Raw genomic sequence first — 72,089 nt, forward strand, 5'->3', positions numbered from 1 at the left:
TGGCAGAAGTGTTACTTTTTCTTCTTAGTGTGAAACTTAGTTAGACTTAGCATGGTGAAATCAGTCATTTGTTCCTAATCAGCATTACAGATAGGCTGACAGCAAAAGCACCCAAAATTGAGGCTCCTGCATCTCTTTACAGGAGACTGAGCAAAACCCCACAGCATTATCTTAAACTTTAAATTTGACATCCACTGGCCACTGTAGAAACAACCCTCTCAATTTTATTTTTAAGGGTATTAGATAGTAATTCCATTTCCAGCATGTTTCTGTGGAAGTAAATTATGGATATGTAAAAATGTATATCTCTCTATGTATATCCATTCTAGTAGTATTTACATTAGTAAAACAGTTGAGGTGTCAAATGGTAGGGAATGTTTAAATAAACCACAACGCAGCAACATATCAAATGCTATGGAGTCATTAAAGTGATTATTTTATTTAAACAAATGAGAGACTAGAAATTAAAAGAAAAAAAGTCAAAAGATGAGATTAGAAAAAATGGTAAAGTGAACCCTAGTACCTAATTTCTCTTCCCACCAAAATCTCTGTGAAATGTCAGGTAATAAATTATGTTTAAGAAAATAAAGTCATAAGCACAGTGGAAAACAAGGAAAGACCTTGGTGGAAGACGATTTCTGAGGAATTCCTAAGAACTAGAAATGGAGTGATATCAGAATCACGGAGAAGCAAGAGTGAAGAAAATAAAAATCCAAACTCATGCAGGAAGACAAAGAGCTTAGGAGAAGTTTCAGGGAAGCTCAAAGCTCAAAGTTACCTGGAGCAGAAGCAGGAGGGACCATGTTGAAATTTAAGGGGAATTGTAGTCTGACAATAAGCCATCGATTTATTCAGCCTCCACCCATTTAGACTGAGCAGGGGGCGATGAGTCCACAGAGGACCAGGCACTGGCTGTGACTCAGGTGCAGAGCTAAAGCAGTGCCCAGGTCACTGCAGACTCCAAGGAGGGAGAAGGAGCTGCACGTCCAAGGCAGGCTTTCTATCAGGCTTATCAGATGCAATCTCTTGAAGTCAGAGCCAACCTCAGCTAAACTTGGTGAGGCGGATCTCACAGAGAAATACAACATGGTAACCAAGAGTCAGAAAACAAATACCATTAAAGAGGGGTAACAAAATGACACCCAAGAAAATCATGCTTTTACCGCAAACTGAATACCCCACAATAAGTTTACCTGATATCCTTCTGAGATTTGTGTGAAATGTGAAAATTTATACATGTTTACAAAATAAAAATCTCAGTTGAATTGAATTGTTGAGAAGAAACAGTAATAAAACCAATCAATGAACTAGAATATCACATAATTTTCCTAGAATATAGCCCATTTCCTGGAAACATAAAGTATAAGAGAAAAATAAATGATATATAGAATATATCCAGAAATTTCAACAACCATTCAGAAACAAAATATTTTGAAAAACTAAAGGTATATGTAGTTATAACTATATTTATACATATAAAAATATAACAGAAAAGCTGGAAATATGACTGAAAAAATAGAATCTATAGAAGATTATGAAGCTACTTTAAAAGCAGCAAATGAAACTCTGAGGAGTAAAAAAATAAAATGTAAAATCTCAGTGGCTGGATTAAATTCCTGATAAACATATATGACAAAAGAATTAGTAAGCTGAAGGACATAACCCAAAAGGAGTAATGGCTAAAAAAAAAAATCTAGGAAAACAAAGAGATGGAAAAGTAAGAAAAAAAGGTTAAAACACAAAAAGTCAGAATTAAAAAAATATATAATCAGTGTGCCAGAGAAAATTTAAAAGAGAAGGGGGACAAAGCAATTTCTAAAATATAGTAGCTAAGAATTTGCCTAGAATTGATGAGATTCACCAATCTTGAAATCATAGAATCCAAACAAAATCCAGGCAGGAAGGATTTGCTTTATTGTGATATTTGCTTTATTGAGGTGCTGTGGAACCAAACCCGCAATATCTCCAAGGTCTGCCTATATCTTTCTATTATGAGAGTGAAACAAATTTCAACAAAAACTGAGAGGTATTTACTATCAACAGACCTTCAGCTTCAGTAAAGGGTCTGAAATCATACAGGAAACACCTTAGGCACAAAGAAAATGATTTCAGGTGGAAAGTCTAAAGTAAAAAAGAATGTTGAACAAAGATGTTGAAAAATGTTTAGAGAATTCAAAACAAACATTGACTATATCAAACAGTAAATCTTTGAAAGAAAAATATTTAAAAAGACAGGAGATAACTAAAATACCAGATCACAACATTATGTAAATTACAAGGGGGATCGATTGGAGCTACAGCTTTCTAAAGTCCTTGAACTAGTTGGGAGGGGAGTAAAGATACCTATATAATTTAGACTATGCTAACAATTTGTAGCAAATCATAGCCTCCAACTTCCAGATACATAAAGGAAGGGAAATCAAAGAAGAAAATTGACATAATCAGTAAGAGTACAAGAAAGAAAAGGTGAGAAGGAAAAGAAAAATAAAGGGATAAGTAAATAGAAAACCATAGAAAAGAAAAAATATTCAGTCAGAACACAAGAAAGGAAGAACGAAAAAGGGGCGGGAAATCAGGACAAGTAGGAACTATTTAATACAATGGTAGAAATAAATCAGAAGTCAAATAAATGCAAATGGACTTAATGCTCTAGGGAAAAGACAAAGATCTCTGAAAAGATTAAAAAATAGCTAATTGATATTTCCAAATATACATTGCAGGATTTGGCTTGCCAGTAATTACTTGGGATTTTTCTATCTGTGTTCATGAATGATATTACTGGAATGTCATTTTCTTTCTTCATACATACCTTATTTTGCTAAGTTAACTAGCTATATAAAATGAGTTGAAGTCGTGGTCTCCCCCCTTTTCCCCCTACTCTTGGGAATTTACACAATATTGGAATTATCTCTCCCTTCAGTATTTGGTAGAAGATGTCTAAAAAGTCATATGGACCTATACTGTTTTCATTGATTTTTTTGTTTGTTTTTGAAGGGTAAATTATTATCTACAGGTTGACCATCTTTAATCATGAGACATCTCTTCAGGTTTTCTGTGTCTTCAGTATGCTTTGGTAAATTATATTTTCTAGGAAATGGCAATTTTTGTTTATTTTCAAATTTGTCATGAGGATTTTTTTTAAATTTTCTCTTGCAATATTTAAAACTTCTGTCATCAATACTAGCTATAATTAATCCTCCTTTACATTTCTAATATACTTTATCTGTGTTGTTATTTGATCCTTGGTTTGTCATGCCAAAGATTTACCTACTTTATTAGTCTGTAAAAATTAGCTTTCATGTTGATCCTTTCTATTATATCTTTATTTTCAACGTAATTAACTTTTGCTTGTATCTTCATAATTTCATCTCCTCCGCTTTTATTGGCTTTACTTTATTCTTTTAATGAGAGGGTAAAGAAAAATAGTAAGGATAAGGAAACATAATCTAGTCCTAGCTTTGCATTCAGAAATTTCACTAGTTGTTTGGAAAGTTATGTAAATCTGGACCTGGGTATTCTCATTGTTTAGGAGATGTTGCCATTCCTTCTTCCTATGTCATCGAGTTCAGACAAGAAAAGACAAAAATTATCTGTATTAATAGTTGCCAGTTTGAAACACTAAGTTTGGAAAGCTGATTAGACTGTATATAAATTTGAAAATCACTGTAACCTCACTTCTAGAAATGATCAATCTCAAAGTGACTTGACTGTACTTTAATATTCCTTAAAACTGAAAATAAAATGCCCTTTTACTACTAATCTCAAAATTAATCATTTTATGAAGCATATATTCAAAGAATTTGTGTTACTTGTCTCATACTAAGATACTATAGGGTTATGTTAACTTCACAAAGGAGTTATATAAAGTTACATAAAGGGAATAGTTTATTTCCATTCCATAAAAGAAAATTCAATGTTGGGTTGATAAGCAAAGTTCCTGGCATGATGTTTTTCCACATTCCTTGAAAGACATTTTATTAAAACAACATACAAATTAAATTCTTAAATTAATACTGATACCCCTTCCTTTAGGGAAGTATATTTAAAATTAAATTTGTATGTGATTACCTCAAACATAGCCTTATTAACAGCCACCTAGATGTTTGTGGGTTTTCATGCATTAAATTTTTGTTACAGATTATTCACGGTTTGTTAATTGGTGTGATACTTGATGAATATTGATGGTGCATATTGTGGAAATAATTTCCATATGAAAGGGGGTAAAAGAATTTCCTGCTCAAGCAAAACTCTGAAAATAAAAGAATTCTGAAAGGCTGAATTTAGAATATAAGTTGACCCTCTTATTTATTTAACAGTTCAGAAATCTCTGTAACCAGGCATCCCAAAAGTATGTATGCCAGATTATAGCTGAATACTTTAATGACATACAAAACAAATGAGGAAATTGATTTATTGGGGCCCTGTTTAAATGTCTAATGTGGAGGTTAAATGTTTGCTTATTTAAATGAGATGTTCAGGCTTTAGAACAATCTACTAGATTTCACTTATACTTCTAAAATGCCATGTTCTAAGGGTGTTTATATTTCTCATTTTACAGCAGAAATGTAGATTCAGTTAATACATTTTTATAGGGAAGACATTGATCAACTCACAGGATCTTCTTTAGCCAGCATATGTCTGTTATGGTACCTGGTGGTCACCAGCCAGCCACTTAAGGCAGGAAGATTATTCTTGACCACTTCTTCCATCATGAAAGAGGAAGTTGTTTACTCTCACTGGAATAGTCACTTACTCTAGAAATGGATTTGCCTTACCTGCTGGAAATGCTTCTGCCAAAATCACTATCTGTGCATTTACAGAATACCTTAATCATTGTCATAATACTCCTTGCTTCTGACAAGGCAACTCTATTTGCTGCCTAACAAACCACTTCAACACTTGGTAGTTTCACAGAAGTAATCATTTTTTAACAAAAGTATCTTTCATGATTGTGTGACTGACTGCTCAGGTGGGTAATTCTTCCATTCCATGTGATGTCAGTTGGTACTCCAGTAATGGTCTCTATAAGGCTGGAATATCTAAGCTGTCTGTCACTTAGGTAGTGGATGTTTTGAAGGCTGGCGTCCACTAGGACGGCTGGGTTTCTCTCTCTTTCCATGGAGTTGCAGAGTCTTGATTCTTTATGTGGCCTTTCCGTATGCTCTCTCCATAAAGTCTAACTTCTTAGATGGCAACTCAAGACTCACAAAAACCACAAAGAAGTAAAAGTAACCAGGTTTTAAGGTTTAGACCCAGAGCTACCTCAGATTGTTCAAAGTATTTATATGCTAGCACAGTTTCAATTCTGCCTCTAAAAGGGAGGAAGGAGAAGAAAAATATGGCATATTTAATCCATCACAGGGAGGAAGTCACTCAAGGTAGAGCTAAGAGTATTTACCTAGATTCTAAGGAGGAACATTGTGTTTGCAAGCTGGAGTGCAGGAGGTGAGGAAAAGAGTAGCATGAGATGAGGCTGACCCAGAAAAACCCATGGTCTTACAGGATTCATTGAGTCCATGGGACTTTGTTATAAATGATATGGAAGGAGGCTATTCAAGGATTTTAGACAGAGAGGTTAAATGAACAGATTTTCACTTTTAACAGGTCACGCTGGCTAGAATGGAAAATGGTTTGGCAGGGAGCAGGACTGGAGGTAGAAAGACCATTCAGTAAACTTCTGAGATAATATGGGAGAGGAAGGTTGATGGTTTCTTAGAATAGGTCAGAAAAGTGGAAATGGAGAAAGCCATGCTGCTTCAAAAGATATTTAAGCAATATACTCAACAGGACTTTACTCTTGATTAAATGTTCACATTTAATATACCAGTCTCTGGCTTGAATCACTACGTAGGTGATGATTGGATTACCAAACGGGGAACCTGCAGAAGTAGGTTTGGAGAGGAATGATCATTAGTTCTGTTTTGGCTTTTTTGAGTTTTAAAGTTCCTGTGAGCTATGTAGATGAAAATGTTAAGCAGTCAGTAAGCTACTTGAGTGTAGAACCCAAAAGAAAGATCTGGAGGTATAGAGTTGGTAAAATCCTGCATCGTGATGGTGATCAGATCAATGGTTGTGGGTGAGGCTACTTCCTACTGGGAGAATGTAGCAGAAGAAAAGAGAGTTTACATCCTATGCCAAATGGCCTGGAGTGCAGGCCATTATTAAATGAGATGAATTATTAAAAGAGATGCTTTACTGTAGTAGTAATCAACAAATCACAACTTAGAACCATGAGCTATCATTTTAAACCAATTATCCTAGTAAAAATATAAATAGCAGGTGATGAATAATGGTGAAGATGTTGTAGAACCACAAGCATAGCTGACAGGAGTTTAGAATGATGTGGCCATTCTAGAAAACCATCAGGTGCATGCATGTGCTACAATTTAGCAATCCCTCTCCTAAGTAGGCACCAGAGAAAATCAAAAACATGTACAAACAGGACTACTCTTAGGGTATGGGGGACTCATACAAATATTTTTGGCAGAACCCTGATCTGTATATATAATTTGAGGAGAAAAATATATTTTAAAAATTAAGGAACCCATGTGAGGTATAGTGGTTAATTGATTATTTAGAATAATGGGTAGAGAAGGGGTGTTGAAATATTTGTTTATTGTCTAATTAGTGCATGTGAATACTCTTCATGGTGTCCAAGTACCATCTCTTCTTGGTCAGATCCAACAGTATTCTCTTCATGTTCTTTATTGTCCAACATGCTGTTTCTGGCCAATTTCTTCTCTCCTACCACAGAAAAAGGGATAACATAGTTGCTACTCACAATTCCATGGCTATTTGGAACTTTAACAAAAAATACCTTCTTGTCTCTGCAGTTATACAATTTTAATTATTTAATGCTGGGTACATAATTATTCATTCTGCTCTCCATGAATACTGAATTCCAAAGACTATCTCAAACATTATAATTCTACTTCATTGATAATAGCCGCAAATGCAAGTCTTACCCAGATTATGCAGGACAGTATGAATGATAATTTGTTCTCTTTTCATGTTAAATTTCACTTTTGGGATTTTATACCGGTACCATTTTCTCAAGGAATGTTCAGCCTTCATCTGTCACTGCTTAAGACCAGAGAGCATGATGCCATCAAATTAGATGCAGGCAAGAGAAGATGTAGATAGGAAGGGCTTGTTAGAATTGTGAACCAAGAGTTTAGATTTCCAAAGCTCTTGGAGGAGATGGGGCCAGCCAACCATGGAGGACTGGCTTCCATGCAGAGCCTGTGGAGGAAGTAGAGTGACCCATCTGGATGCCAGAAGTGGGGGAGGGGAGAGCTGGGTATGGCAGAGAAGATAAAGGATGGGCACCATCACCTCTGTCACCTTAGAGAATCTTCAAAAATTAGTGTGTCAACACCATTCTGGCAACCCAGTCTCATGGAACCTGGGCCACAGGATTTGGGTAGACCTATCAACATGAGCAATGGAGCTCCACAGGGCAACTGCTCAACCCTACATGCTCACTGTCCAGGCTCAGGGCACCACCCAAATGGCACTGCCAGCCTGGCCTGTCCCAGGCACCATAGAGGTACTTAGAACACTTCAAGAAAGGCTCTCCAAAGCACAGTACTGCCTAAAGCCTGGCACCCAGGATAGAAGTCCCTGTGCCTAGTCTAGGGTCATTATTATGTGTGAGGATGTTCACTCCAGTCGTGGCCTTAGAGGTTACAGGTAGAATAAGGAGCTTCCATAAATGTGGTATATGCCAACAATGAAATAGAAAGTGGTCCAAATAGTAACAGATGTCCATTCAGTAGCCTGGTGTATCAGACACCTCTGGGGGATTCCTCCCTATTTTGTAAGTCTCACCAAGAAGAACTCCAGGTCACTGCCATGGCAACCACTTTTGCACTTCAAAGAGATTTGCCCGGATGCAACCTGATGGTTCCTGACCTTGATGCATACAACAAAGCACTGTCCTTCCTTGGGGCTTCTCTGAAGCTGTGGTATGGGGTGCCTGCAGGAATACTCCAAGGTCAACTGAAAAGTATAGAGAAATTAGTGCCTGTGAGACCCCAGTTGGCCAGTGAAAGACAAAAGCCAGTGGATAAACACATGCTTCCTACTTTGATCCTCTGGGCAGAAAATGCTGAGATGCATTTCATACAATTTCTAAGAAGGTTCTAAGGGATCACGGGCACATCATAGGGTCAGTGGAAGCGACCATATAACAGGTTTATGTATTGGACTTTCTTTCTTCATTCACTCTTTACATCCCTGACATCAGCACTCTGGGATCATTCTCAAATAAACCATCTGCACAGAACATTTTCTCTCAGGTTCTTCAGGAGAACCCAGGCTGAGACACATGGACAATTTTTTTTAAAAACACGATGTTGGGCTTCCCTGGTGGCGCAGTGGTTGAGAATCTGCCTGCCAGTGCAAGGGACACGGGTTCGAGCCCTGGTCTGGGAAGATACCACATGCCACCGAACAACTAGGCCCGTGAGCCACAACTACTGAGCCTGCGCGTCTCAAGCCTGTGCTCTGCAATAAGAGAGGCCGCGATAGTGAGAGGCCCACACACTGCGATGAAGAGTGGACCCCGCTTGCCACAACTAGAGAAAGCCCTCGCACAGAAACGAAGACCCAACACAGCCAAAATAAATAATAAACAAATGTGGGGTTTAAAAAAAAAAACCCCACGATGTTGACTGAAAAGAGTAAGAAAAAAAGAGTGAGATACGTAGCACTATTCTGCTTATGTAAACTAAAAGTGCATACATATATACCCCCCAAAACTCCATATTTTGAAGGAGATTCATATAGATAGACATATATAGATACTTATATATACATGTTTAAAACATTTATATGTTATATATTTATATAACATGTTTTATATGGTTACAATATATGTTCATATATACGTATATATGATACATGTAAAACACTAAAATGATACTTTTGAGGAGGGGAATGAAAGGAATTGGAAAAAAAAGGAGAGGGGAGTAAAATCAAACAGAAAATAGACTGACGATGATACCATATTAAGACTTGAAAAATTATTTACAACTCAGTGCCCCTGAGATCCAATTTTTTGTGGAAACAGAAAAAGCAGAAAGATAGAAAAAGATGGACACGTCTCAAACAAAGGAAAATACTTTATGCCAAGAAATATTCTTTAGCTTCTTAATGATTGTGAGGAAGAAAATACACTGAATGAAAATGGAAGTGACGTAAGCCTTTTTGGATGCCATTTCTAGACACTTTTCTCAGTCATCCTTCTCTCTTTACAGAAGTACCAATTCTCATGCTTGAAGTATCTTGCTATTCTTTGGTTTACACCCTGGCCTTAGCACAAAATTGTTAAAAATGTAGAATGGGTATATTGCTGCCCGCCAAAATCCAAACCATCCACTTCATCTCATTTTATTTATTTCATCTGCTTATGTATTGTTTGCACTTGACTTGCTGAAAATATTGCTTACTGAGGTTAGGGGATAGGACAAGGAAAAGAGACTTTCTGCCCTAAAATTAGCCATGCCACTTTGCTTCCTCACACGTAAGCATTCTGAATTCTCACCCAGCCTCTCTGGGTATTTCAAGAATGACTATAATTATTTTGCCAGCATTTTTCAAATTTGCATTTGTTCTGCTTTTTTCTTAATGTGTGAAATGTTATCAAAAAAAAGAAATCTTTATGACAAATGTGGCCTCTGTTTCCTGCTGCACTGGTGAGATGCCCAGTTTCCAGGTGCTCTTTGGTTAAATTTCCTTGCTGAGAAGGGCATGTCTGGTGGTTGATTTGGCACAGATTCTATTTCCAAGAAAATAAAAGAAACTCTGATCGAGAAAGATAATAGGACTTCCTGTTCCCACATCTACTCAGTGAGAGACAGCATAGAGGAAATATGTGTAATTTACAACAGCTGGATTGTCCTCTTGTAATTTATCCTTGCCCCAACAAATTAAAGCCTTTTTCTAGGGGAGGAGGGGGCTTCCCTCGGTCACAAGTGTGAACAGCATGAGCAGGTGAGCTGAGAGATGGAAAATCCAAACCTCGGCATGACTGTTTCCCAAGACAACCTGCCCCAGGGCATAGGGCTGCTGTCAAGCCTGCAGATGCTTTTTTAGGGTGATCCCTGGCTCCAGTCGCTCATGTTTCTTGTCCCTAAAAATTTCGTCTCATAGCTAAAAATGTGTAAGTTTTGAAAAATTCCCTCAGCCCATTTAAAATTAGAGTTTCCCTGCTAAAAGGGAGGTGACATACAATTTTGATAAGCTCACTTGAAGTATCTCAGGCTTGCCTCATAATTTCCCCTCACCACCACCCCGGGAGCACTAGACAATTTACAGAGACAACTAGGAATGACAGAAAGGACAATAGTTTGTAGGAGAAGGTGCTGCCATAAATCTCATCTTTGCTGCTTATGAACTGTATGAATACAGAAAACTTTTTTAAATCCTATGAGACTCACCACGGCTATAAAAGGGAAGGTCATAATATCTATGACCCTTAACATATAGCAGACTACCAGGCACATAGTAGGTACTTGACTGTTATTTCTTTCTTCTTTCCTACTGCTCTCCCTGCCCTAATACCTAGGAGTTGAAGCCTTCATTCCTATTGACTGAAAGCTTATCTAAAATATTCATATTCAGTTCTTTATCTCTTCTCTGCCTCTTAATCTTTTTTAATAAATTCTTTACTCATTCCTTTTATGGGTGGGGAGGGCATGGTATATTTCAATACTAAAAGAGAATGAGTACTCAAGGTTAAGAATTTTTTTAATAGCCTACGTCTTTTAAAAATCATAGATACTATGCAGAGGGTAGTGTAATAGTTACAAACGTTATTTTACAATACACAAGTTGAAGAATGTAGTATTCCTTTTCTTTTTCTTTTTGTTTTGTTTTCCCCTCTACCAAATTTAATCTGCTTGGAGACTCCACTCTCCCAGCTAAGAAAAAAATGCAATCTCTGTCATTATCAAGTTGCCTGCATTCTTTCCTTTTTATGAAGCAAGAATTCTGGGGTTGTATGGCCAGGGCAGAGCCAGGTTCTGCATCTACAGTGTTCCCCATCCCCACTGTTACTACACAAGGTACCTGCTCCAGTTGTCTGCCAGACTCGGGCTCTGAGTAAGCCCCACCCCTCAGGCTGTACTGCAGAAACTCACGGCTCTTGGAGCCTCTGTGCTTCATCCATGTCTAAGTCTTGCCATCTCCTGGGGACGCTCATAGTCCCTGCTGTGCCAGGACTGACAGAATCGTGCCATGAAGGGGATGTTCTCCAAATTCTCTCTTCCTAAGGTTGGCCCACATCTGCATCTTACAATTTAGACTTTTCCCCCAAAACAGAAGTTTGGATGGAGACTGCCTTTTGAGTAACTCCCAGTCTGTTTTGGGCCAACCAGCCACAATTTGGTATTAATTCTTTGAAGGCAAAGATCGCATCACTCAAAAAACAAAACATAGCTACATTTTGGGGGTGGAAGAGAGAAATTGCCTCCCATCTCCAGCCTTTCATACTGACCTTTTAAGCAAGGAGATAATGCAAAAATTAGTCTCCCAATGTTAGCTGACCCTTTCCTGAGCACGTCTTTAGGGTGTTGCTTTACTGGCAGAAAAATAGACCTTAATACATTATCTCTAATCATCTTATCAAACTCTTTGGTAGTATTTTTTTCTCAGTATTTTAAAGTTGAGGAAATTGAAGTTCAGAGACTTTTAGTGATTTACCGGAGTTCAAAAAGCTGGTATATGATGGAGAAAACATTTAAACATAGGATTGCCTAATTTTAAAATTTGTAGTTTTTCTACTGCATCATGCTATATTCCAATCAGGGAATCATGACATCCATCATCCTTTTAATGTAACATTTAATGAACACGTATCAGTAGCAGAAAGTTATTACCTCAGGTGAGAGCCTTTTACATTACTTTTGAATGAAACTCACAGTCAGAAGCTTGGAAATATACCCTCACTAGTTTTAGCAGACTTCACTTGAAAGCAGTGTGACCATATATATTAGAGGGAAGTGTAAATAAAAGAAAAAAAAACTAAATAACAATTAATTTGTTCTAAAATAGTTTTTCAACATCTCCTAAGGAGTTGTTAGATTAATCATGAATAGAGAATCGATCAGACCAGATCACACATGTATGCCATTGCCTTTTTTTTTTTTAACACCTTTATTGGAGTATAATTGCTTTACAATGGTGTGTTAGTTTCTGCTGTATAACAAAGTGAGTAAGCTATATGTATACATATATCCAAGTATCCCCTCCCTGTTGAGTCTCCCTCCCACCCTCCCTATCCCACCCCTCTAGTGGGACACAAAAGCACCGAGCTGATCTCCCTGTGCTATGCAGCTGCTTCCCACTAGCTATCTGTTTTACATTTGGTAGTGTATATATGTCCATGCCACTCTCTCACTTTGTCCCAGCTTACCCTTCCCCCACGTGTCCTCAAGTCCGTTCTCTATGTCTGCGTCTTTATTTCGATCCTGCCCCTATGTTCTTCAGAACCTTTTTTTTTTTTTCTTTTTTTAGATTCCATGTATATGTGTTAGTATACGGTATTTGTTTTTCTCTTTCAGACTTACTTCACTCTGTATGATAGTCTCTGGGTCCATCCACCTCACTACAAATAACTCAATTTCATTTCTTTTTATGGCTAATATTGCATTGTATATATGTACCACATCTTCTTCATCCATTCATCTGTTGATGGAAACATAGGTTGCTGCCATGTCCTCGCTATTGTGAATAGAGCTGCAGTGGACATTGTGGTACATGACGCTCTTTGAATTATGGTTTTCACAGGGTATATGCCCAGTAGTGGGATTGCTGGGTCATAGGGTAGTTCTATTTTTAGTTTTTTAAGGAACCTCCATACTGTTCTCCAGAGTGGCTGTATCAATTTACATTCCCACCAACAGTACAAGAGGATTCCCTTTTCTCAACACCCTCTATAGCATTTATTGTTTGTAGAGTTTTTGGTGATGCCATTCTAACCTGTGTGAGGTGATACCTCATTGTAGTTTTGACTTGCATTTCTCTAATGATGAGTGATGTTGAACATCCTTTCATGTGTTTGTTGGGAATCTGTATATATTCTTCGGAGAAATGTCTGTTTAGGTCTTTGGCCCATTTTGGGATTGGGTTGTTTGCTTTCTGATATTGAGCTGCATGAGCTGCTTGTATATTTTGGAGATTAATCCTTTGTCACTTGCTTCATTGCAAATATTTTCTCCCATTCTAAGGGTTGTCTTTTCATCTTGTTTATGGTTTCCTTTGCTGTGCAAAAGCTTTTAAGTTTCATTAGGTACCATTTGTTTATTTTTGTTTTTATCTCCATTTCTCTAGCAGGTGGGTTAAAAAGGATCTTGCTGTGATTTATGTCATAGAGTGTTTTTCCTGTTTTCCTCTAAGAGTTTTAGAGTGTCTGGCCTTACATTTAGGTCTTTAATCCATTTTGAGTTTATTTTTGTGTATGGCATTAGGGAGTGTTCTACTTTCATTCTTTTACATGTAGCTGTCCAGTTTTCCCAGCATCACTATTGAAGAGGCTGTCTTTTCTCCATTGTATATTCTTGCCTCCTTTAAAAAGATAAGGCGACCATATATGTGTGGGTTATTCTCTGGGCTTTCTATCCTGTTCCAATGACCTATATTTCTGTTTTTGTGCCAGTGCCATACTGTCTTGATTACTGTAGCTTTGTAGTATAGTCTGAAGTCAGGGAGCCTGATTCCTCCAGTTCCATTTTTATTTCTCAAGATTGCTTTGTCTATTCGGGATCTTTTGTGTTTCCATACAAACAGTGCAATTTTTTGTTCTATTTCTGTGAAAAATGCCATTGGTTGTTTGATGGGGATTGCAGTGAATCTGTAGATTGCTTTGGGTAGTATAGTCATTTTCATGATGTTGATTATTCCAATCCAAGAACATGGTATATCTCTCCATCTGTTTGTATCATCTTTAATTTGGATCATCTTTAATTTCTTTCATCAGTGTCTTATACTTTTCTGCATACAGGTCTTTTGTCTCCTTAGGTAGGTTTATTCCTAGGTATTATTCTTTTTGTTGCAGTGGTAAATGGGAGTGTTTGCTTAATTTCTCTTTCAAATTGTGCATCATTAGTGTATAGGAATGCAATAGAATTCTGTGCATTAATTTTGTCTCCTGCTACTTTACCAAAGTCATTGATTAGCTCTAGTAGTTTTCTCGTAGAGTCTTTAGGATTCTCTATGTATAGTATCATGTCATCTGCAAACAGTGACAGTTTTACTTCTTCTTTTCCAATTTGGATTCCTTTTACTTCTTTTTCTTCTCTGATTACTGTGGCTAAAACTTCCAAAACTATGTTGAATAATAGCGGTGAGAGTGGGAAACCTTGTCTTGTTCCTGATCTTAGAGGAAATGCTTTCAGTTTTTCATCATTGAGAACAATGTTGGCTGTGGGTTTGTCATGTATGGTCTTTATTATGTTGAGGTAAATTCCCTCTATGCCCACTTTCTGGAGGGTTTTTATCATAAATTGATGTTGGAATTTTGTTGAAAGCTTTTTCTGTTTCTCTTGAGATGATCATATGGTTTTTATTCTTCAATTTGTTAGTATGGTTTATCACATTGTTTGATTTGCATACATTGAAGAATCCTTGCATTGCTGGGATAAATCCCACGTGATCATGTTGTATGATCCTTTCAATGTGCTGTGCTGCTGGATTCTGTTTGCTAGTATTTTGTTGAGGATTTTTTCATCTATGTTCATCAGTGATATTGTCCTGTAGTTTTCTTTCTGTGTGACATCTTTGTCTTCTTTTGGTATCAGGGTGATGGTGGCCTCAGAATGAGTTTGGGAGTGTTCCTCCCTCTGCTATATTTTGGAAGAGTTTGAGAAGGATAGGTGTTAGCTCTTCTCTAAATGTTTGATAGAATTCGCCTGTGAAGCCATCTGGTTGACTTTTTGTTCGTTGGAAGATATTTAATCACAGTTTCAATTTCAGTGCTTGTTATCAGTCTGTTTATATTTTCTGTTTCTTCCTGGTTCTGTCTCAGATGGGTGGGCTTTTCTAAGAATTTGTCCATTTCTTCCAGGTTGTCCAGTTTATTGACATATAGTTGCTTGTAGTAATCTCTTACGATCCTTTGTATTTCTGCAATGTCTTTGTACTTCTCCTTTCTCATTTCTAATTCTGTTTACTAGAATCTTCTCTCTTTCTTTCTTGATGAGTCTGGCTAGTCGTTTATCCATTTTGTTTATCTTCTCAAACAACCAGCTTTAAGTTTTATTGATCTTAGCTATCATTTCCTTCATTTCTTTTTTATTTATTTCTGATCTGATCTTTATGATTTCTTTCCTTCTGCTAACTTTGGGGTTTTTTTGTTCTTCTTTCTCTAAGTGCTTTAGGTGTAAGGTTAGGTTGTTTATTTGAGATTTTTCTTGTTTCTTTTGGTAGAATTGTATTGCCATAAGCTTCCCTCTTAGAACTGCTTTTGCTGCATCCCATAGGTTTTGGATCATTGTGTTTTCATTGTCATTTTTTTCTAGGTAGATTTTGATTTTCTCTTGGATTTCTTCAGTGATCTCTTGGTTATTTAGCAGTGTATTGTTTAGCCTCCATGTGTTTGTATTTTTTACAGTTCTTCCTGTAATTGATATCTAATCTCTTAGCATTGTGGTCAGAAAAGACACTTGATATGATTTCAGTTTTCTTAAATTTACCAAGGCTTGATTTGTGACCCAAGAAATGGTCTATCCTGGAGAATGTTCCATGAGCACTTGAGAAGAAAGTGTATTCTGTTGTTTTGGGATGGAATGTCCTATAAATATCATTTAAGTCCATCTTGTTTAATGTGTCATTTAAAGCTTGTGTTTCCTTAGTTACCTTCAATTTGGATGATCCATCCATTGTTGTAAGTGGGGTGTTATAGTCCCCTACTATTATTGTGTTATTGTTGATTTCCCCTTTTATGGCTGTTAGCATTTGTCTTATGTATTGAGGTACTCCTGTGATGGGTGCATAAATATTTACAATTGTTATATCTTCCTCTTGGATTGATCCCTTGATCATTATGTAGTGTCCTTCTTTGTCTTTTGTAATAGTCTTTATTTTAAAGTCTATTTTGTCTGATATGAGAATTGCTACTCCAGCTTTGTTTTGATTTCCATTTGCATGGAATATCTTTCTTCATCCCCTCACTTTCAGTCTGTATGTGTCCCTAGGTCTGAAGTGGGTCTCTTGAAGACAGCATATATACGGGTCTTGTTTTTCTATCCATTCAGACAGTCTTTGTCTTTTGGTTGCAGCATTTAATCCATTTACATTTAAGGTAATTATTGATATGTATGTTCCTATTACCATTTTCTTAATTGTTTTAGGTTTGTTATTGTAGGTCTTTTCCTTCTTTTGTGTTTCCGTGATACAGAAGTTCCTTTAGGATTTGCTGTAATGCTGGTTTGGTGGTGCTGAATTCTCTTAGCTTTTGCTTGTCTGTAAAGGTTTTAATTTCTCCATTGAATCTTAAAGAGATCCTTGCTGGGTAGAGTAATATTGGTTGTAGGGTTTTCCTTTTCATCACTTTAAATATGTCCTGCCACACCCTTCTGGATTGCAGAGTTTCTGCTGAGAAATCAGCTGTTAACCTTATGGGGATTCCCTTGTATGTTATTTGTTGCTTTTCCCTTGCTGCTTTTAATATTTTTTCTTTGTATTTAATTGTTGATTGTTTGATTGATGTGTCTTTGTGTGTTTCTCTTGGGCTTTATCCTGTATGGTACTCTCTGTACTTCCTAGACTTGATTGACTATTTTCTTTCCCATACTATAACCTCTTCAAATATTTTTCAGTCCCTTTATTTTTCTCTTGTCCTCCTGGGACCCCTATAATTCGAATGTTGTTGCATTTAATGTTGTCCCTGAGCTCTCTGAGACTGCCCTCAATTCTTTTCATTCTTTTCTCTTTATTTTGCTCTATGGTAGTTATTTTCACTATTTTATCTTCCAGGTCGCTTATCCGTTCTTCTGCCTCAGTTATTATGCTATTGATTCCTTCTAGGGAAGTTTTTTTTTTTTTTTGCGGTACGCGGGCCTCTCACTGTTGCGGCCTCTCCTGTTGTGGAGCACAGGCTCCAGATGCGCAGGCTCAGCGGCCATGGCTCATGGGCCCAGCCTTTCCGCGGCATGTGGGATCTTCCCGGACCGGGGCACGAACCCGTGTCCCCTGCACCGGCAGGCGGACTCTCAACCACTGCGCCACCAGGGAAGCCCTAGGGAATTTTTAATTTTATTAATGTGTTGTTCATCATTGTTTGTTTGCTGTTTAGTCTTCTAGGTCCTTGTTAAATGTTTCTTGCATTTTCTCTATTCTATTTCCAAGATTTTGGATCATCTTTACTATCATTACTCTGAATTCTTTTTCAGGTAGACTGCCTATTTCCTCTTCATTTGTTTGGTCTGGTGGGTTTTTACCTTGCTCCTTTATCTGGTGTGTATTTCTCTGTCTTCTCATTTCGTTTAATGTTCTGCATTTGGGGTCTCCTTTTCGCAGGCTGCAGGTTTGTAATTCCCATTGTTTTTGGTGTCTGCCCCCAGTAAGGTTGGTTCAGTGGGTTGTGTAGGCTTCCTTTTGGAGGAGACTAGTGCCTGTGTTCTGTTTGATGAGGCTGGATTTTGTCTTTCTGGTGGACAGGACCACGTCCGTTGGTTTGTTTTGGGGTGTCTTTGAACTTACTATGATTTTAGGCAGCCTGTCTGCTAATGGACGGGTTTGTGTTCCTGTCTTGCTAGTTGTTTGGCATAGGGTGTCGAGCACTGTAGCTTGCTGGTTGTTGAGTGGACCTGGGTCTTAGCCTTGACATGGAGATCTCTGGGAGAGCTTTCGCCATTTGATATTATGTGGGGCCAGGAGATCTCTGGTGGACCAATGTACAGAACTCGGCTCTCCCACCTAAGAGGCTCAGGCCTGACACCCAGCTGAAGCACCAAGACCCTGTTGGCCACACAGCTCAGAAGAAAAGGGAGGAAAAGAAAGAAAGAAAGAAAAAATAATAAAGTTATTAAAATAGAAAAAATTTATTAACAATAAAAAAATTTTAAAAAGGAAGAAAGAAGAGAGCAACCAAACCAATAAACAAATTTTCCAATGATAACAAGTGTTAAAAAGTATACTAAAAAAAAAAAAAATAGAACCCTAGGACAAATGGTAAAATCAAAGCTATACTGACAACATCATACAAAGAAGCATACACATACACACTCACAAAAAGAGAAAAATGAAAAAATATGTATATATATAAAAAAAAGAACAACTAAATCAATAAATAAATCTACCAGTGATAATAAGCTCTAAATACTAAACCAAGATAAACGTAAAACCAGAAACAAATTAGATGCAGAAAGCAAACCCCAAGTCTACAGTTGCTCCCAAATGCCACCGCCTCAATTGTGGGATGTATTCCTTCAGGAATACCTGAATATCAGGTATTCTACAGATGCAGGGTACATCAAGTTGATTGTGGAGATTTAATCCGCTGCTCCTGAGGGTGCTGGGAGAGATTTCCCTTTCTCTTCTTTGTTCGCTCAGCTCTTGGGGTTCAGCTTTAGATTTGGCCTTGCCTCTGCATGTAGGTTGCCTGAGGGCGTCTGTTCTTCACCCAGACAGGACGGGTTTAAAGGAGCAGCTGATTAGGGGGCTCTGGCTGACTCAGGCTGGAGGGAGGGAGGGGCACGGAATGCAGGGTGAGCCTGCGGTGGCAGACGCCAGCATGACATTGCAACAGCCTGAGGCGCGCCGTGTGTTCTCCTGGGGAAGTTGTCCCTGGATCACGGGACCCTGGCAGTGGAGGGCTGCACAGACTCCCGGGAGGGGAAGTGTGGATAGTGACCTGTGCTCGCACACAGGATTCTTGGTGGCTGCAGCAGCAGCAGCCTTAGTGTTTCATGCCCACACCCCAAAACAATGGTCTCTTGCCTCTTAGGCAGTTCCAGACTTTTTCCCGGACTCCCTCCTGGCTAGCTGTGGCGCACTACCCCCCTTCAGGCTGTGTTCACGCAGCGAACCCCAGACTTCTCCCTGGGATTTGACCTCTGAAGAAGCCGGAGCCTCAGCTCCCAGCCTCCACTCGCCCCGGCAGGTGAGTCAGCAAGTCTCTTGGGCTGGTGAGTGTTGGTCAGCACCGATCCTCTGTGTGGGAATCTCTCCGCTTTGCCCTCCCCACCCCTGTTGCTGCACTCTCCTCTATGGCTCCAAAACTTCCCCCCACACCCACCGTCTCCCCCAGTGAAGGGGCTTCCTAGTGTGTGGAAGCTTTTCCTCCTTCACAGCTCCCTCCCTGACGTGCAGGTCCTGTCCCTGTTCTTTTGTGTCGGTTTGTCGGTTTTTTCTTTTTTCTTTTGCCCTATCCAGGTACATGGGGAGTTTCTTGCCTTTTGGCAAGTCTGAGGTCTTCTGCCAGCATTCAGTAGGTGTTCTGTAGGAGTTGTTCCACATGTAGATATATTTTTGATGTATTTGTGGAGAGGAAGATTATCTCCACGTCTTACTACTACTCTGCCATCTTGAAGGTCCCCCCGCCATTGCCTTTGGATGGAATGGCCCACCTAGGATACTTTCTTGTACAGCTTCTTTGCTGTTGTCACTTCTGACTTGGTTTGCCATGCTTTCACGTTGGTGTGTTGGTCTAACTTCTAATGAGTATACCTTCAATGATCCAGATTACCCATATAGAGTTCTGTGAGCACCCTAGGTCACAGGACTTAAGTATCATGTATGAAGTACTAGTCAGAAAAGTGGAATTAGGGTGCCTAAGTTGTAATCCTGGTTCTACTACCACGTTGTTTTATACCGAATAATTACTAAATATTTCTAAGCCTGTTTCATAATCTGTAGGGTGATGGCACTAATAACATTGACTTCGTAGGACTGTTCAGGGTCGTATAGAGTGAGGAATGTAATTTATGCAGGGCAGTATGGTCATTGTGTGTTAGCTATGGGGGTGAGGGGAAGCACATATTATTACAGCTATTCCATTAAAGCCCTAAATTTCAGTAGAAGTTTACCTGATCGAGGATGTCCTCTTCTTTGGGCTTAAGCCCTCAGTTTTGGATCAGCTTTCTTTTTTCCTGGACACTGCCCTAGAAATAGCTCTCCCTTAGAGCTCAATATGGAATGTAGCTTATTGGCTTCTCAAAGATCATGTATTAAGGGAAGACTTGCTTTCACTGCAGAGCTGACATCTTGTCCCTGCTGGAGTGAGCTTCTGTGCAGTACTAATCAAGGGCCATCGACTTGGTCTTTCTTGACACTCTGAATAAATAAATATTGTCTTCAAACCTTAAGATTATAAGGGGATCCCCCTCCCCCCAAAAAATGAATTGTATGTCTCTCTTGAAACTGTCAAAATTTTCCTTAGTTCTTCCTTCATGCCAGAGAGGCACTGGGGCTCATTATGCAAATTTAAATGACTTATACACAACCCAAATCACCTTAGGTTATACTAATGAGTTCTAGATAAGACAGAATGGACATAAAACTGCATCAAGGGTATTTAGGAATAACCGCCGAACTGAAAGAATAATGAGATACATTGTATGGGAAAACTATGGAGAGATTTTTAAAATAATGTATCACACCTTCAATCATTTTTAAAAATGGGTTCACCTGCTAATGTGTAACACATCTGAACTATGTGTGTGAGCATGAAACCCTTCAAATATTAAGGTAGGGGGTGGTCTTTGTTAGAAGAGGGATTTTGTCAGCACCAGTCTTGAGGGCAAGGGAGGCCCTTTCTACCCCTAAACCTACAAAGTTGGTGACTAGAGATGTCAGTGAAATGATTTCACTGTACGGAACAGGGATGAGAACTGCTAGAAGCTTTGACTGTTCGCGGACCATATAACTCTTCACCAAACCTATGAGCCACCACCCCACGTGGGACTTCAGACCTAAATGAAAGTATTCAGTTGTCAAAAAAGCATGAGGAGCATTGCTAAATTTACAATTAAAAAACAAACAGATTTTTCAGAACCTTGCCCCTTCAGGAATTCTCAGTTTGGGGATCTACTTTAATGCCCTTTTCAGAGTTTATCAGGAAGGTTTCAATTTCTAAGGGAAAAAAATCCATTTTAGATAGTTCAAGTAGAAAGACATTTATTATTGAATGAAGTTTGAGCAGAAATGGTGTTAAGTCACTTAAAACTAGTTCGGAGGAGAAAGAAACAAACTCTAGGCTCTTTCCAGGAATGGCTCCCAAGGCCACACTGAGGAACTGGGTCACCAGAATCCTACTGCTTCTACCACAGCGAGAGAGTTGTAAAATCAGGAAAACGTTCAGAACAACTTCTCAGTCCAGGATGACACTGGCTCGGCCACAGTCCACTCTAAATGTATGACCAAGTCCTACCTCTGTCCTCATCTGACTCCACATCAGGACCCAAAGGAGGGAGTCTGATTGGCAGGACCTAAAGCATGCCTGGGAGCCCAAGCTGCAAGGAGAGTGCTAGAAATGGAGATTTTAACTTCTCAAGTTCTGTATACTAGGAGGCCATCACAGTGTGTACTGAATGAGTGAGCAAGTTCATAGTCTCTGCCAAACTGCCGTTGAAAATCCCAGATGGTCCTGATCGTACAGAGTCGATTCCAAGAAACAAATAAGGTAGTGAAACTCACATCTCTTGAGGGAAGGAAATGGTGTTGGGATGAAATAGGCCCATGAACATCTGAGGGGAAGGTCTCTCTCCACATGTGGACGTGTAGAGGAGTACAGAAATCATCCTTTTTGTTTTGCAATGTCTGCTTCTCTCTGAGTTTGTCCTATTACCAATTTTGTGGTGGTGTGTTTTCTTTTTTAGAGTGATTGTTATGGCTGAGAAAGATGAATTTAACTGTCATCCCTACCAATAGCGGCCTTCTTAGTGTGCCAGTATAGAGAAAGTGGTCTTTATAAGGGGTTCTTTCAGAGGTATTTTCAGGAAAGCGTGGTTAAGCACGGGGGGGGGGGGGGGCAGCGGGAGGCACTGAGGATAAGCACTATAACCCTGTGACTGTTTCTACCCATTTTAGTATTAAATGAAACTAATCAATGTTATAATAGAAACAGATAGCTAAAGAGCATCAAATAAGTTTGTAATTATAATAAGAAGAACAAATATTTAAAACAAAAAAGCAGTAGAGAAATGTGAAGGTTTCATTCTAAGGCCAGCTCATAAGGTAAAAATTGTGTAGTCAAATTAAACCTTGAATTTCAAAATCACCTATAAAATAGTGTGTGGCATATTTGTATGCAGACCTAGAGTGGAGTTCTTAGGAACCCTAAGATTCATATCAGTGAGCTAGTCCAGAAGAAGAAATAAAAGAAAAGGCTATAATATTCAGATGTCTGGGCATTCCAAGTACTTCCCTTTGGAAAAACGAGCAAATGCTATGAAGTGAATGGGGGTTAAATAGAGAACTTTAAAAAGTTCCCATCGAAGGGATTCCTCAGATCGTTGTTTTTTATTAAGAACATTAATTGTAATTTACGTTACTATTATGATGACTAATCAATACAGAAGAGTTAAATCATAGAAAGGGCACAAAATCAGCCCTAAAATTATCATGTGCTTATGGAAATACACAACTGTTTAGAATAGGGATGAAACTTTAAAAGTTTGAATATTATTCCTGATTCTATCATTAGTAATAACCGTAGAACAAGACATTCCATTTTCCATTAATCTTAGTTTTTCTTCTGAGAAAGGAGGTTATAGCCATAGCTTCCATTACCTAATATTAGAGTGAATTTTCTAACCCTCCTGCCTGTAAGCCCTTCTCCAGTCTGGCCATTTCACCAGCCTGCTCCTCATGCTTATTTTGGTCCTTACTCCTTCAGGTGATCTCCCACCTGAACTGATCCTGTAGGACAGACTATAATTACCTCTGTTAAAGTTTGAACTGTTTACTTTAATTGTTCATCTTTTGTTTATCTTCAGTCTAGAAAGTTCCTTGTGATTATTAGCTGTTTCCCCACTGCCGAGTACAATGCTTGGTTAATTGTAAATGCTCAGTCAGCATATGCTCAAGGAATAGAAGGTAAAACGATAGAATCTTAGGAATGAAAAGGAATAGTTTTTAAATTTCTGATTCAGTGTTGGCATCTCTTTATAATAGTCTTGATATATAGATTCCAGGCTTTTATATTTAATAAAATGAAAGCCTACGTTCTTGTACAACTTGTATTGTTACTTCATCCTTAAATGAATAGTGCCTGCCTCTAACTTCAAAAAGTGTTTATCCAAGGTCTTATTGAGCATATTTCAGTTCTATTCTAGTTAAGGTAGGAACTCGTCCCTGACTTCAAGAAGCTCCTAAGTTAGTAGTAAAAACAGACATGAAGACAAGTAATTATAACATTTATATTTACCAAGCATGATCTCATTAAGAAGTGAAGGTCTATGTTGTGAGACCAAGGCTTGCCTAAATATATGACTTCCAGTGACACACTGAGTGATGACTAGTACATTCTGTAGAATCTTCTACCAGATGGCATTCCAGATGTATCACAGAGGAATAAAAATCATGACAGTGCTTATTATGTGCTAGGCACTATTCTAAGAAATTTTCACTATGAAATCATTTAATACTGACGTACCACTGCGAGGTTGGTACTGGGACACAGAGAGGCTAAGTAACATGCCCAGAGTCCCACAGCTGGTGACAGTTTGGCTCCTGAGTTTGCATTCTTCACCACCACACCGCAGTGCAGGAGAGAAGCACTTTCCCATGGGAGCTTCATAAAAGGATGTGTCATTTGCCTGAATTCTGCTATTACTTAGGCAAAAGCAAAGTAGAAAAACAATATCTAGAACTAAATAAATCTTCTTGTACATCTGACTAATTACACTGTTTCTTTTTACCTGATCTTATCCATCCATGGTTGGGAGAACTAGGGGTTTCCTTCAGAGGAAAAGCTGTATTACCTTGGTCTCACCCACTGTGGTTTCCTTCTGTAATGAGTTGAGCCCCCTCGAGTTTCCACCTGATTTGGTCACTCTCCAGTACCTTCAGACATCTTTTTAAAGATAATTGTTATCAGCAGGAGAACTAATCCAATACAAGCCACTGCGATTACTGAAAGTCAGAACCCAAAGATATATTTTAAAACATGAATTTATTTTTATCTAAAGAAAGAATTCTATTTGTAAGTAACAGAAGTAGAATGGTACAGTGGAAAGATCTGGCTCTGAATCACTGTTCAAACTTGGATGACATCTGTGACGGCAGGTGAGTTGCTTCATCTGTAAGCTTCATGTTCCTCCTCCCTAAAAATGGCCCTTTTCCTTGGAATGCTGTGATTCTCAAAAAACATTAGTTCCTTAGCTCATCCCTCAAATGAAGAAGACTGAATTTAATATGAACACTACTGGGGAGAAGAGAGCCCTAAGAATTATTACAGATCCCTAGGTTGTCTAAAGAAACTGAGAGAGGCATGTGTACTATAAGAGTCTGATTCGTTAAGTTCTGGAAGTAATACTGCATAGCCTTATTTCTTATTTCTTGGTTTTGACCTTACCTCCTTCATGGGAAGGGGGAGGGGAGAGATCAAGATAAAAGTTGCCTTCCCCGATTATTTTTTTCCCACAATAATTTTTAACAGCAGATAAAGATGATGCTGCCCATATATCTGCTCTCATTTTCATTAAGTCCTCTTTGAGAAATAAGTTAGATATAAATTGGTGGTTTTCAGGAAAGCATAAGCCACAAAGAAAATTATGACAGTGAGAGGTTTAATAAAAGGGAGAATTATTTTTCTGTTTGGGTATATCATGAATGATTGTTTGATGGAGTAAAGCAAATAATTATGCCACGTGACTCCTCTTTTGATCAAAAAGTTATTTTCCAACCCCTGTATTATGGTATTTTGTTAATCCTCTTCACTTGTTCCCTTGAATTAGTGATCTAGTTAACTATTAGAAAATAGTTTTAACAGCCTTTCATATACGTTAATCATATTTACTGCTAGGAGAAAAGTCTACTTGTGAAATGTTGGATAGTAAAGCTTATAAACCAGAATTTGGATTTGTGATCAAATTCACATTCCTAAAATTGAGGCCTTCCAGCCCATTGTTTTATTTACTTATTTATTTTTACCTTTAAACAAAGTAGACCTGAAAATAAAATTGAAAAATAGTGGAAACAAAGCGTGTAAGTTTCCATCCTTATATTTAGGATTTATGCTTAAGTTTGGGCAGGAAGGGGTAAGAGGACCATGTCAGGGAGTCCTGGAGTGATGACACTCCTGCACTACAGGAGAATTTTTTCCTCCTTTTATTAATTCAAGAAAGAAAATAGCAATAGTACTTCTCAAAAATCTTTCCAGATAAATGACTATCCTAAATAAATTACAAAATATTGTGTAGAAAGGAAGGTACATCAGGCAGAAGAAATATGCATATGGAAAAAATAGGGAGGAAGGGAAAGAATAAAGCATAGAGAACCCTGGGATGATACAACTACTCTGACACCAAGAAGGTGACATGTCATTATATCATGAGACAAGGTTATGTCAGAGAAAAACAATAGTCTTTGTTATCAGACAGCTGGGTGTGAATCTTGATTCTGCCTCATTCTTGGTGTAATTATGGAAATTTTTTCCGAGTTTTAGTCTTTTCATCTATAAAAATGGAAATCATATCCAAAAGCCTAATATATTTCAAAGTTATCATTAGGGTTAAATTAGTTAACGATGTGAAAATATGCGCCACAGTATCACATGGTGAAGTCTTAGTGGGTGGAGTACAGATGAGTGGGTCAGATCAGTGGGCCAGACTTCCAAATTCACTTTTGTTTAGACATATCCTCTCGGTACTTTTTTTTTTCTTTTTAAAGAAAAGCAGACCACCCCATAACCCCCCAAAATATTTTTGACTCCACTGTCTATATAAAAGAATTTATTTTGTGTCCAATATGTAATTATCCTGCACAGTACAGATATATCACTAAAGTTATTTCAGCATTTTATGTTTTTCAATAAACAAGTTCAAATTTCTAAATTTTAAAGAGCAGGTTGAAAACCTACCGTTGTAAAAGATATTTCTGAAGTCGTGTGTTCCAAAAAGGGTCAGAGCTAAAGAGATAGCTACTGCTATTAGTGTTCAAATCCTAAATGATATTCCAGGTGGTAAAACAATACATGAGCTAATTCATCCACCCATCCCTTTGATCAAAGCACCGGAAGGGTTAGCAGTAATGTTCACTTGAGATGACCTCATGTAGCCACATGGGTCACCTTTTCTTTAGCTACATTTTACTGAACATTTATTGACCTTATCCACATTACCTTATATAATTGGCAGCAATCCTCTACGGATGGTACTATTTTCTCTTCTTCATGAGTGAGGCAGCTGAGATTCAGTAAGTTTTCCCAAAGTCATAGGACCAGCAAGAGATAGAGGTAGATTCAGAATCAAACCTCTTGCTCATCAAAGCTCCACTGTTGCATTCATCCTCCCCAAGTGGATGATCACAGAAATCTCAATCGTTTCTCTTGGGTAAGGAGATCAGAGTAATACACACTGTGTTTGGTCCAGCTGTCCCACCCTGACCCTTTCAAAATTCTGTAAGTTGGAAGTATGTGAAACAGAACACAGAGTCATTGGTTGAGAAAGTAAGCCACAAAGTGACAGCCTCCTGAGTGCGTGAGTGACTGTGTACATGTGTGGTCACCTGGGTACATAGCTTCCAGCTATGGTGCTTTGGCCCGGCTCATTGTTTGTGAGATAATTGTGTGTATGTACTAACCTCAGGTGTGTCTGTTTCTGCACACAGACTCCCCTGCTGCCCCATTTCTTTTCCCTAAATGCCACCTGAACAGGTTGACTAAAACCCTGAATCTCTGAGAGCTCCCCAGTGTCAGTAGTGTGAGGGTCCTCAAGGTTTGTGGTCTATGAGTGTGTCTTGAGCACACTAACCACAGAAATGTTTTGTCCACATCGTTAAACAAATGATTTCAAAGATGACCTTTCTCTAGGCAATTAATGGTCATAATAGACACCAGGTACGTTTTTCAGAGGGAAGAGGAATTGCAGTCTGAATGCTGGGGAAATACTGTCTGTGTCTGTGTAAATGAATGCATTCTGCCTGCATCATGCCTTTAGCCTTTCAGCAGGTTTTCCTCCCCATTCTTTGTGACCCCATTTCCCGTATATTTCTTGAAAATTTCACGTCATCATGTGTGATTTTGAAACCAAAGTAACACTGGACACCTCTATATGGTTAATTGGCAGTAACTAGATTTTCATCAAAGGAGGTTAGAGTGGGTGAAACTAATTGTCAATGACCTTATGAAATAACCATGAAGGAATCAGTACCGATAGTTAATGGTTTGTTTTATGTAGTGATCCAGTTTCATTCATTCATAGCTCAAATAAATATTTGCTGGGGATAAAACAGTGAATAAAACTATGAGTTTTGCCCTCTCATGCAATTACAATGCATCAGGATACAACCATTAATAATACAGCATGCTCTGATAGCCCATAATAGGGGCATCTAATTCAAGAAGGATAAGGGGGGCTTTGGGTGGAGCTGGTGAAAATGGACTTAAAGGATGAGTAAGGGATTTACTGAGGAGGAGGCAAGGGGAAGAAACACTATGAGGAGAAGACAGTGAGCTCAGCTTTGTACATGCGATCTTTAAGGCGTCTCAGATACATACCAATAGTAGCTATAACTTTTCCACGGAGTGCTGATAACGTGTCAGACAAGTTTTAAATGTTGTCTCAAGTGTTCTCAGCAGCCTGAGGAGGTAGATTTTTTTTAATCTTCTTTTTTACAAGAAGGTTAAAATAAATATTTCTGAGTCATTAATGTGTTGATGGTCATTGGAGCCACGGGAGGGTTTGAGGTTGCCCAAGAGAGGTGGAAGGTGGAGGAAGAAAGAGAGTTCATGAAATATCCTGAGGAATATCACAAAGTGGGCAGAGAATAAACAACTGAAAAGGTGGACGAAAAGCCCGGAGAGCACCATATCATGGAAACACGGAGAAAGTTCACCTAAGGAAGGCAGGAGTGGTCCTGCCTTCCAGAGGAGAAGTCAGGGGCTATAAGTACTGAGTGTGGGGACAGGGAGGGGGCGCCATCTTGCAGGGAACTGAAGAGAGAACAGGAAGTAAGGAAGTAGGGCAATGGGGAGACTAGAATTCATTCAAACACCAGGCTGAAAGGAGAGGAGAGAGAGAAAGCACTCCAAAGTGGAACTTGGGCTTGGGGATTTTGTGGGTTTGTAGACATGATACCTATAAAAAGGCACCTAGAGACTCTGAGGAGGGCGGGTGCTGAATCCGTGCAGGATTATCTTGGGCTGGGAGGAGGGATGTTTCTTCCACACAGCAGGAAGGAAGGAGAGAAGGTTGCCTCAGGATGTGGGTGGGTTTATATATGCTACATTCTCCACCATATTACATAATTAAACCAAGTAATGAACTAGTCACCCCACATTACCCCAGTCCAACTGAGATTCCCAGACATACTGAGTTGTGTTTATTTGCCTCTTGTTTAGTCAGTCATATACTAGGTGGTATTTACTTTTGGTTGTAAAGAGAGTTTTTAAAAATCAAGAGTGAGCATAAAATTAACATATTCCACCACTTCATTTATTCATTTTTTTTCTGCTTTGGTCACCACTCTTTAACATTGGGAAATGCTGTCAGGATTTCCCATTCACATTAATCTGTTGAATTCAGAGAAGGCGGGTGGTGAAGTTTGGTGACTTCAGTGTGGCTTTGAAACAAGCCTGTCTACACCATCTTGGATCTTGTACTGGAATCCTTTTTCTTCAGCGTTGCTGAAGTTATTTTTGGAACATCATATGGATTTTTCATTGAAACATCTGTGTTAACTTTTATTATCCCTGGTCTGCTTTGTAATTTTGGAAACAGATATAAAGAGCGAGCAATCCAAAGCACAGTAATATAGTGGGAAGCATCCTTCATAAGTCAATTGAGGAATTTAATAATCTCTTTAGAAATAAGCTCTGCAGCTATGAGGGAAATGTGTGGGTTAAAGGCCTTCCAATTAAGAAAGGTTTCTCTGTGGATTTATAGGCTGGTGGTTCACTCTTCCTGGTCGTGTTTCCATAGCAACTGTCAGGTAGATTTTCTGCTACTTGCTAGGAAGTTGGAAATGTTGAGTCTGGTTGAGCCTTTTCAATTCAGTGAAGCTTAAATGAAATTCTTTACAAGGAACTGGCATTTAGCCTGGGTCATTTATTCATATCTAGAAGGAAAAATCAATTATAGTAATCAAATGTGCCAATTTTTTTTATTGGGATTATTTTTGGTACATATTTTGTGCTGTAATCTATTTTTAATGCCAGGGTGCTAAAGGTTTCAAGGACTGCAGCTGGCCTCTTCACTATCTGATGGCTTGTGGCTTTAATTACAGCCTAAGACATAGGAAGGCATGCCTTTCTCTGGTGTACTTTTGCAAGCTATAATCACCCCTGGTGATATTCAGACACAAACTAGTATCCAGGAGACTCATTAGGTGGAGACACCTATACCGCACAAAGTACAATACGCAAACATTTATTCTTTTTTCTTGTCCTGTTGGTTATTCAAATTACAGCCTGGGAAATAAATAATTTATATGCCATTATTTAAACTTCCCTGGAGTACGGTATCTTCATTTTCCCTTCAGATTAAACCCACTTGGGTGTTGCTCACTGTGGTTCATATCAACCCACGCTGAGTGATGTCTGACAGCTCCATGTAGGACGGTGTCCTTTAATCTTTAAAAAAAAAAATCAAGCATGTAGGTGGGCAAAGTGAGCACACCTGCCATTGCTCCTTACATAACACACAGGATATGCCACGGGAAGGACAGACATCTACGGGACGTCACTTAGCGTGTTCTTTTGTTAGCATCTTTGCTAGCTGGCACAGAGACAGCAGCTTCTACAGGAAATAAGGCGCAGTCCTTATTTCACACTGAGATTCTATTTATATACCAGCTCCCCTGTGGACATTTCTTATAAGATATATTGTTTACCACAATGGCTTTGGATGCATATTTCAGTTCGTTTTGTCCCATCCCTCTTCTTTTTTGTATTTTTACCCCATGCCTTCAACTATTTTATTGATAAGTTACATAGTATGTAGTATAGAATTTTATTGATATTCTATACTACAGTGGATTATTGGTGAAAAATACAAGTCAAAGAGAGAAAAAGAGAAAGAGGAAAAAGAGGTTTTTTTCTTTTTTTTTAAATGAGCTGAAACGTCTTTTACTTACTTGCCTTGTCTTATTCCTTTTTGGTCTAGAAACTGTGCTTTCTTCTATTAAGCTAAATAAAAACTTTCTGAGAAGAGAAACTGGAGATGAAAGAAGCTCCCTCTTCAGTTGCTATACTAGGAAGTGGAAATGAAATCAGTTAGCCCTGCTCTCAACTTTATTTACTCTAAATGATGGGCAGTTTTCTCCTAAAAGAAATCATACTTGGAGTTGCAGGGCTCCGTCAGAAGAAGGTGCACCTCTGCCCAGGAGCTGAGAGACAGAGAAAAGTGAGGTTCTAAACGTTTCTCGGGATTTAGAGAGCTGGAGAGCCATTCTGGGTAAAATAAAGAAGTGAGCGCATCTTGCTTTGAGGGGAGTGGCAAAGATTAAATTTTGGCTGTCACTTTTCCACGGGAAAGAGCAAAGCTGTCTCTTCTGCTGGTGTTTGTATTGATACGTGGGAGCAGAGCTTTCCTTCACCTCCTCCTCCTCCTTCCTGGCAGGTGAAAGAAACCAGACCCTGTGGTCCAGCTCTCGGCCAGGCTGGGTGCCCACTCACAGGGGGAAGTACAAACCATCGAGGGGGCCCCTGGTCCATCTCACGCTACTCCTTGGCTGAGCACAGATTCAGTTCAGCAGAGGGGCCCTTCCAGGCCCTGCTTGCTGTCCCGGACTTCAAAGTCCCTCTGCCCAGCCCTGGAGGCCAGGGCTCCTACTGAATGTCCGACAGCCTCCAGGCCAGCCAGAACTGTCTCATTCTAGACCTCAGATCCACTGTGGCTTCACAGTGAAACAGCATCCCTGGCACGACCTCCCTGCCTCTTAACTTCTGGCTTTTCTCTGGCTGACGGTTAGTGTCCTGCCCCGTAGTACTGAGCCAAGCCAGGCAACGGGCTCAGATAACTTCTGCCCTCCTCCTCGTCTCTCCTCATCCCCATCACCCGTCTGCTCTGTATCTTGCTTCCTTCCTTTATTTAGGGCTGTCCCCTCAGTCCTTCTGCTCTGGGCCTGCTCCTTCCTCACTGTCTCTGTGATGTCATGGCAGGCACAGGAGTCCTAGCGCCAGACCCTGGTCGAGTGCCCATTCTCTGTGTCACGGGTCACTGCCTCCTTCAGTGCTCCCACTCCACCCACAACCGCTGAGGCTTTGCTTAAATACCAGGGCAAATGCTAGTAAGAGTCTCTCCTTAGTCCTAGCAAGCTTCCCACAGATGTATCTCCTTTCAGAGCTCTGAAAATGATTAGCTACGAGATCTTAGGCCAGGTGTTTAACTTCTCTCAGCCTTGGTTTCGGCATCTCTGAAATGGGTACAATTGTACATAAATCATAAGGTTGCTGCGAAGATTAAATTAGTTCATGCATGTACAGTCTGTAGAAAGTGCTCCAGAAATACTCTCTTTTATTGCTGTTCTTGTGGGTAATTTTTTGGTTGCAAGGAGCTCAAGCTCTATTTTTTATTTTTTTAACATCTTTTTTGTAGTATAATTGCTTTACAATGGTGTGTTAGTTTCTGCTGTATAACAAAGTGAATCAGCTAAACATATGCATATATCCCCATATCTCCTCCCTCTTGCATCTCCCTCCCACCCTCCCTATCCCACCCCTCTAGGTGGTCACAAAGCACCAAGCTGATCTCCCGGTACTATGTGGCTGCTTCCCACTAGCTATCTATTTTACATTTGGTAGTGTATATAATCCTACAGATAGGTATTTGAATCTCATCTCTGCCATTTACTTCCTACGTGACCTTGAGTAGATGTGAAAACTTCACTGAACCTATTTCCCTTCTGGTAAAATCATCACTGCCTCCCAAAACCGTTAGGGGTGTTAACTGAGTGAGGGACTTGTGGCATCCAGTGCAATGCCCACCTGACAATAATAATAACAACAAATAGTATCCTCTCCTTCTCCTTCAGCATGTTGATTTTCTAAAATTTTATTAATTATTCTTTTTATCTTAACTCCCCATTGTATGCCAAAAACACTAACTCATCTCCCTCCATCAGAATATTACTCAGCCATTAAAAAGAATGAAATAATGCCATTTGCAGCAATATGGATGGACCTAGAGGTCATCATACTAAGTGAAGTAAGTCAGACAGAGAAAGACAAATATTATATGATATTGCTTATATGCGGAATCTAAAAAAACATGATATAAATAATGTCCCTCCATCATACTATCTCCTTTCTTAAAAATCATCTCTCTTTCTTCTCTCATTCTTAGGGAAATCTGTTTTCTCAAAGCCACAAATCTTAGAATAAAAGAAGGCAAGCCCTCTACTCTCCAGCTTCATCCCCCTCACAATGTGAGATGAATGTTTTTAAGAGGCTGCTTCCAAAAGAAGAAAAGCATCTCTATTCACTGGGGTAGGATGGCAAGTGGTGAAGAGAGCATGTTTTACCTTGGTGTGGGGAGTAGAGATGAAGAAGGGTGCCTTCTGAGTACCCCAAACCCTAAGGAGCCCACTCCTCATTCCAAGCATGAAGTTATCCTACCCGATATGGCTGTGAAGCAGTAGGGGTGTTCTGTGTTCAGTTTTTAACATCCTTATCCCAGTTTCACATTTGGATTTTTTTTTATTCCGTCAAGCCCAGTTGTGGTCCTAATTCCCTTGTTACACTTGCCATCTCTGCAAGTACAAAATTTTTTGAAATTATTCTTGTCAAATATGCCCCTTCCAGATTGGCTAACTTGAAGATCAGAGCTTTCTGCACAAGAAAAGACTTCCTGGCTCAATGTGTCAGTTCCTTTTCATGTAGCTGGATCTTTCAATTTGTAGCATAACCCCTGCAGCACGATAGAGAGAAGATGATATGTCTGAAATGCTGAACTGCAGTCACCCTTGTCTGCCATTATGTTTCCACAGGCATTCTATAAAAAGCTGCAAAACCTCGGGGTCTGAGATCTGACACCTGAAATGGCTGCAGTCACTCAAAGGCACCCCTTTTCCTATCTCTTGCTGATTGACCCCATCCCATTGTGCCTTTCAATACACAGCCCACAACTCTATATTTAGGGCAATGACCAGACATCCATGCTGGCTCCAAACACTTCTCACTACACTTGGATAGCTTCCCCTGTGAGTTAGATGTTAGACTCAGAAAAATGATGTTCCTGTCTCAGCTTGGCCCCCCATTGTGTGATATTATACACTTTCCGGAGCTTTCAGGTGTTTCGTGCCCTACAAAATAATAAACAATCGTGACAGCTAATATTGCTGAGTACTTGCTGTCTGCCAGATATTATTCTAAGTGTTTTTCGTGTGAGTATGGGTGGGTGCACTGACTTTCTTAAACGTCACCACAATCTTATGAATGAGGTCCTTTTGCAAGAGAGGAAACTGAAGCCCGAACTCTCCTTGCTGATATGTGGTGGATCTGGGATTTGAACTCATACTGTCCTGCTCTAGAGCCCACATGCTTAACCACAAGTTACTTGTTTGTAATACATACAACTACAGTCCTGTCTCATTATCTGCAGTAGTTCTGTCCTATAAAGTCACCATGAGCACTGAATTAGCAAATACCTAGCCACTGCTCCCAGGAGAAATACAGGGTTGAGTTCCTGCGAGCCCCTGCTCACAACATTTTCATCCATCAATGCATAACCTTGGTTTATGTGGGTTTCTGTTTAAAGACACCTCACTTTATATATATTGTTGAGTCATTAACATTGAACTCACAGCCAACAGCATTGGCTCATGCCCGAACAAGCTTATCTCACACACCTATTTTCTCTGTAAGGCACCACAGCACAGTCTTCTTATGCTTAGGAACTATTCAGCATTTCAGTACTACTTGGGGGCCATTTTAAACAGCAAAATCACCCATAAAAGCACAAAATTGCAAGAAAAATGTGGCATTAAATAGACCACAAAAAGCACACTTATTTACATCATGCGAGTGGAAACAAGAAGGCAGCATGTTGCCTTGTTCAAGCTCAGCTGGGAACGTGCACATCAGGTGACCCAAGTTTTTTCACTGTTCTGCGCATGTTGCCAGGTGACTGTGAAAGCTCTCTGAGTTACTGATTTGAATTGAGTGAATTTTAGTGGGCAGGTCAATTTGCAATACAGAATATGCAATGATGAAGATTGACTCTATACAATAATTGGGGGAGAAAAATCTCAGATCTCCAAACAAGAGTGGACTACCAGGTGGGGTTGAGAAGAGTCCAGTCCAGTCCAGACAGGGGCACTTGCATGCAAAGGCTTGGGACTATTCCACTACCAACACAGGCTATGTCTCTACCTGTCTCCCCAAATCAAAGAACAAAAATGAAATATTCTGGCCAACTGTGTGTTGAATGAGGCTTTATCTCTCTATATCTTGACTTGATATTTCCGTAGATCTTGACTCCTTCCTTTGGATTTCAGGAAGATGTTTTGATTGATAGATACCTAACCTCTGTACCTACAAATTACATTCCTCATTCTGCAATGGATTATAATGGCATCTGAGCAGTAGATATTAAAATATGTTTTTTTTTTTGCAGAGAAGATAAGTAATTGGTGGGGTGAAATAGTGGAGATTACTTCATACCTGTCCTACACCCCACCTCTGGGTGTGCATCTCTCTGGAGTATATTATAACCATATCTGGCCATGTCTGCTCAAACAGTAAATGTAAGCTGATTTATAAAACTGAGAAGTAGAGATGGATGAGCTGGGGGAACAAAACTGGTTTTCTGGTGTGGTTCTTTATCATTTTGCTACTTCACAATGCTATGTGGACCAGCAGCATTGGCAACCTGGGAGCTTGTTAAAAATGAAGAAGCTTAGCCTCCCCCCAAGATCTACTGCATTTTGAAAATTTTTATTTTATATTGGGTTAACAATATTTTATATTGATGAACAATATTGGGTTAGATCAGGAAACTTGCACAAGCCTCTCAGATAGCCTCATCCACCAGACGGCAGACAGCAGAAGCAAGAAGAACTATAATCCTGCAAGCTGTGGAACAAAAACCACATTCATAGACACACAAGATTAAAAGGCAGAGGGCTATGTACCAGATGAAGGAACAAGATAAAACCCCAGAAAAACAACTAAATGAAGTGGAGATAGGCAACCTTCCAGAAAAAGAATTCAGAATAATGATAGTGAAGATGATCCAGGACCTTGGAAAAAGAATGGAGGCAAAGGTTGAGAAGATGCAAGAAATGTTTAAAAAAGATCTAGAAGAATTAAAGAACAAACAAACAGAGACAAACAATACAGTAATTGAAATGAAAAATACACTAGAAGTAATCAATAGCAGAATAACTGAGCAGAAGAATGGATAACTGACCTGGAAGACAGAATGGTGGAAATCACTGCCATGGAACAGAATAAAGAAAAAAGAATGAAAAGAAATGAAGACAGCCTAAGAGACCTCTGGGACAACATTAAACACAACAACACTCACATTATAGGGGTCCCAGAAGGAAAAGAGAGAGAGAAAGGACCCGAGAAAATATTTGAAGAGATTATAGTCGAAAACTTCCCTAACATGGGAAAGGAAATAGCCACCAAAGTCCAGGAAGTGCAGCGACTCCCATACAGGACAAATCCAAGGAGAAACATGCCAAGACACATAGTAATCAAATTGGCAAAAAATTAAGACAAAGAAAAATTATTGAAAGCAGCAAGGAAAAAATGACAAATAACATACAAGGGAACTCCTATAAGGTTAAGAGCTGATTTCCCAGCAGAAACTCTACAAGCCAGAAGGGAGTGGCATGATATACTTAAAGTGATGAAAGGGAAAAACCTACAACCAAGATTACTCTACCCAGCAAGGATCTCATTCAGATTCCATGGAGAAATCAAAAGCATTAGAGACAAGCAAAAGCTAAGAGAATTCAGCACCACCAAACCAGCTCTACAACAAATGCTAAAGGAACTTCTCTAAGGGGGAAACACAAGAGAAGAAAAGGACCTACAAATACAAACCCAAAACGATTAAGAAAATGGTAATATGAAAATACATATCGATAATTACCTTAAACATGAATGGATTAAATGCTCCAACCAAAAGACGCAGGCTTGCTGAATGGATACAAAAACAAGACCCATATATATGCTGTCTACAAGAGACCCACTTCAGACCCACGGACACATACAGACTGAAAGTGAGGGGATGGAAGAAGACATTCCATGCAAATGGAAATCAAAAGAAAGCTGGAGTAGCAATACTCATATCAGATAAAATAGACTTTAAAATAAAGAATGGGGCTTCCCTGGTGGCGCAGTGGTTGCGAGTCCGCCTGCCGATGCAGGGCACACGGGTTCGTGCCCCGGTCCGGGGGGATCCCACGTGCCGCGGAGCGGCTGGGCCCGTGAGCCATGGCCGCTGGGCCTGCGCGTCCGGAGCCTGTGCTCCGCGGCGGGAGAGGCCACAGCAGTGAGAGGCCCGCATACCGCAAAAATTAAAAATAAAAAAAATTAAAAAATAAAAAAATAAAAAAATAAATAAAATAAAATAAAGAATGTTACAAGAGACAAGGAAGGACACTGCATAATGATCAAGGGATCAATCCAAGAAGAAGATATAACAATTATAAATATATATGCACCCAACATAGGAGCACCTCAATACATAAGGCAACCGCTAACAGCTATAAAAGAGGAAATTGACAGTGACACAATAATACTGAGGGACGTTAACACTTCACTTACACCAATGGACAGATCATGCAAACAGAAAGTTAATAAAGAAACAGAAGCTTTAAATGACACAATAGACCAGATAGATTTAATTGATATTTATAGGACATTCCATCAAAAAACATCAGATTACACTTCCTTCTCAAGTGCGCACGGAATATTCTCTAGGATAGGTCACATCTCAGGTCACAAATCAAGCCTCAGTAAATTTAAGAAAATTGAAATCATATCAAGCATCTTTTCTGACCACAGCGCTATGAGATTAGAAATCAGTTACAGGGGAAAAAACGTAAAAAACACAAACACATGGAGGCTAAACAATACGTTACTAAATAACCAAGACATCACTGAAGAAATCAGAGAGGAAATCAGAAAATACCTAGAGACAAACGACAATGAAACCATGATGATCCAAACCCTATGGGATGCAGCAAAAGCAGTTCTAAGAGGGACGTTTATAGCTATACAAGCCTACCTCAAGAAACAAGGAAAATCTCAAATAAACAATCTAACCTTACACCTAAAGGAACTAGAGTAAGAAGAACAAACAAAACCCAAAGTTAGCAGAAGAAAAGAAATCATAAAGATCAGAGCAGAAATAAATGAAATAGAAACAAAACAATAGCAAAGATCAATAAAACTAAAAGCTGGTTCTTTGAGAAGATAAACAAAATTGATAAACCATTAGCCAGACTCATCAAGAAAAAGAGGGAGAGGACTCAAATCTATAAAATTAGAAATGAAAAAGGAGAAGTTACAACAGACACCGCAGAAATACAAAGCATCCTAAGAGACTATGACAAGCAACTCTATGCAAATAAAATGGACAACCTGAAAGAAATGGACAAATTCTTAGAAAGGTGTACCCTCCCAAGACTGAACCAGGAAGAAATAGAAAGTATGAACAGACCAATCACAAGTAATGAAATTGAAACTGTGATTAAAAATCTTCAAACAAACAAAAGTCCAGGACCAGATGACTTCATAGGTGAATTTTATCAAACATTACAGAAGAGCTAACACCCATCCTTCCCAAACTCTTCCGGAAATTTGCAGAGGAAAGAACACTCCCAAACTCATTCTACGATGCCACCCATCACTCTGATACCAAAACCAGACAAAGATAGTACAAAAAAAGAAAATTACAGACCAATATCACTGATGAGTATAGTTGCAGAAATCCTCAACAAAATACTAGCAAACAGAACCAACAACACATTAAAGGGATCATACACCATGATCAAGTGGGATTTATCCCAGGGATGAAAGGATTCTTCAATATATGCAAATCAATCAATTTGATACTCCATTTTAACAAATTGAAGAATAAAACCATATGATCATCTCAATAGATGCAGAAAAGCTTTCGACAAAATTCAACACCCATTTATGATAAACACTCTCCAGAAAGTGGGCATAGAGGGAACCTACCTCCACATAATAAAGGCCATATACTACAAACCCACAGCAAACATCATTCTCAATGGTGAAAAACTGAAAGCATTTCCTCTAAGATCAGGAACGAGACAAGGATGTCCACTCTCACCACTATTATTCAACATAGTTTTGGAAGTCCTGGCCACGGCAGTCAGAGAAGAAAAAGAAATAAAAGGAATACAAATTGGAAAAGAAGAAGTAAAACTGTCACTGTTTGCAGATGACATGATACTATACATAGAGAATCCTAAAAAGCCACCAGAAAACTACTGGACCTAATCAATGAATTTGGTAAAGTTGCAGGATACAAAATTAATGCACAGAAATCTCTTGCATTCCTATACACTAGTGATGAAAAATCTGAAAGAGAAATTAAGGAAACTCTCCCTTTTTCCACTGCTTTAAAAAGAATAAAATACTTAGGAATAAACCTACCTAGGGAAACAAAAGACCTGTATGCAGAAAACTATAAGACCCTGATGAAAGAAATTAAAGATGATACCAACAGATGGAGAGATATACCATGTTCTTGGATTGGAAGAATCAATATTGTGAAAATGCCTATACTACCCAAAGCAATCTACAGATTCAATGCAATCCCTATCAAATTACCAGTGGCATTTTTTACGGAACTAGAACAAATCATCTTAAAATTTGTATGGAGACACAAAAGACCCCAAATAGCCAAAGCAGTCTTGAGGGAAAAAAATGGAGCTGGAGGAATCAGACTCCCTGACTTCACAGTATACTATAAAACTACAGTAATCAAGACAATATGGTACTGGCATGAAAACAGAAACACAGATCAATGGAATAAGATAGAAAGCCCAGAGATAAACCCACACACCGATGGTCAACTAATCTATGACAAAGGAGGGAAAGATATACAATGGAGAACAGTCTGTTCATTAAGTGGTGCTGGGAAAACTTGACAGGTGCATGTAAAAGAATGAAATTAGAACACTCCCTAACACCATACACAAAAATAAACTCAAAATGGATTCGAGACCTAAATGTAAGACCGGACACTATAAAACTCTTAGAGGAAAACATAAGAAGAGCACTCTGACAATAATCACAGCAAGATCTTTTTTGATCCACCTCCTAGAGTAATGGAAATAAAAATAAACAAATGGGACCTAATGAAACTTAAAAGCTTTTGCACAGCAAAGGAAACCATAAGCAAGATGAAAAGACAACCCTCAAAATGGGAGAAAATATTTGCAAACAAATCAACGGACATAGGATTAATCTCCAAAATATATAAACAGCTCATGCAGCTCAATATTAAAGAAACAAACAACCCAATCCAAAAATGGGCAGAAGACCTAAATAGACACTTCTCTAAAGAAGACATACAGATGGCCAAGAAGCACATGAAAAGCTGATCAACATCACTAATTATTAGAGAAATGCAAATGTCGTATATTAATGCATATATGGGGAACGTAGAAAAATGGTATAGATGAACTGATTTGCAGGACAGAAACTGAGACCCAGATGTAGAGAACAAATGTATGGACACGAAGAGGGGGAAGTGGCGGGGGGTGGGTTTGGTGGTGTGATGAATTGGGTGATTGGGATTGACATGTATAAACTTAATTGTATAAAATGAATGACTAATAAGTACCTGCTGTATAAAATAATAAAATTAACTTAAAAAAAGTATTTAAATCTGCCACAGAACCAATGTGAAGTGGCAGACAGATCTTAAAAATAAGCAATGGACCAAACGGTAGAAAACAACAAAAAAATAAGAATGGTGGGTTGGTTTCAGATGTACAGCAAATTGATTCTGTTATACATATACATGTATCTATTATTTTTCAAGTTCTTTTCCCATTTAAGTTATTACAGAATATTGAGCAGAGTTCCCTCTGCTATACACTAGGTCCTTGTTGGTTATCTAAGTATAGCAGTGTGTACCTGTCAATCCGAAACTCCCAATCTATCCCTCCCCTCCACCCTTCCCCCTGGTAACCATAAGTTTGTTCTCTAAGTCTGTGAGTCTGTTTCTGTTTTGTAAATAAGTTCATTTGTATCATTTCTTTAGATTCTGCATATAAGCAATATCATATAATATTTTAACAAGATCTGCATGTGCTTCACATGTACAAGAATGTGGGAGAAGCAGTGCTTTGCAAAATCAAGCCCAGATCCTAGTTTGCTGTCTGTACAGTTGATTAGGCACCTCTTTTGTATGATCATGACTGACCACAGCTTTTGCATATTCTCATGGTAACCGAAACCTCACACAACTCCCAAACCCTCCATGCCTTTGGCAGCAGGTCAGCAGTGGCCATATGTCCTTGGCCAACTGGCCCGAGCTCCTTTTTTGCAGTTTTACATCCATTCTCACTTTCAGCAGCTGGTTGTGTTTATCATCCAGAACCAGTACCTGGACTGAAATGTTTGTAAGTTTCAAAATAGTTCACTCAGCCCTCTTGATGGAACATATGATGTTTCTCTTGTCATATATCCTAGAAGTCAAACTGTGACGTTCTTAGCTAACTCTGAGCAGAATACATAGGAGCGTTTTTAATACATCATATGTTTTTCTTACCCAAACTTCTGTCCCAGATTTTTGCCTCTGAGGCCCATGACTCTAAAAACTAGACCATCATTAAGTATCAGAAGATTCAGTGCAAATGCTTAACTTTTCCACTTAATCACTCTTTTCTCCCATTTCGCATTATATAGAATAATAAGAGGTAGTAGTCACTGCTCTGGTTCACAGACTCTTGGTAAAGATCAAGTTAGAAAGTGTCCAAGTGCTTTCAGGAGCATAAAATGCTTTACAAATATAAATTATTTTCATTACTATTACTAGCAAGGATAACTCACAGTACTAAGGTTCCCCCCAAGTCAGCAATTTACTAATACACAGGAGAATATATATGTATATATTAATTCTGAGGCAGAAAAAAGTTTTCAGTATAATGAGTATGACATTTCTATAATCACCACTTGGAGTCTATAGAATCAGATCACATCTTGTGGCCACTTGGATATTTGCCTTTGACAGTGACTGCTGGACTTGGAGCAGACAGGGAGACATCCTAGTTCTCTTTCTGTAATCTGAGCTACTTAAAAATGCGATGATAGTATTTGGACCATTGCTAATAGAAATGTCATCCTTGATATTTATAAGACTGTCCTAGAGACCGCCAACTCTCTTAAATGCCTCTTTTCAAGTAGCCCTTGAATGGTTTTCACCTTAGATAGCCGGTCATGCAGTCCTGCAGTCCTGCCCTGCACACACAGCAATATATTTTTCAAGCAGGCGTACAGAGGGCTGTAAGAGATAGCCTTAACTCCTCCTCACATGCAGAATCTGGTTGCCCCTTTGTTTCCAAAGATTAAATAAGATGTGTGTCGTTTGGGAGGCCATTGTCTGAATAGCTACTGAACATTTCAACCCCCAAGAACCCATACAATCATTTAATCCATATTTGTTGATGAACAGAGGGACCCCCCAGTGCCTGTGTGATTTCCTCATGGTAAGTGAGGTGTTGGGTGGGACATATTTACTGGCCTGAGCCATTAGGATTCAATGTAGTGCCTTCCTACTTCTGGAGTAGAATGGAACCAGCCCATCCGACCGTGTCTGCTCCCAACACTGAATGGCTCCCCATGAAATGAAGGAGTGATGGAATGCATTTCCCTGAACTGAGAACAGGCTAGCAAACAGTGAGTTCATCCCTGGAGATAATGAAACGTAGAGGTTGTATTTTGCTTCTTCCGTTAAAACTGAAGACATTGTTTTCTAATTAACGCCATGTGCTTCTGCGGCTCAGTGTGCCCACCCAGCATGGGATTCTTCCACCCAGGAATGCATGTGTGCACAGAAATAACATCCTGAAACTGCTCTTATCTGTTCTGCAAGAAGCAGGGGGATAACGTCTTCTGACGGCCTTTGTCCTCCCTTTTTCAAATTTTCCACTTCTTTTCATTCCAAGGCTCTGTTTTGTGTGTGTATGTGTGTGTGTGTGTGTTTTAAGTTCAGTTCAAAATGAGATGTCTAGTAAGAGTTTTGGAAAAACATATCCCCTTCATTTAAAAACAGTTGGCAGACAATTACACCAGAAGTAATAATATCATCATAATAGCCTCAAATTGCAGTGCCTAATATTTAAGCCTGTTAAGAGCTTGGCCTTCTTGCCTCAGAGTAGTTTGATGCCAGGCGCTGAGGAGTTAAGGGTGGGAAAGACTGGTTCCTGAACTAGGGTGATCATAATAGCGTGAAGACAAAGGGTGGATTCACTAGGGTATGAGCGTATTTGTAAAGGTTAGTAACAAATCACTGCAGAAGCCTGGGGTTCCAAGGAGGCTTCCTAGATGAGAGGTTGCCTGCATATGAAAAGGATGAGTAGGAATACATCAGATGAAGCCGGTGGGAGAGGAAATTCCAGGAAAGAGGAATTTCGCAAGCAAGGGTCCAGAGGTGTGGAGAACGTCCATGTACAGTGAATGCCAAGCAGCTTGTAATTACTAGAGGACAGCAGCACTTTGGAGAATGGAGGAGAGGGTGGGTGGAGGGCAGAGCAGCAGCCAGGTAGATTTCATGGGCAGGAGTTTCAGCTTTATCTTTAGTCACTGGGCACTCTTGAAGGGGTTGGGTGTTAAAATCAGCTCTGCTCTGCCACCACTCTGAAGAGGCTGAGGGTGAGGAACCTGGAGCAGAAGCAGAGCAAGAGAGCGCTGAGGGGATGGGGGAAACCAGTGAGGAAACTACCCAGTCGTCCAGATAAGAGGGAATGAGAGGTTTATCTAGGAAGGTTGTAGTCAGAAAGAAGATGGAGCAGCAGGTTCAGGAAATAATCAGGAGGCAGAATCATCATGAGTTGGAAGTTTGTTGAATGTTTTTAAAGAACTGAGAAGAGAGTCCTGAAGGAGAGGGTATAAAATGGTCATGATGTTTCAGGCTCAAGTCCTTAAATAGGTGGTTTTGCCATTTATGGGAACAAGGAGGCCAGGAAGAAAAATAGTTGGGGGTGGTTGGAGATCATAACTTCACCTGTGAAGGCTGTGAAACATCCGAATGGAGTTGGACATTTAGGAGAAGGTTTTTGTCTAAAGCTCAAGAGAAAAGCATAGACTATAATTTTAGGACATATTTTAACACATTATTGCTTGGTGACTCTCCTAATTTATTGCCTGCATGTTTCAATTCAATATTTTAAGAACCAACCTAAACTCTCCATCCTAACCAATATAATAGTGGTATGGTTATTTCAGGAGCTGTAGTTCTTGTGTGTTTTGAGGTTAATATTTTTTTTTCTCAATGGTTAATATTTTTTTGCAATGATGTAATTTTTAGCCATTGACTATTTTTTTACTTAAAAATGTGAAACATGCTTATTTGTGACTAGACGTTATATAGAAGGGGAAAGCATTCAGCATTCAAAAGGTAATATTCATCTTCCTAATTTTCCTATACGGTTCCCTTAAAATAAACCCGACTCCCTTTCAGATCCAAATAACAAAACCAAAATATTATTCATCCTACGCTGTAAGGTTTCATATTATTTGGAAGTGTATGTCGCTTGATGGTTTTTCTGAATAGTTCAATGACTTTTTATTAAGAAAGAATCTTCCATTCCTATTTTAACATTCTTTCAGATATCTTAGATGATTGCAAAAATATTCTGAGACATCTATGGAAAAGTTTATTGTAAAATATTTCAGCTTCTTATTTTTCTTACAATGAAAAGAATAAGTGAATCTGTATCCATTGTTGCTATGGTAACTAACATATTTTATATATTGAGAAAGAACATGAACATTTCTAAATGCCTTTTTGTCTTTCTGATATATGTCTCTGTATATATATAAGACCATATACTTTGGATGACTTCAAGTCCAGGAGATTCTAGGACATGCCCTCTTGTAGCTATTCTGTATTGTCATCCCCACAGAGAAAAAGATGCCGTCAGACCTGGGTCTTGGCATTTAGTTTGGTGGCCATGAACTGTACACATGGTGCAAGAAGTGAATTGATCACTGCTATTTTTAAAGAAGATTGGAAAACATTCCTAACAGGGTATCTATATTTCAACTGATTATTAAATTCTATAAATATCTCAATTGCTTTTAATAGACTTCAAATCTGAAAATCATTGATAATCCACCCATCTGCCTGTGTCCTATGTTGGCTATAAATTGTGTTGCGTGTACATTCATTCATCAACAAATATTTATGATAACTTTCTAAATTTAAAATCTATGCTAGATTAATAATCTAGAGATGGTAACAGTCACATATCAGATAGTTATACAAAATAAGCAAAATGATACCTGTCAGGAGGGAAATATAAAAAAAGTATCATAGGAACAGAGAAGAATCAACTAATTCAGGCTGAAGGAATCAAGCAATATCTGAAGGACAGAGGGATGGGGGGAAGTAGGAGAGAGAGAAAATGCCTGAATTAAATCTTAAAGAATGAGTCTTACACTATAGGACATTTTAATCTGAAAAATTAATGCCTATATAGACAACTGAGCTAACATTTAACAAATACAGCAAATAATATCCATTATGTACTTACAGATCTGTGTGTGTGAAGAAAAAATATTCAAAGCAGTAGCATTATTAGATAATGAGAGTTCATCTAAGCTATAGTTACTGAACTTATATATCAGGTACTCACTAGATTCAGATTTGACTCCTAAGGGGTTCAATTTTATGAAACTTAACCTTAAAAAGGTGTGATAATCTTGAACTACAATAAGACTTTGAAAAATATATCTATATCTTAAAGTATAATTTCACTAAAAACTTTTTTTAGAGTAAATAGATTTAAATTCCCAGATTAGTTCAATTATATTAGTTTATTCCTTGAAAACAAGCAACCATGTGATGGGTAAGCAAAATCAGACATCATAGCTTTTACAGTCATAATTAGTGTGAGGAAATAAATATTTCTCTCCTTTTTTTTTTTCCTTTCGGTATTGAAGACTCAATAGAAACACGGCAGCTACAGAGGTAAACAAGAAATACAAGTGAACTAAAACACAAAATAAAAACAAAAACCACTGAACTGGAAGTCAGGAGACCTTGGAACCAATCTTTTCCCTGCTTATTCACTTGCAGTGTGGTTTTCGGCAGTGCCCTAGCTTCATAACATCAGGGGCTTAGACAAGGTACCAGCACTAAGCAAGGCACAGAGGAATCAGGGATGGGTAAGATGCAGTACCTGACCTGAGACACTTAATCCTAGTGTTGAGATATCAGAAAGATTCAGTAGGGCAATGAGGTTGCTGTGGAACATAGAAAGGGAGCTCAGCCTATGGTTTCTACAACTCCACTTCCAGTCACCAGATAAGGCTATATAGGCAATAGGATAATTTGACCTAGGACCCATGCATTCATTCCAGACTCATACGCAAAGCCAAAAATCAAACCAAAAGAAGTAGAATAATATGGAAAGTTACCCTTACCTGTTGAAATATATATTTATAATATTTAAAAGGGTATGATGGAAATACACAGAAACACCAATAGAAAAAAGTTGAAAGTACAAAATATTCCCAAAATGGTGGGGGTTTTTTTGAATTTTATTTTATTTATTTTTTTATACAGCAGGTTCTTATTAGTCATCCATTTTAAACACATCGGTGTATACATGTCAATCCCTATCTCCCAATTCATCAAACCACCCCCACCCACCGCTGCTTTCCCCCCTTGGTGTCCATACGTTTGTTCTCTACATCTGTGTCTCTATTTCTGCCCTGCAAACTGGTTCATCTGTGTCTTTTTTCTAGGTTCCACATATATGCATTAATATATGATATTTGTTTTTCCCTTTCTGACTTACGTCACTGTGTATGACAGTCTCTAGAGCCATCCACGTCTCTACAAATGACCCAATTTCGTTCCTTTTTATGGCTGAGTAATATTCCATTGTATATATGTACCACATCTTCTTTATCCATTTGTCTGTCAGTGGGCATTTAGGTTGCTTCCACGACCTGGCTATTGTAAACAGTGCTGCAATGAACACTGAGGTGCATGTGTCTTTTTGAATTATGCTTTTCTCTGGGTATATGCCCAGTAGTGAGATTGCTGGGTCATATGGTAACTCTATTTTTAGTTTTTTAAGGAACCTCCATACTGTTCTCCATAGTGGCTGTATCAATTTACATTCCCACCAACAGTGCGAGAGGGTTCCCTTTTGTCCACACCCTCTCCAGCATTTGTTGTTTGTAGATTTTGTGATGATGCCCATTCTAACTGGTGTGAGGTGATACCTCATTGTAGTTTTGATTTGCATCCCAAAATGGTGTTTTTATTGTAAGCAAAAGTTAGCATTTCAAATCAATAAAAACTGGAATATTATATAAAAAATATTTTGAACCAACCAGCTAAACACTTACTGTAATTAAACATTTAAATATAAAATATGAAAACAACAAATTCCGGGAAAACAACAGGCAAAAACATAATATGAAAGAAAAAAGACATTCTAAAATGACATCTAAGATGAAAACAAATGAGGAAAAAAATTGACAGATGAAATACTTGAGTCCATGAAAATTTTAAAAACTTCTGTAACATAAGAAGTCATAAAATTGAAAAGGATTCCACAAACTGAGAAAATAATTGGAAATGTATGTTAGGAAAAGGTTTAAAACCCTTAATCATTTTTAAATGCATACTACTTTCTCACCTATTAATTTAGCAATTATAAAACTTACTAATGCCCAGCATTGATTTGCCCGTGAAAAAAATGACCATTGAATAGATTACTCCAGGAGGTAAAAGTTTGTAAAAAACTTTTTTAGACTAGTTTTTGATTATGAATGGACTGTCTTTAAAATATGAAAAAATGTTGATGTAGCAGTTCAAGTTCTAGGAACGTATTCTAATTAAATAAGTAAGTAATCATAGATGTATACAAAGATGTAGTCACTAAGGTTTTCAACAAAGCACTATTAGTAAAGGTAAAAAAACACCATTAACCAAAATGTGTGAAACACATGAATGATTTTAAAAATTATAGTATATGTGTATTTGTCATTATGGAATAATATTTTATTTATTATATAGTTATTTAAATATTAATAATATTATCATGGAAATATTTTCATCAAAAAGTTTTAGTGAACTCACCAAGCCCAAGAAGTATAATGTTCCTGTATTTTTGAATTACCTAAATTATCTGCTCCTCTAAGATAACTATCATTGACATTGCCTATATGGCATTTTGCTTTTTTAAATGCATTTTGCGTATAAAACTGAATTGAAATATAGAGTCCAAAGACAGGGTGAAAAAGAGAAAGGAAAGGATTTGAACATGTGGCATGCTGGAAAAGAAAGATTTAGCAATGGGTCAAGAGTGTCTTAGAAGAGGAGAATTCAGCTTGGAAGAGATTGTTACAGAACAGGCATCAGAGGATGGAGTCAGTAATAAGTTGCACCTAAAGAATTAGAATAAATTTGCACGTGGTCTAAGAAAACATGGCACGAGTAGGCAAAGAAGAGACCAAGGAGAATAACACATTCATTATGAATCTATGACTTCCGGATTGGAAAGGCAGTCATGAGATAGAAAATCTAATCAGAAGAACAAAGATGGGTTCTTGGGCAGAGAGGAAACAGACTTTTTGAAGAATTGAAAATGGGTACTTGCTGAGCCTCTGACATAGGGGTGAGCAAACTATGACCTATCTTTTTTTTTGTACAACCAATGAGCAAATAATTTTTAAAGACTGAAAAATATCAAAAGAATTTTATTTCTTCATATAACATGAAAACATGAGATTCAGATTTCACTGTCAATAAATAAAGTTTTGTGGGGACACTGCCATGCTCATTTGTTTATGTATTGCCACGGATGCTTTCACACCACAAAGCAGAGTTGAGTACTCATAGCATATGGACCATAAGACTTAAAATTTTGACTTCTGGCTCCCTGCAGAGAGTTTTCTGACCTCTGATCTAAAGACTAAAGGAGACATGAATGAACAGGCAAGTATTAGGAAGGAAATTACACGAGGATTGCTTGCTTGAAGTCAAGAGTAAAGGAGATTCTGGAACACTAAATCATTGTTATTCATAGTTTAGAACAGGGGTCCCCAACCCCTGGACCGAGGACTGCTACCGGTCCATGGCCTGTTAGGAACCGGGACACACAGCAGGAGGTGAGTGGCAGGCAAGTGAGCAAAGCTTCATCTGCTGCTCCCCATTTCTCCCCATCGCTCACATTACTGCCTGAAGCATCCCCCCGCACCCCGTCCGTGGAAAAATTGTCTTCTATGAAACCGGCCCCTGGTGCCCAAAATGTTGGGGACCGCTGGTTTAGAAGATACAGAAGATTGGAATCTTGGTTCACACCCAGCCTGATCACCAGTTAGCGCCTCCCCAGCACCTGATGCCGCAAATAATCCCACCTTGTCTCAAGGGTCTGTTGGCTCCACCCCTCCATAAAACTCTAATATAATCAAGTGTCTTTGGGTTTTAGGAATCAGAAGTTTTCCCTAACTAGTTCTAATGAGAAGTCAAACTTTTTAGAACGTCATACAGTGTGCTTAAGGAAGTGAAGTTTAACTGGATCATACAGGAACTAGAAAACCACTGGATTCTTAGGGTCCCACTTTCTCCATCCATTTCCCTTAAGGTCTCTGTCTTCCTTCTCTTCCTTCTCTCACTGAAGACTGTCTTTCCCTGCTTAATCTCTAACATTCACATGGATTAAGGTGACAGCCAACACACACACACACACACACACACACACACACACACACACACACACACACACACACCCTGCACCAGAACTGGACAGGTCCTGCAACCCTCCTCTTTCAGATTACACACACACACACACACACACACACACCCTGCACCAGAACTGGACAGGTCCTGCAACCCTCCTCTTTCAGATTACTGGGGAGGGAATGAGATTCTTCACCTCAGCCAGGTGATTAATTACATTGGCAAAGGTGTATGCCCCTGATCCAATCAACCGTACTGTGGTGGGTGAGTTATACAGCCTACTTCATACTTACTAGGGCCTTACTTTAGGTGGACAATGATAATTAAGGGGAGAAAATGGTAATGCGTATGCTACATATTTATAGAGAGGGAGACACCTTTCCTCTTCTAAAAAGCCTTCGCTTACTATGCAGTCTGATTTAGATGCCTTTTCTCTGCACTTCTAGAGCATCTTGTGTCTACCTCAATGCTGGGCAAATTCATTAAGGATGAAGTTGCATCTTTATTATTTGGGTCTTTCCTCCATTTCTAATACATAATATGTGTTCAATGAATGCACATTGAAAGGATTAATTAGTATACAAATGAATAATAAGCACTTGTGGGATCAAACACAGGCAAGGTTGATTGGGTAGATGAAAGATTAGCCTTATGTGTGCAAAAATTAAATTAAATATATTGGTTGTGAGCCCTGAGCCCTTTGTAGATCCTAGATTATATATATACTCCCAATTTCATAAAAGAAAACAATTAGTGAAGATAAAAGATAGGATAATTTAACTTACAAAAGCTATCAGAATTATAAAGCTAATTCGCCATTTAAAATTCAATGTGATTTACCATAACAACAGACTTAAGGGGAAAAAAAACCCAATCATCTCAGTAACTTCCAAAAATCTCTCAGAAAACCAGAAATAGAAGGGAATTTCCTTCACCTGATAAAGGGCATCTAATTTTTAAAAAATCTATAGCTAACATATGCTTAATGGGGAAATACTGAACAATTTCCCCTAAGATCAGGAACAGGACAAAAACTCCTTATAACACTCCTATTATACATCAAACTGGGAGTCCTAGACAGTGTAGTAAGGCATACTAAAAACTTCTAAAAGAATGTACAAAACACTCAGAACTAATAAGTTATTTTAGAAAAGTCACAGGACACAAGGTCAGTATACAAAAATAAATAGTATTTCTGTACACTAGTATTGAAAAATTGGAATTCAATAATTTTAAAGTAACAATAGCACCAAAACAAAGCAATACTTAGGTATAAATCTAAAATGTACGTGTACGATCTATATGCTGAAAAGTACAAAACACCAATTAAAGACATCAAAGAAGATCTAAATAATCGGAGAGACATACCTTGTTGAAGGAATGGAAGACTCAATACTGTTAAAATGTCAGTTCTTACCAGACTGAGGACTAGGTTTAACTCAACACCAGTCAAAATCCCATTAGGGTTTTTGTGTGTGTGTGTGAATATCTCCAACTAATTCTAAAATTTATGTAGAAAGGCAAAGGAATTAAAATAGTGAAAACAATTTCTGACAGAGAACTTGTCTCCAGAATACATGAGGAACTCTCAAAATTCAACAAGAAAACATCAAATAAAAATACCAGTTTAAAAAACTGGGTAAAATATTTGAACAGGCACTTCACCAACAAAGATATACAGATGGCAAATGAGCTCATAAACAGATGCTCGAAATCATTAGTCATTTGGGAAATGCACATTAAAACCACAGTGAGATACCATTATAAACATGTTAGAATGGCTTTTATCGAGAAACACTGACAATACCAAATGCTGGCAGAGATTTGGAGCAAGGGGAACTCTCATACACTGCTGGTGGAACTGCAAAATGGTACAGCAGCTTTAGAAAACGGCTTGACAATTTCTCATAAAGCTAAACATACATTTACTCTATGATTCAGTGATCCTACTCCTCAAAATTTACCCTAGCAAAATAAAAACATTCCCACATACACACAATAGTACGTCAGCAGAGGTCAGTATCACTCAGAGCATCATAATTCGTCAATGTTTAAATCTGATCAGAGTAAATAAAATATATAAAGATGTAGATAATAGGAAAAATATTTGACTGCAAAATTTCCCTAAAAATAAACCTGTGTGAGACCTAAAGGATGGGAAGAATGGGGACTTATTGTTTACTAGGTACAGAGTTTCAGTTTTATATAATGACATGAGTTATAGAGATGGATGGTAGTGATGGTTTTACAACATTATGAATGCATATCATACCACAGAACTGTATATTTAAAAATAGTTAAGACGGTAAGTTTTATGTTACTTGTATTTTACCACAGTAAAAAATTAAAAACAATATTCCAAGACACTAATAATAAAATGTTAAAATCTCAAAAAATTTTAAAAAATAAAAATAAACGTATGAATTTATCTTTACTCAGTGTAGTAGGAAACAAAGTTAAACTGCTTTAGCCCAGTGATTTAGATACATGTCCCTGGTAGTACAGGTTAAAATTAAATTAAAAATCCCTGATCTTTCACATCTGTTATATCATGAAATTGTGCGGGTAGTCTCCCGCATATTTCAAGAACAAATACACCAAGAGTTTGGTCATTGTTAGAGAAATGTGCACTGATTGAGACACTTTTGTCCCTACCAATAATATAATGCATAGTTTTAAAGAATTTATGAGTGCTGTGACCTGTATCCAGATAGTTTTTTGCAGAACTGGGTACGTTCCACCTGCTAGTCACCTCAGGAGGTTACTACAATGGTTTGCTTTACTACTTATGTGTCATTAGTGTTGACAAGGCTAATATCCCACCATGGGTTCTTTCCCTGACCTTGAGAGATTATAAAATGACATTCAGCAGATTTCACACATTTAAATATGCTGGTACTGTTAATGTCATTTTCTTTTCCAGTCACATAACTGACAGGATAAAAATTCCCAAGACCCTACTCAGGTTCCTATAAAGCAGTGAAATGGGAATTTGTGCTCTCCCACCTCCCCCCGCCCCCATATAATGCTCTTCTCCTCTTTAACGTTGAAACTACCCTGTGTACTGTTTCTCTATTTATAGCCCAGACAGTTCAGCTCCAGGCAGGTGGTTCTATTGAAAGATAAACAGACTTTTAACAACCCCCCACTGGTTCATAAATGGTCAGCTGTGCTGACATAGCAGGCTGCAGGTGACTAAACCCATCCAGGAATGTTGGTCATTTACTACAGCGCTTGGGACCCTGCAGCGTCTTTAGCCAAAGAACAGCTGATACTCTCAGCATTTTTCTCTCTTAACAAAAATCAAAATCAATGGTCATACAAACTGGTTAAAAGTATCAGGTGCATTTTCATCTAATACACCAAAATCCAAAAATAACCTCATTACTACCTTTGCCAGAGTGCTTATTGATTGTTGAGGATCTTTTAGAGGATTTTGTTGAACATTCTTGCCTTTGAAAATGTGATTTGGTCCAGCTGGAGTGGCCTCAGGCACCTCAGAGACACATCCTTCCTCCCTTCTCCCATTGCTCCTTTTTCTGTCTTTCCCCACCCCTGGGGTGAGATCTTGCACATTCTTACATGAAAGGAGTAGATAAAGAATGACAAGAGTTCCTCTTTCAGCAGTACATTTCTGCATACCCTTTTTCAATTTCCCATTCCCACCATGGTCTCATTGCATCTTTATGCCATCCAGTTAATGAACTCATGTTGGATCTTCTTACCTCCTAGCTATTTAAGTCTCCCACTATAGTATGAGCTATTCTTGTGGTCACAAACTCATTCTCATATAAACATATAACATTATATTAGTTTCAGGTGTACAGCTTATGACTCAATAGTTGTATATATTGAGCAGTGATCATCACAATAAATCTAGTTAACATCCGTCACCATAGATAATTACAAAACAATTTTTTTGGTGTGATGAGAACTTTTCAGATCTATTCTCTTAGCAACTTTCACGTTAAAAATACGGTATTGGGCTTCCCTGGTGGCGCAGTGGTTGAGAGTCCGCCTGCCGATGCAGGGGACGCGGGTTCGTGCCCCGGTCCAGGAAGATCCCACATGCCGCGGAGCGGCTGGGTCTGTGAGCCATGGCCACTGAGCCTGTGCTCCGCAACGGGAGAGGCCACAACAGTGAGAGGCCCGCGTACCACAAAAAAAAAAAAAAAAAAAAAAATACGGTATTAACTGTAGTCACTGTGCTGTACATTACATCCCTGAGTTATTTTATAACTGGAAGTTTGTACCTTTTGACCACCTTTGCCCATTTCACACCCACCACCCACCTCCTACCTCTGGCAACCACCAATCTGTCAATCTGTTCTCTTTATCTATGTGCTTGTTTTTTTTTTTTTTAGATTCCACATATAAGTGAGACCATATGGTATTTGTCTTTCTCTGTCTAACTTATTTCACTTAACTAATGCCCTTAAGGTCCATCCATATTGACGCAAAAGGCAAGATTTCATTCTTTCCTATGGCTGAGTAATATTCCATTGATTACATATACCACATTTTCTTTATCCATTCACTTACTTAGGTTGTTTCTGTCTTGGCTATTGTAAATAATGCTGAACAAATATGTGGGTGCAAATATCTTTTCAAGTTAGTGTTTTTGTCTTCTTCAGATCAGTACCCAGAAGAGGAATTGCTGGATCACATGGTAGTGCTAGTTTTAATTTTTTTGAGGAGCCTCTATATAGTTTTCCACAGTGACTGTACCAATTTACGTTCCCACCAGCAGTGCATGAGGGTTCCCTTTTCTCCACATCCTTGCCAACACTTGTTATTTCTTGTCTTTTTGATAATAGCCTTTCAAATGCATGATCAAATGCACTTCTCAGAGTGCTACTACTGAGAAGATTTCCCCTAATCACTGTTCTTCAGGGAAACCCTTGCATTGTTCTCTAGTGGAATAGGAATTCTTTATAGGCTTGCATTAACAAACAAGTTGATCTACCCATCAGCTGGGCATGGTGTGAACTGAGATGAGATATTGGTTTGACACAGGTAGATGAATGGTGTCTGAACCCCTTGTTCCTGTAACTTATTTATTATCTCAAAACCTGCTTGGAACCAATTCTGAATAAACCATTTTTGTTGTACAGCAAATCACTGCTGTGTCCATTTGACCTCATGACTTAGTGGTTATGAAAATACCAGCTCATGATGGATACCTCTAGTCACATAATCAGGTAATATTGCCTGGTTAAGTGTTCTTTATCTAAACCAATAGTATGCTGATAGTTTCCTTTCAAATGGCATGACCTGACTTCAGAATCCTTTAGTTCTACATGGCCACTCTCCTATCCACATCTTTATCTACTCCATTAGTGCAATATTGTAATTTATAAGAAATATATACTTGGTCATTCAGATGACCAAAATGTGTTTCTTACATGTGTTTGATCTTTGTCTATGGTTCCTGGGACACAGCTCCCAACATCTTTGGAATTTCTGGAGCATAAGAGCAATGGGAACATCTTTTGTCATAATATTTGGTCTCAGTTCCTCAGAACCATAATGGTGAATTGAGTGCCTTGTTACTCATAACAAGCCCCTTTCCACCACAACTGGGTTTGAGTAATAAATTGTCTTTTTGAAAGTACCTATGGATGGGGGCTGGTTTCCCAAGAAACCAACCATGAATAGAGAGTTAGATTTTCAATCCCACCCCCTGATTTCTGGGGCGGGAAGAGGTGCAAGAGGTGAGTCAATCACCATTGTCCAGTGGTTTAATCAGCCATACCTATCTAATGCAGCTTCTATAAAAACCCAGAAGGACAAGGTTCAGAGAGCTTTTGGGTTGATGAACCTATAGAGATTTGGGAAGAATTGTATACCAGGAAAGGACATGTAAACTCCGTGCCTTTCCACATACCCTGCCCTGTGCCTCTCTTCCATCTGTCTGTTCCTTATTTATATCCCTTTATAATAAACTAGTGATCTAGTAAGTCAAATGTTTCTCTCGGTTCTGTGAACCTCTCTATCAAATTAATCAAACCTAAGGAGGGGATCATGGGAACCTCTAATCTGTACCCAGTCTGTCAAGAATATAGGCGATGACCTGGGATTGCTATTAATGTCTGAAGGGAAGAGGGAAAGGCAGTTCTGTGGAATTGAACCCTTAATCTGTGGAATCTGATACTATCTCTGGATAGAAAGTAGTGTAAGAATTGAATTGAATTCTCAGACACCCTGCTATTGTCTAAGAACTGCTTGTTGGTGGTGAAGAAAACCTACCCCCTTCCCTAAACACTTTGAAATTGGTTTCATAATTACATTTTAATTAGCCAAAATTATCCAGAGAAACAGACAATAGGGTGAACTGATGGATGGATGGATGGATAGATAGATAGAAAGATAGAAAGATAGATAATTTTAAGGAATTGGCTCATGCACACAATTGTGGAGGCTGACAAGTCCAAAATTTGTGGGGTAGGCCAGCCAGCAGGCTAGGAATTCAAGAAGAATATCTATGTTTCAGTCCTGAGGCAGACTTTCTTCTACTTCAGGAAATCTGTCTTTGCTCTTAATGCCATCAACTGATTGGATGAGGTCCACCCATATTATGAAGAGTAATCTGCTTTACTTAGTCAACTGATTGTAAATTATTGATTTAATCTGAAAATACCTTTATAGCCAGGTCTATGCTAGCGTTTAACCAAAAAAAGGGCACTATAGCCTAGCCATGTTGACATACACAATTAACCATCACATCTGCTCTATATACCTACACCATCTTTACATCTACCAGGTTACACAGACTAAGCAGGAGAACTGCTTGTATCTGGTATCACAGCCTCAGATTGCTTCAGTATTCTCTCTTGCTCTCAGTTCTTCTCAAAATGGATGGACTTCTGAGTTACTCAATGAATGAATCAGAAAAGAAATACTAAGTATAGTAGGTGCTTCCTCCAAAATCATAAGGGACTTGTCAAATGTTGTGCCTGTTTCTTAGTGATAGAGGCTAAAAGGTAGAATAGCATGTCATTCACCTTGGGAGATGTTATTTTGCAGACCAATGGGTTCCTAAAAACTCAACCCCCTGAGCAAGGGTTCTTAATAATTTTGGTTTTTTTCTCCCACTCTCTGGTGCCCGTGTGTATCACCAGGGCATCCAGAGTACTTGCCAAGTTCTCCTGCCTAGGATTGATTGATAGGGTATCATCAGTATTGTAGACCAATGTAACAAAGGAATGTCAAGTAGATCAAGTTCCCTTTGAACTATATTGTACCAAAGAGTAGGAGACATAATTTGGCCCTGGTTAGGATTGTAAACCTGTACTATTATTCATCCTAGTTGAATGTGAAATGCTCTTGATCCTCCTCATCACAAGGATGGAAAATAATGCATCTTCAGGATGAATAAATAGCCACACACCAAGTTCCAAAGGCTGTATTTATCCATCCTAGTAAAATTACAACATTTGACATGGCAGCTTTGATTGGTTAAGCATAACTGGTTAATTTTATGTGATCTATTGTAACCCAGTGGTTTATAAAGGGGCAATACCAGTGAATTATTTTTTTATGATGGGGAACAACACTTCTACATACTTTTACTATAAGGGCAATACTAATCAGTACCATCCCACCTGATTTGTGCTATGGCTTGTGATTTACTTTCTTGGCTGCTGGGAAGTGGGATGTTCAAGAGCTTCTACTTGACTTGCCAACCATAATGGCCGGGCAAGTAATCTGTGTCCAGAATCTGCCTGTAGTTAGGTGAATTCATACTAATTATTCAATCGGAGACTGGGGCAACAACTACAGGGTCGGTCTTCTATTAAACTGGAAGTCAGAAAAATGGTTTCTCTAAAGAGCCAGAGTAAATATTTTAGGTTTTGCAGATTGTGTGGTATCTATCGCAACTACTCAAAGGTGCTGTGAGAACACAAAAGCAGACACAGACATTAAAAAATAAATGTGTCTGTGTTCCAGTAAATCTTCGCTTCATAAATTGATGATGGGAAGAATTTGGCTGTGGGTCATAGTTTGCTGATTTCTGCATTAGACCCATATGAGATGAACTTGGGTCAGCACTCTATGTATTATTACCTGACCTCTGTAGAGTCTCACTCTAAGAGGAGGACCATGATGACATTTTGTTTCCTTTGGTATCAGTGTCAGTTCAGATCATCTATCCAACAGGACTCAAAAGATCTTGGTATTCCCCTTTCCTGAGTATACACTGTTAAATGGACTTGGAGAACTGAGGGATGAGCACTTGTACTGTGTATACTTTGTGTGACATTTCAGGGCCCTTCTGTTGGGGTCACAGGTTCACTTTCAATAGATGCGCTCTGGGTCTGAGAATTTGCTCAGGTCTGCAGTGGGAGGAAGGTATCATGATTTTCCATTGCAACATTTGACATCTGCCTTCTGTTTCCTTGCTCTTGATTTCTTGTCGTTATTGTAAAATCAAGCTGTACCCTTGCTGCTGGCCCATCTATCTCACACCACAGATCTCTGCAAGTCAAGACCCACCGGTTGTCATTCTGGTTTTGCTGTATGTTACAGTGATTATATCCATCTCACTTCCGATGATTAAATGCTGTCATTTGGGCTTGAATATTCTAGGATCCTCTTATCTCAAAGACACTAGGAAGCCCAGTTTCAAAGCAGCTTCTTCCCCTGTCAAGACTGACTTACAGATGATAGTCACCATTATACTTTTTCCACATGTAAAATGAGATTGAAAACCAGAAGAGGTATGTCACCAGCTGATGTTTGTTTTACAAAGACAAGATTAAAACACGTGATTGCCTGTGAAGAAAGTGATTCATTGTCCATTACAAAATGAGTTGGGAGCGCTTCTAATCCATGTCTGGCATAATGAAGAGAAAGGCTCTTAATATATGCCTCCCCACTGAAACTGTGAGGAAGTTACTTCTTACTATCTCTCTTCATTTGCTAGCTGAAGTATCACATTTTCTTTCCCAAGTAGCATCTAACTGGTAGCATATATGGTGATAAAATTGTTTAGGTATGGAGCGTGAAGGCAATTTTAATACTGAATTTATTTAGTCCAGAACATTTCTTTTTGTATATATAAGTGTATCTTAAATCAATTATATCTGATTAAACTCACTTTACATGGTTAGTATACTGTGGACACTCTTTCACCTCTGGTGCTTTTCCCAAAGATCACAGGAAGAGCATTTAGACGTTCAGTTTGCGTGTCACCCTGATGTGCACAAAATCCAATAGATTCAAAAGGAAACACTGCATTAAATTAATTCGGCTTCAGGTTCAAAGGCTCATCATGTATGATAAACAAAACCAAAGGAAATGATGAGAGGCAATGTCACATTTCATTTAATATCTAAATCCACTCACAACAAGGTAGTATCTAGTTCACTGTAGCCTCACTACATATGGCACAGCTCCTTAGGGAAAGAAAAAAGCTCTGAGAACTTGGAGTTGGCAAATATAATGTGAAGTTATAAATGATTTAGAGCAGCAGTTCTCAACCTTGGTTGCACTTTAGAATTACCAGGGGAGCTAGTAAAATTCCCAATTCTCTGGTTTCACCTCAGGCTAATTAATTCAGGATTTCTGCAGTTAAGACCTAGGCATCAGTATTTTTTTTAAAGCTCCCCAGATAATCTCAGTGTGTGAGTAAGCCCAAGATCCTCTGATTTAGAGAGTGGTTCTCAAAGGTTGACATGGTTCGAACCACCTAGAAGACTTGTTAATACTCAGATTACTGGACCACACCTCGACAGTTTCTCAAACAGTAGGTCTAGAATTTGCATTTCCAGCAAGTTCCCAGTTGATGGTCTTTCTGTTAGTCTGGGGACCACACTTTAAGAACCACAACTAGGAAGACCCCAGTGAGTCTCAGTAAATCCTGTGAGATTACCAATGATATGGTCATAGAAAGACAATAAAAGATACGTCTAAGTACTTCTGTGTGGGGGCAGGGGAGGACCCCTACTACATGTGAGTTCTGTAGGAGTAGGATAAACTATTCTAAATAAATAAAGGCCCTATTTTAGAGACCTGAAGTTCTATAGAAGGAAAAATTCAACTAGCATGAGAACTTAAACATGAGTGTGGGGCTGGGGAGGAGAGAGGAATATGTTTGTGATTTGAAATATTTAGGCCAAATAAGGAAGGGAAAAATATCTAAATCTAGATTTAAATCTTCATTAGTTCGGCAAACTCAAGAATAAGTTATTTTACAGGTGACTTTTATTATCAGCATTAAGGGAACAGAACAAACTAGAAAATATGACTAATGATGATGATGGTTATAAATTTGGATTGATTTTGGAGTATATGTCACATGATGTCTTTGACTATTCATGGTTTCATGTTCTACAAATTTGAAATATTTCTTGAAGTATAACTAAGGCTCAAACAGAAGAGGATCTGTTTCAATTTCTTCTCCTGCCCTAGATGATACCAAGATTACATAACATTATCAGTATGGTGTATATACTGACATGGAAAAGAGTCCAAGATATTTTGTTAACAAGTAAGTTGTATACAACCTTGTACATTACGTAGATATGAAATTGAAAGCATATACCCTAAATATTTACCTATGTTCCTTTGTGAGGAAGAATTTTAGGAGAACATCAGTTTCTATTTTTTTCCATTTTTCAATTTTTAGCTTATTTACTAATAATACTTTACATTGCAAAAATTAAAAAAATACTTTCAAGAATATATTTTGAAAATTGATCTAAATGGAGGATAAGGATAAACTAAGAACACAGTTGCCAAAACAAACTACATTTCCTAGCCCCTTTTGAAAGGAATTATAATCATGTGCATAGACTCTGAGGAAATATAAGCACGTGTCATGTCCTTACACATGACACATGAGAATATTTAAAGGGACCAGGGCATGTCTTCCTCACCTTTTCCCCTCATTCCTCCCTCCCTCCCTCTTTCTTTCCTTCCTTTTTTAATTGACTTTATATTTTTAGAGCAGTTTTAAGTTCACAGCAAAATTGAGAGTATAGAGATTTCCCATATACCCCCTGCCCTTGCACATGCATACCCTCCCCAACTATCAACATCCCCAATCAGAGTGGTGTATTTGTAAGAATTGATGAACCTATGTTGACATATCATAATCACCCAAAGTCCATAGTTTACATTGCAGTTTATTTTTGGTGCTGTACATTCTATTGGTTTGAACATGTATAATAACATATATCCAACATTATAGTACCATATAGAGTATTTTCACTGCCCTAAAAATCTGCTGTGTTCTGCTTTTTTTATCCCTCTGCCCAACCTCACCCTCTGACAACCAATGGTTTACTCTAAGTTTTAGAGTCCAAGCTCAAACTGCTTGCCGTACAACAGGCCAATAAATGGAGAGACAAGTTGTTGAGGGCAAAGAATAGGGACTTCAGCCAGCAAACCTAGAAGATGGTGTTCTTCTGCCCCAAAGAACCATCTTGCCTGAGTTAGAATTCAGGCTTCTTTTATACTAAAAGGGGAGAGACTAAAAGTCAGGCACTTCCTGGTTTCGGTTAGCCTCCAGAGGGGATGTGTTAATTTCTTCCTCCCTGCAGTCATTCACAGGTGGACCTGGTCAGGATGTTTCCTGTGAGCTTAGCAAAGGTATTTTAGCTTATTGCTTATTACCTGGGAGGCAGGATTCCCAGAGATGGGCCATTATGTATAATTTATGCATAATTTAAGCTTATAGGCCATATCCCTTTAGCGATTAACTTGTGATAGAATACAAAATGTTCCTCCCTATTACAGTTCCCCACTGTCAATGACCATTCCACAGTCTTGTGGGAAAAGGGATGAAAACCACTCTGGCTGGCTACTTCCTTCCTTTCCTGCTGAAAGGAGGTGACGAATATTCCTTAGAATCTTTAGTCAGTCCTTTTTTATCTACAACTATCTGAATCCGATGAAACCTCTTAGCACTTTGTTGTCTAATTCGTAATTGAACTTGGGGTTTTGGTTCCAGTTCCCAATATATATACTAAATTCCTGTACTATTTATTTGGACAAAGTTACACAAACTGTTTGACCCTTCTGCAGCTACAATGGAATTCCCATCTACTTCAGTTGGATGGGCAGACCTGTTGGAGGCAAAGTCATGAACAGAGGTTAGTATAGAGCCCAGAGTTTTAATGTAATTGGCAACCGCTAGGTCTTTCAGCATTTATAGATTCTCCTGCAAGGCCTTATCCCAAGTTAAATTAGTCTCTTGACATATTTTAGTGACATTCCCTTTTAATGTATGATTCATTTTCTGGGGTTTTCCTGTTAATTGTGGTCTCCAGGATGAATGTAGTTTTAATGCCTTAATCTAAATCAGGGGGTAATTTTCCTAAGGAGGGCTTTAACCCCGTCAGAGAGTTTCTCGCCGGGTGGGATCTCTTTCCACCCATCCTGAGAAAGTAACCACACAAACACTAGTAGGTTATCTGAAATTTCTTGCAGTTTGAGGCATTTGAGTAAAGTCTGTTTTTCAACCCTTGGTTGGGCAGGTTCCTCTGTGTTGAGTCCCCATCTGGGGAGGTCTGATAGCGGTCTTTGGGTTATAAGACCTTGTGGGAAAGAGCTCTGTCTCCTTTTCTGGGTTTTTTTACGAGTGCCATCTGTAGCCTTAGAGCATGTTCTGGTGGGACTCTGATGTCAAGATATTCTGGTGTAAAATTTCAGGGTGAGGTCTTTGGGAAAGTTAATCAGCTCATTCCCCACGATCAGTTTCACCCGGGGCTCCTATGGGGAATTGGGCACCTCAAGTCCAAGGGAGCCCCTGGGCCTCTTCAGAGTGTTCCTCTTTCTACCATATGAGAGGCTCTCGTCTTTTATTGTTCTTCTGTTTCAGCCAAGGGCAATCTGTTTTCCAATGTTTCTTCTCCTTACAGTAAGTGCATTGTTCCTTCCCCAATGGGGGCTTACCCCTATTCCCGTTACTCACCTTCCGGGAAGCCAGTGCCGCTGCCAAAAAAGTGCCATTTCCTTTTGAATCTTCTTCTGTTGTTGTTCCTATTAAACACTTTAAAAGCAACATCTACCAGTTGATAAGGGTGCATTCCAAATGTACCATCTACTTTTTGCAATGTTCTCCTGATGTCTGAGGCACTTTGCCCAAAAAGGTCAAATTTACCATTCTAATATTTTCATGGGCCTCCGGATCTGCATTAGTATGATGTCTGTAAGCCTGATAAATCCTTTCCAAAAATTCAGAGAGGTCTTCATTTGTTTTGCTGAATTTCTTGAGTTTTGTTCAATCTCTTTTGCCTTGGTTTTCCTTTTCAAGGCCCTGCCAAGATGCACTAATGAGTAGTGTTTTAATAAGGGCCTTCTTCCCTCCCAGGGTCCCCATTTGGTTCAGCTGTGGGTGCTGCCAAGTGGGCTTCCAGTGTAGAGGATCCTCCCTATAAGGAGGGTTGAGATCTTTCCAACTAAACAAGTATGAGAAACCCTGCAGGCCGGTCGTTTGCATTTAGGCCCCCACGAGATAATGTCGTAAGGGAAATAGCCCTGTCCCAGAAGTGGCTCCTGGCCCAAACTGGGTGCCCTGTCGGATCTTAGATGGCGATACCAGACCAAGTCCCTGTGCCCCAGAAACTAACACAGGATTTTCTAATTGGTCACTATACAGAGGGGAACTCTTGAGCCCAGTGTCAGGAACTGAAATTGGATAGGAATGGAAGGTGGTGGAAAGGGTGGATATATTGGCATAACCATCTAAAGAGTCTGGGACAGCCAGAGGAGTGAAGGTTTGAAGCAACATATCCTCACTCTTATTCCCTTCCTTTTCTTGTTTTCCCTGATAAGAGTACAAATGCTTGCACAATAGACAATTTCATCATTCTTCCCTGCTTCTTCACAAAATAGCTATGGAGTCATTCAAAAGCCACTGTAAAACCATACACAGCAATTGACTAACCATTAAAAAGATGCCTTTCTGCTCTGACATCAACCAACTGGGATTACAGTGCAACTGAACAGAAACTTGATTACTGCTATAACGAACAATTTAAGATTATTACTAAAATTATGACTGATATAATTTTCCAAGACATACCAGAATTTTAGGAGTTCCATATAATTTCTAGAGTATATATATTAATAACATTTACCCATATCATAAATATAAGAAGATTTTTATCACCACTCATTTGACAATGCCTTCCATGCAATCTAACACAACAAATAAGCCCAATTAGTTTAATATTCCTCTCTCTAAGTTGGAGAGAAGCAAATAATTTGAGGTGTTCCAGGGACCCTCCAGAAAACTCCAAAGTAAGCCAGAGGTCAAATGAACCCCACTTAAAACTTTATCTTTGGGAAATTTGTCAAAAATATCAAAAAGTTTTAACCAGTGATAATAAAAGTTCTCAGTTAACAAAAGATCTCAATGACAAATACAGATCACTTAAAGAAACTCACCATTATCAGAAGCAGTTCAATAATTTAAGAAAATTTTGTTCTCTTAGAGAACCAAATTCAGGTTTTGTACCACTTTACCTTTAAAATTTGTTTTCTTCATTAAGTTCAATCTTATCTTAGAACTTGAAACTAAGTTATGGAGAGACTATTCTAGATAGACATTCCCAGAACATTATTCCCATAGAGTTTACCCAAAACTCTTCATTTACCTCTACTACATTTACCTGTATTTTATTTATTTAAAAGCTTTGTCACATTGTTCTTTTTCTTGATCACAAACTTTGTGACAGGAAAAATAAGATCTTATTTTAGTAAACCTAGGTACAATAAAAGTAGTATACTTGGACTTCCCTGGTGGTGCAGTGGTTAAGAATCCACCTGCCAATGCAGGGGACATGGGTTCCAGCCCTGGTCTGGGAAGATCCCACATGCTGCGAAGCAACTAAGTCCACACACCACAACTACACAGCCTGCGCTCTAGAGCCTGCGAACCACAACTACTGAGCCCACGTGCCACAATTACTGAAGCCCGCGTGCCTAGAGCCCGTGCTCCACAACAAAGACACGCCACCACAATGAGAAGCCCTCACACGAAAACGATGAGAAGCCCCCTCTCGCCACAACTAGAGAAAGCCCGCGCGCAGCAACAAAGACCCAACAATGAAGACCCGATGCAGCCAAAAATAAAGAAATTTGTTTTTTTAAAAGTAGTATACTTAATGTTGATGACTCTAAAGACATACCTGTATCAAACCAACAAGCTTAAGCTAACTTTAACACCAGATATTAATTCAATACTGAATATTTCCCAAATCACGTGAACCTGAAACTCTTTCTAGCCAGTTTCTTTTATATTTGAGTATTTATATAAGCACTTAATTTCCTTTAAGCCAATTAAACAGAGCTCTTTTTCAGATTAATTTTGGCAGTACCACACATCTGTAACACATGTACAAACACACAAACACAGGGACTTCATAGTTCTCATTCCAAAATGTTAGCCATGAATCAAGTACAACAATGTAAAACCCATCAGTTACAAAAGAGGTTGGATTCAAATTGAGTTTCTAGCAGATGGGACAAATCAAGGTCACCTGTCTAGATGACTAAACACTTTTTACTAATATTTATGGAGAAAATACTTCTCTTTCTATCTGAAGCTTTTGGTGATTTTAGGAACCAAGTGGAACCTTTCTATTCTTCCTTGGAATGTCCCACTCTTGGACAAGAACAGACAACTTTCTTCCAGTTCCTTTCCTCCATTTGACATACATAAATGTTTTAAGTATCACAGAACTGATTTGGCTGTAAATGGAGAAACAGTAACCACACAAAATGAAACAAAGAACTCAAAGAACAAACAGAAAATCATAAATAAACCCTCAAGTTTGGTCGTGGAGTTTTACATATACTGATGACACAGGAGATCATAAATGACATAATTAACACAGCAAGGGTAGCAGTACGTGGTGCACAGGGTCCCAGTGTAACCCTGCCTAACGCCCTTTGGAGATCCTAACAGGTACTGTGGCCACACATTGTTACAGTAAAATACCATCCTCTCACCCATGGGTTCATAGTTGTAATCAGATTCCTTATCCACAAATGCACCTCAGAGGACCTTCTGTAGGGATAATTGAAACATTCCCCATTTTTAAAGATAGAAATTCAAGACAAAACACAAACAGCACACACAAATACTAGCCTCCAAAGAAATAAATGAACTGGTTCACAAATCAGGTAAAAGTCCAACAACTCTTTCCTCTCTCTAACAGGGTACCCCACTCAAATACAAAACAAATTGGCATATTCCAGAGACAAAGCCCCAAACAGAGAGGAAATAAAGTTTCTGTCTGTACACACCAGAGTGACTTACCTTACCGTGTGGAGCCTGTCGGCTCCCAAATGCCGATTCCTTGCTCCAACTGCCAAGATCTGGGGCAGCCAGTGCCACTTCGAGGAACTCTGAAGGGCAGCTCCTCAGGACAAGTGGTCCCAGGAACTGCTAGGGCCTTACCTGAAAATTCTTCAACTAAAAGAGGAGGGACTAAAGTCAAACACTTCCTGGTTCCCATCAGCCTCTGGAGGGGTTGTGTTAATTTCTTCCTCCCTGTAGTCCTTCACAGGTGGGCCTGGATGTTTCCTGTGAGCATAACAAAGGTATTTTAGCTTAATGCTCATTACCTGGGAGGCAGGGTTCCCAGAGGTGGGCCATTATGTATAATTTAAGCTTATAGGCAACATCCCTTTTGTGATTAACTTGTAATAGAATACAAAATGTTCTTCCCTGTTACATAATGTTACCTGTTGGTTTTTTAAAGATATTCTTTATCAAGTTGAGTAAGTTCCCTCTATTCCAGTTTACTGGGAGTTTTTACTATGGATAGGTTTCAGGATTTTGTCAGTTGCTTTTTCTGAATCTCTTGATATGATATGATATTGTGATTTTTCTTCTTTATCCCATTGGTGTGATGGGGTACATTAATGTTTAACCAGCCTCGCATACCTGGGCTAGGTCTAACTTGGTCATAATATATGATTCTTTGTACATGTTGTTAGATTCCATTTGCTAATATTTTTTAAAGGATTTTTTTCATCTGTGTTCATGAGAGAGATTTGTAGTTTTCTTTTATTGTAATGTCTTTGCCTGGTTTTGGTATTAGAGTGATGCTGACCTCATAGAACGAGTTAAGGAATATTCCCTCTGCTTTTCTCTTCTGAAAGAGATTGTAGAAAATTGGTATAATTTCTTTCTCAGATGGTTGGTAAACTTCAACAGTGAACCCATCTGAAACTGGTGATCTCTCTTTCAGAAGGTTATTCCTTATTGATTCATCTTCTGTCATTGATCTTGGACTATTCAGATATTCTTCTTGTGTGAGTTTTGATAGATTGTGTCTTTCAAGGAATTGATTCATTTCATCTAGGTTATCAAATTTGTGGGCATAGAATTGTTCATAGTATTCCTTTATTATCCTTTTAATGTCCACAGGTTCTGTACTGATGTACCCTGTTTTATTTCTGATATTAGTAATTTGTGTCCTCTCTTTTTTCTCTTAAGTAGCCTGTCTAGAAGCTTATCAATTTCTTTCAACAAACAATGATGGTTTTATTGATTTTTCTCTATCAATTTCCTGCTTTCAATTTCATTGATTCCTACTCTATTTCTTATTGTTTCTTTTCTTCTTTTTCTTACTTTGGATTTCATTTGCTCTTTTTCTAGTTTCCTAAGGCAGAAATTTAGATTATTGATTTTAGATAATCTGTTCTAATATATACATTCAATGCTATAAATTTCCCCTTTGGCACTGCTTTTACTGCATCTCACAAATTTTGACAAGTTGTGTTTTTGTTTTCATTTAGTTCAAAATATTTTTGAGCTTTTATTGAAATTTTTCTTTGAATTATGTGTTATTTAGAAGTGTGATGTTATTCTCCGTGTATTTGGGGGTTTTCTAGTTATCTTTCCACTATAGATTTCTAGTTAGAATCCAGGGTGCTCTGAGAGCAGACATTGTATGATTTCTAATCTTTTCAATTTTTTTAAGGTGTATTTTATGGCTCAGAATGTGTTCTATCTTGGGGAATGTTTCATGTGAACTTGAGAAGAATGTGCAGGCATACCTTAGAGATATTGCAAGTTTGGTTCCAGGCCACCACAATAAAGCAAAAAATGCAATATCAATAAAGCAAGCCACATAAATTTTTGACTTCCCAGCACATATAAATTTATATTTACACTATACTGTAGTCTATTGAGTATGCCATAGCATTATGTTTAAAAAAAAGGTACATATCTTAATTTAAAAAATACTTCATTGCTAAAATATGCTAACCATCATCTGAGCCTTCAGAAAGTCATAATCTTTTTACCATAGTGACATCAAAGATCACTGATCACAGATCACCATAATAAATGTAATAATAAAGAAAAAGTTTGAAGTGTTGTGAGAATTACCAAAATGTGACACACAGACATGAAGCAAGCAAATGCTGTTGGAAATATGGCATCATTTTTCCAAACTGTTCAATGCAGGGTTGCCACAAACCTTTAATTTGTAATAAATGCGAAGTGCAGTAGAGTGAAGCACAATAAAACAAAGTATGCCTACATGTTCTGCTGTTTTTGGATGATGTGCTCTATCGATGTCAGTTATATCCATTTGATTGGTGGTGGTGTTGAGTTCAACTTTGTCCTTACTGATTCTGTGCCTGCTGGATCTGTCCATTTCTGAGAGAGGTGTGGTGAAGTCTCCAAAATAATAGCGGATTTATCTCTTTCTCTTTGCACATCTATCAGTTTTTGCCTCGTGTGCACTTTGTTGCCAGGCACATAGACATTAAGGATTGTTATGTCTTCCTTGAGTATTGACCTCTTTATCATGATGTAATGCCCCTCTTAATCCTTGATAACTTTTCTTGCCTTGAAGTTTGCTCTCTCTCTAATTAATATAGCTACTACTCCTGCTTTTAAAATTAGTATTATCATGGTAATTTTTCTTCATCCACTTATTTTTAATCTATATGTGTTTTTATATTTAAAGTGGGTTTTTTGAAAACAGCACGTATTTGGATCTTGTTCATTGATCCACTCTGACAGTCTCTGTCTTTTCATTCATACATTTGGACCATTAATATTTAAAGTGACTATATATTGATATAATTAGATTAATATATATGATATTGTTACTGTTTTCTGTTGATTGCCCTTGTCTTTTTTTTTTGCTTGCCCTTGTCTTTTGTTTCTATTTTTGTCTTCCACTTTTTTCTGCCTTTTTTGTGTTTAATTGAGCATTTCATATGATTTTACTTTCTCTCCTTTCTTAGCATATAAGCACTTTGTTTTTTTCTTTTTACTTTTTTCAGTGGTTGCATAAGAGTCCGCAATATACATTTATAGCCAATCCAAGTCTACTTTCAGATAACTCTACCATGTCATGGGTAGCATGAGTACCTTGTAATAACATAATCAAATTCCTCCCTCTTGTCCTTTGTATCATTACTGTCACTCATTTTACAACTATAAAATATACATTACATATTTATATGTATATAGAAATACATGTGTATATATAAAATATACATATACACAAGCATACATTTTGGTATTATTTTGAACAAGCTGTTATCTGTTATGTCAATTAAGAATAAACAAAATATAAAAGTGGTTTTTTTTACTTTCACTTATTCCTTCTTTGATATTTTTCCTTACTTTATGTAGATCCAAATCTCTGACCTATATTGTTTTTCCTGTCTCTAAAGAACTTCTTTTAACATTTCTTTCAAAGCAGGTCTACTGGCAACAAATTTTTACATGTGAAAGTCTTTATTTCTACTTCATTTTTGAAGGATAATTTTACAGGCTAAGAATTCTAAGTTGGGATTTTTTTCTTGCAATGCTTGAAGTATTTTACTCCACTCCCATCTTGCTCACATGGGTTCCAAGGACAAGTTGAATGTAATTCTTGTCTTTGTTCCTCTATACGTAAGGTGCTTTTATCCTCTGGCTTCTTTCAGTCCTTTTTCCTTATCTTTGATTTTCTGTAGTTTGAATATGGTACACCTTGGTGTAGTTGTTGGCAGTTATCCTGTTTAGTGTTCTCGGAACTTCCTGGATCCGTTGTTTGACTTCTGACATTAATTTGGGGAAATTCTCAGTCATTATTGTTTCAAATATTTCTTCTGTTCATTTCTCTCTTCTCCTTCTGGTATTCCCATTATCTGTATGTTACATTTTATGTAGGTGTCCCACAGTCCTCAGATAGTCTGTCCTTTTCAATCTTTGTTCTCTTTGCTTTTTCATTTGGAGGATCCTACTGACATATTTGCTAACTCAGACATTCTGTTCTCAGACATGTCCAGTCCACTAATGAGCCCATCAAAGGCATTCTTCGTTTACTACAATGCTCTTTTATCTCTGCGTTTGGTTCTTTCTTAGGATTTCTAACTCTCCACTCACATTGCCCATCTGTTCTTGCATACTGTCTACTTTATCCATTAGGGCCTTTAGTATATTAATCAGAGTTGTTTTAAATTCATAGTCTGATCATTCCAGTCTCCCTGCCATGTCTAGTTCTGATGCTTGCTCTATCTCTTCAGTTTGTGTTTTTTGCCTTTGGTATGTCTTGTAATTTTTTCTTGGTAGTTGGATGTAGTGCACCAGGTAAAAGGAACTGTTGTAAATAGACCTTCAGTAATGTTGTGGTGAAGTGTGGGTGGAGGGGAAGTGTTTTACAGCTTATGATTAGGTCTCAGTCTTTTAGTGAGCCTAGGCCTCTGGACTGTGAACTTCACAAGGGTTTCTCAGTGTTTTCTCTCCCCTCTTAGGTGGAACAGGATGACTAGAGTGGACTAGAGTTGGCATTTCCTTTCTCCCACATGAAAGGGTAGAGGGGGCCGGATTTGGGTGCTTCCCTTCCCCCAGGTCCATTAGGCCCTGATAATAGCCCAGCAGGTTAGGCTCTGGTTAACTAGTTTCCCCTGAGGGCAGGCCTTATTAAGGAGAACAGATTCTTTATTCCAAAGTAGTTCCTTTCCCTCCCCGACTCCCATGGAAGAATGAGGGGATTTTTCTCCACTATTTACTGTGAGAACCTGGTTAAGCTCCTAGAGGTAAATCTCACAATATTTTGGGGGTGACCCATGACTGGGCCCTCCTGGATTTTTTTAACTCTTAGACTGGTCCACACTAAGCCTCCAGTAATTTTTCAATTACAGCTCAGGTTTTCCTACCCCGACACTGGTCCCCACAGTAGTTTTTGCTTATTAGTCTCTTCTTGGTAAGCCACAGTTGCCTGTCTGTCTCTCCAGTACTGGGGGCAGTGGTTTGCCTGTGTTCTTCCCTGTCTAATGGATTCAAGAAGAGATGTTGATTTTTCAGTCAGTTCATCTTTGTACTTGGTAGTAGGACAGAATGGTGACTTTCAAGTTCCTTATGTGTGGAACTGGAAATTGGTAACTGAGGCATGTCTTTTTTTGCTCCTTCCTTCTTCCAAGAATGCAGATATGGTGCCTGGAGCATGAGTAGCTAACTGAGACCATGAAACAAAAGCCATAGAGATGATAGTGGAAATATAAAAGACAGAAAGAAGTTTGTTTCCAGTATCATGGGGTGTTCTAGCCCTGCATTTCCTGAATCCAGACTTCTAGAACATGAAAGGAAAATAAACCTTATTTGCTTTTAGCTACTATTTTTCTTCAGGTTCTACATCCCTCAGAACTGAACCGTATCCTGAATATTAAGTTGATGAGGAAGAAGGTCTATATTTCAAATCTTGGTTTCTAGGAGATGTTGATGGTGTGAACATAATATATAAAGTTATCACAACTAAGGTATGGCTTCAGGAGGAGAAAATAGACATTCTGTGGTAATTTCTGAAGTCCTGGCAGGACTTTGAGGATTTTATTATTTCCTATAGGAAAGAAAATTCCTGCTGATACCATGACAGGGTAAGTTGGAAAGACTTCTTTTGAAGCTGTCTTCTAGATGCAGGAACTGAATCACACCTCTGTGTTCATTAAACAAGTTGTAGTAACTTCCTAAGAGACCAGAAAATTAATACAGAATGGGGGAAACTACCTCCCAATGGAAAGACATTTAATTAGTAGAAGTTTAAAAGTTACCGCTTTAGTTTTTTAATTTAGAGCTTTTCTGAACTGCCATTACACCATCTTAACAAGAATGTACAGAAAATCAATAAACTGTAAAGTTTCAGTGTAGTGTAATATGACTAAACTTGAAAATATTGTGCAATATGGCATTATTGTGAGCTAATCCTACCAGATTTTTTTCTTGTTACTACAATCCCTTTTAATGCATTGTAGTCCTCAGATAATGTACCTTTTATTTTAAAGTTAAGTCATTTCTGTACAGTGGGGAGCGATCCCTTGAGGAAACTTGATCTCAAGTCCTTTTTTTTTAAAGCAAAATGAATGTCAGGTAAAGTTTCTAGATAACCCTTGAAAATTCAGAACTCATCCACAGTAAATTCTCAGTGTGTAAAATCAAGAATTAGTGAAAGCATAAAACAATAAATAGAATAGGGTTCTTTTCAGATTAACGAACAGTTTACACAATGCTAGTGCAATTCTGAAGTATAGCAATGTGTATATTTCCCATTTCTTTGAAAAAACAAGAGGTCTGCTGTTAAATTTGGGGGGGAAGGGTTCTTTTTATTCTGTGAATTTGGGAGTTGTCAAATTTAACTGGCTTCTAAAATCAGCCTGTTCTTCATTTAACTCATGGATGACTCTTGGAATAACTGGACATTCAAATATGCTCATTCCAAACCATTTCCTTCTTGCTTCCCGTATTATCAACACAATCCCCTTCCAAAATATTAAGAAAGTTTTGAACTACTCTATTTAAAATGTTCAACTTTTTTTTGCAAATTAGCCAAGCTGCTAGTAGTCCAGTGTATCTTGTTTGTGCCGGGCTACTCCACATTATGTCCCTGGATATGAGGTGGGGCACAGAAGCCAGGGTTCCCTAGACTCACCTACTAGGATGAGTCAGGAACTAAATTAGCTGTTCCTCACTTTGGAACTGGCAGCAGAGAAGCCAGGAGGGTAAAATACACAATGCATGGTGGACAGTTGCCTCAGGACATGGTCATCATTGGTGTCTTTTAAGTCAGGCAAGCAGAAACATGGAAGCTGAGTTATAGC

The sequence above is a fragment of the Phocoena phocoena genome, chromosome 2, assembly GCF_963924675.1.
Source record: "Phocoena phocoena chromosome 2, mPhoPho1.1, whole genome shotgun sequence".
In the NCBI taxonomy this organism is placed as follows: domain Eukaryota; kingdom Metazoa; phylum Chordata; class Mammalia; order Artiodactyla; family Phocoenidae; genus Phocoena; species Phocoena phocoena.